General features: G+C 44.9%; 1 protein-coding gene and 1 non-coding gene across 3 annotated transcripts; one reads left to right on the forward strand and one right to left on the reverse strand.

Moving 5' to 3' along the window:
- The first annotated feature begins 6,126 nt into the window (after window positions 1-6,126).
- LOC112228863 (serine/threonine-protein kinase PAK 3) lies at window positions 6,127-56,632 on the forward strand. 2 transcript variants are annotated; one of them, XM_042309293.1, is made up of 17 exons: window positions 6,127-6,322; window positions 32,609-32,802; window positions 37,476-37,565; window positions 37,815-37,915; window positions 38,361-38,514; window positions 38,699-38,736; window positions 39,782-39,844; window positions 41,714-41,857; window positions 42,158-42,332; window positions 42,816-42,879; window positions 54,603-54,651; window positions 54,822-54,934; window positions 55,299-55,416; window positions 55,530-55,629; window positions 55,759-55,955; window positions 56,068-56,205; window positions 56,406-56,632. In XM_042309293.1, exons 2-17 carry the CDS (start codon window positions 32,631-32,633, stop codon window positions 56,493-56,495), a joined length of 1,806 nt encoding a protein of 601 aa, XP_042165227.1. In that variant the 5' UTR covers window positions 6,127-6,322; window positions 32,609-32,630; the 3' UTR covers window positions 56,496-56,632. The 2 variants fall into 2 exon arrangements, with proteins under 2 accessions (XP_042165227.1, XP_024250337.1); XM_024394569.2 differs by lacking the exon at window positions 37,476-37,565 and having other exon boundaries at window positions 6,129-6,322.
- LOC112229165 lies at window positions 24,745-24,797 on the reverse strand. Its single transcript, XR_002950141.1, has one exon. It is a non-coding gene; the product is annotated as a U7 small nuclear RNA (small nuclear RNA).
- Window positions 56,633-58,562: the final 1,930 nt, after the last annotated feature.

The raw sequence follows: 58,562 nt of genomic DNA on the forward strand, positions 1-58,562 counted from the left end.
GAAGTGGCTAAAAAGTCTGGCTGCACATCTGACTGGCTGACTTACTGCAAATTGAGACATTATGTGACTAAAAAAAAAAGAAGAAGAAACTGTATTATGAAGCCAAGATCAATTCTTATAAAGAATGATGGAAATCAACTTTGGAGAACTGTAAATGAAATTATGGGCAGAAAGACAAACTCAACTCCATTTCATTGAATCAGATGGCTTATTCATCACAAAACCATTTGATTTTGGCAATTCTTTTAATTATTACTTCATTGACAAAGTGGGCAAACTTAGGCAGGAAATGCCAACAATTAACAGTGAACCATCGTGTTCCTGCATTTAAAAAAAATAATTTCAAATTTGAATTTTCTAAAGTTAGTGTGGGAGAGGTGGAAGAAGTTTTGTTATCAATCAATAATGACAAACCTCCTGGCATTGACAACTTAGAAGGAAAGCTACTGAGGATGGTAGCTGACTCTATCTTGAATCTGAGCCTAGAGGAAAGTCTTTGTCCTCAGGCTTGGAGGGAAGCCAAAGTCATTCTGCTACCCGAGAGTGGTAATGCGGCCTTTACTGGTTCTAACAGCAGACCTATAAGCTTGCTGCCAGCTCTTAGCAAACTGCTGGAAAAAATTGTCTTTGACAAAATACAATGCTATTGCTCTGTAAACAAATTAACAACAGACTTTCAGCATGCTTATATGGAAGGGCACTCAACATGTACTGCACTGACACAAATGATTGATGATTGGTTGAAAGAAATTGATAATAAGAAGATGGGAGCTGTACTGTTAGATTTCTGTGCAGTCTTTGATATTATTGACCATAACCTGTTGTTGAGAAAACATGTGTCATAAAATCAAATCACATGTATTTATATAGCCCTTCTTACATCAGCTGATATCTCAAAGTTCTGTACAGAAAACCAGCCTAAAACTCCAAACAGCAAGCAATGCAGGTGTATAAGCACGGTGGCTAGGAAAAACTCCCTAGAAAGGCCTAAACCTAGGAAGAAACCTAGAGAGGAACCAGGCTATGAGGGGTGGCCAGTCCTCTTCTGGCTGTGCTGGGTGAAGATTATAACAGAACATGGCCAAGATGTTCAAATGTTCATAAATGACCAGCATGGTCAAATAATAATAATCACAGTAGTTGTCGAGGGTGCAACAGGTCAGCATCTCAGGAGTAAATGTCAGTTGGCTTTTCATAGCCGATCATTGAGAGTATCTCTACCACTCCTGCTGTCTCTAGGGGGTAAAAAACAGTAGGTCTGGGACAGGTAGCACGTCCGGTGAACAGGTCAGGGTTCCATAGCCGCAGGCAGAACAGTTGAAACTGGAGCAGCAGCACAGCCAGGTGGACTGGGGACATCAAGGAGTCATCATGCTAGGTAGTCCTGAGGCATGGTCCTAGGGCTCAGGTCCTCCGAGAGAGAGAAAGAAAGAAAGAGAGAAAGAGAGAGAGAATTAGCGAACGCATACATAAATTCACACAGGACACCGGATAAGACATGAGAAATACTCCAGATATAACAGACTGACCCCAGCCCCCGACGCATAAACTACCTCAGCATAAATACTGGAGGCTGAGACAGGAGGGGTCAGGAGACACTGTGGCCCCATCCGATGATACCCCCTGACAGGGCCACAGGCAGGATATAATCCCACCCACTTTGCCAAAGCACAGCCCCCACACCACTAGAGGGATATCTTCAACCACCAACTTACCATCCTGAAACAAGGCCGAGTATAGCCCACAAAGATCTCCACCACGGCACAACCCAAGGGGAGGCGCCAACCCAGACAGAAGACCACGTCAGTCACTCAACCCACTCAACTGCCATGGCTTTTCAACCTCTGCCATATTGTGGATTCAGGGCTATCTATCTAATAGAACTCAACATTTAAAAAAAAATGGAAGCTTCTCTACTGTCAAACATGTAAAGTGTGGTGTAATGCAGGGAAGCTCTCTAAGCCCTCTACTCTTTTCTATATTTACCAATGACCTGCCACTGCCATTAAACAAAGCATGTGTGTCCATGTATGCTGATGATTCAACCATATACTGTATGCATCAGCAACCACAGCTAATAAAGTCACTGAAATCCTTAACAAAGCGTTACAGTCTGTTTTGGAATGGGTGGCCTGTAATAAACTGGTCCTGAACATCTCTAAAACTAAGATCATTGTATTTGGTACAAATCATTCACTACTGTAAGTTCTACACCATAGCTGAATCTGGTAGTGAATGGTGGGCTGTTGAACAAGTTGAGGAGACTAAATTACTTGGTGTTACCTTAGATTGTAAACTGTCATGGCCAAAACATGTAAATTCAATGGTTGTAAAGATGGGGAGAGGACTGTCCGTAATAAAGAGATGCTCTGCTTTTTTGACACCACACTCCAAAAAGCAAGTCTTGCAGGCTCTAGTTTAGTCTTATCTTGATTATTGTCCAGTTGTGTGGTCAAGTGCTGCAACATAGTTAAGCTGCATCTGGTCCAGAACAGAGCAGCATGTCTTGCTCTTCATTGTAATCAGAGGGGGCTGATATAAATACTATGCATTCCAGTCTCTCTTGGTTAACAGTTGAGGGGAGACTGACTGCATCACTTCTTCTTATAAGAAACATGAATGTGTTGAAAATCCCAAATTGTTTGCATAGTCAACTTAGACACAGCTCTAACACACACATTTACCCCACCAGACATGGTACCAGGGGTCTTTTCACAGTCCCCAAATGCAGAACAAATGTAAGAAAGCATACAATATTATATAGAGCCGTTATTGCATGGAACTCTGTTCCATCTCATATTGCTCCAATAAACAGCAAGCCCGGTTTTAAAAAAAACAGATAATGCAACGCCTCTCCCCTATTTGACCTATTTAGTTTGTGTGCATGTATTGATATCTAGGCTACATGTGCCTTTTTGTCATTTAAAAAATGGTATGTAGTTCTGTCCTTGAGCTGTTGTCTATTAATGTTCAGTATTATGTCATGTTTTGTGTGTATCACCAGGAAGAGTAGCTGCTGCTTTTGCAACAGCTAATGAGGATCCGTAAAAAAAATTTTTTTAAAGGATCATAGCGTTCACCTGGATTCACCTGGTCAGTCTTTGTCATGGAAAGGTGTTTGTCATGTTTTGTACATTCGGTTTATTTGGCAGAATAATGTTGAATCAGTTCGATCGGGTCTGTATTGGAATCATTTAGTCATAATGGGAAATCAGGTGAAAGAGCTGTGTCTGTGGAGGACTGGAGGAACACTAGATTCGGTGTGTGTCCATCTGTAACACACAGTGCTTTCAGGGGGGTCATCAGTCTTGCTGAAGGTCACCCAATTCTTCTTTAGTCTCACATTCGGTCACTCCTGTCAAAGATGGGAAGAGGGAATTGGTTTGGTTTGAGTCACGACATCTTAGATAAATGTGATGTGAACAATACAGAATGTATCATACACAACTAAGAAATATAAAATGTGTGTGTTTTTTGTTGTTGTGTCTAATGATGTTTTATGCTGCATATTTGGGGCGACTGTCTTTCCCAGCACCAGGGGAGATGGTGTGATGTGCTGATAATTAGCTGGCAGTGTAGTGGTCTCATTCTCTGTCATGTGCCATGTTTTCACTGTTAGTGCACAGTGAGTTTTAGCCCCATGATACTTAGATAGAAATAGCTTTAGCACTTATTTTCTCATAGAAAACACATTCCCCAGAGCACGATGTAAACAATTCATTCTTGCTCTAGTCTTATTTCATCAGGGAAAACTCTTATTTTGTCTCCATGCTGTCTGCTGCTGAAGAACACCTGGTGTCGTCTTTCATGGAATCAAGCTGGGAACTGTCTCGTCACCAGCCATCTCTCAAAGGTACCCAACTCCCCATACCACATACCATACTCTTTCCCCTATAGACTTAACCCTCTCTTAGACCACATCTCACTTTTTGGAAAAACGGTTTGGTCAAGATAATTGTAATGCACCGCAGTACTGTCTTGTCTTGTCCGTCTGTCCGTCCGTCTGTCATTACTACAGAGGCAGTGCTGGGTTTGGTTACAGCTGGCTATAGGAGGTGACCATGTGGACAGAGGGTGATGAGAGCTTAGTAATTGAATCAATGAGAGAACCATTACTTTGGTTTCAGGCACAACCAACTGAGTGGAACTCCTGCATATACCCTAATGAAAGTACATTTTGCTGTGTCCGTGTTATTTCCCTGGGAGTTGGATGGATTGATTGTATCAATCTTATTATAATTCACGAGGGCGGTGCAGTTCACATCAATAAACCCTGTCGCAACTGTACACGTGTGAACAAAAATGCATAGTGGATGGGAGTTTCAGTTGTGTAGTTTTAGTTTGATCATTTTAAAATAACCTTAGTTGAGACTGTACGGAGACAGACTAAATCCCCTTCATCTCTCTGCATCATTGTACTAAAATAAGTGTCTGAATGTTACTGTTAAATATAAATCAAACATGGGGTCTGGTATTTTCTCTCTGCTGCTTAGATGATTCAGCTCTGTTTTTAGTCTTTCGAAATACTGTAGCTCGTTGTAAAACAGAACCTAGTCAGTTAGTTTATTATTAGGTAGCAACCTAACCAGGATATAAGCGATGCAAATGATGTCACCGGGGTTTTCACTATGTCTATGTATCTCATTGTTGTCAGGATGATTGGGCTTATGCTCCAAAGAAAGCTCTCAGCTAGTTGACTTAATTGTCTACGTAAATCAATCACCGAAGCCATAGACGAAAAGCAGACTTTGAAAATACATTTCCTCCTCAATATCTATATTTAGAATCCATTTTTGTACGTATGGATTTAGTCTGCTGCAGCTTATGTGTGATGTCAGTTATATTCCCAATCACGTGAAGCCATACATAAACCTCAGCCTATTTTACCATGCTGTCGTTTTGTATAATAAATCCTCAAAATGTTCTTCATTCATATAATTAAACCCATACTTTCTGGGATTCTGATTCTTTCTGGGATTCTGATGTTTCACCAAATCACAATTTCTCCTCCACGCCCACAATGATCAATATAAATGATAAGGCCATTGTGGAGATATGTTCTATTATGTCACACTAGAGGAGGTTTCCATAAGGCATCAGAAGGAAGAGGGGTCCTCCTCAAGGCCTCTGTCCTCCATTTGAGTGAACACTGTCACAGCACAGCCATGTTATTAGTCTTCAATGAGGAATCGACGTTACACGGGTTGTCACGACAACCAGCTGTGATTCAGAGTGCCTGGGATAGGTCTCCACCTCCAGCAAGAAGCACTAGCCTTGAGATCTGAGCAGATGCTGAGCCAGCCAGCCAATCACAGGTGAGCAAAGGGGAAAAAGATGACATCATAGGCAAATTAGGGCAAATGGAGTGAGTCTGTGGTTTGTCATCACCGCCCATCCAGGAAGTCAGAGAGAGAGAAATGATTATCTACCTAATTATTATGTAATTATTACCTGCTTCACTTGCTTTTGGCAATGTTAACATATGTTTCCCATGCCAATAAAGCGTCTTGAATTGATTTGAATTGATAAATAGCATCTATCAGAGACTGGTGAGGCTGCAAAGAGAGAAAGCACAGTCTACATTAGCTGCCTTCATCTGTCTGGGGGACAACTACAGTCCACTATGGTTATAGACCATACGACTGGCAGGGTCCAGGAACTGTAAGGGAACTGTAAATAAAATAGTCAACACATTCATGCAGCATGATATTGATAGCATTTAAATGAAACCTGATATTGTGAAACTATTTCCAACTGAGTGTTAATCAATGCAGGTCTAATTCTTGCTGTAAGAAATAACACAGAAATAATTGATATCGTTACTGTATGTCTATATGTAATGTGCACACTTCTGGGAAGTAGCACATGTAAGTAAAGTTAGAGCTAGCAAAACAAGGAGGAAAATGTTTTAGCCATTCAGACTTGAGAGTGGTAGATAAAAAGAGATAGATATTGAAATATAATCCACCCTTCCTCCTGTCTCTTGCTGAGCTAGTTTGGTCTGTGAAACAAAATACCAACTGTGTCTGCCTCTCTCGCTCTGCCTCCTCCCCCCTAGAGCTGCAGCCTTCATTAATATGCCACCTCCCAGCCAATGGACTGAGCAAGGCGGATGACATCATGAGCTAGGGAACAGTGAGCAGCCAGTGAAGCGTCCAGCCTGCCGAACAAGGCTGAGTTTAGGGTCAGGAACCGGTCTGACAAGAGAATGGCAATCCTGCCTGTAAACTGTCAATAGGACTTAACAGTTAAGGATGAACCTACCAGAACACTGGATCCAAAGGCGACACACCGAACAAGAGAATGTCAAGACATATTTCAGGTAATCCCTTGTCTGTGTATGCGATAGGATATGTGGATATGAGAGGGAGGTGGGCTGTGCATGTAAGGGGTGCTTTGTAGCCTTATTTCCTTCATCCCTGCATTCTGCCTTGCTAGAAAGGAGGAGGAGGAGAAGGCAGCTGTGTTTATCTACGTTGTGTCTTATCACAGAGAGAGAGAGGAAATGGATGCCTGCATCTGTGTGGATTGGCTTTCAATGCCATTACTGGCCAGCTCAATGTTATCAACCTGCCATCCCCTCCCTCCTTTCCTGGATTTTATGGACCCCACCACCCTTGTGTTTCCAAAAAAGCATCTTTGTTGATGTGAGAGTCTGAATCGGTGGCGTCTGTTAGAGCTGTGAGTGTGTGTGTGTGTGTTTGTGTGTGTGTGTGTGTGTGTATTTGTGTGTGTGTGCCAGCCCTGTAGCAAAGCAGCAGCTGCAGTGGCAACACGGTAACAAAAAGAGGAAATGCTATTTTGGGTGCTAACGTGCGAGGCTGTTAGAGGCTTTGCGAGGCTGTGCGAAGCTGTGCGAGGCTGTGCGAAGATGTGCGAAGCTGGCGGATGGATCTGAGCCGTAGAAGCTGTGGACGGGGATGGGGAGTGATGGATGGTTATTATGTGCAAAGGGATGGCCCTTTGTTATCTCTGGGCTGTTGCCTCTCGCCCCACTGTTTTAGAGAGGTTGTTTTTTTTAGATTATTGATTTTTTTCCTCTTTCCACACATAGACACAGAGAGCTGTGTGTGATGAGGCTCTGTCTGTCTCCTGCTTTAAACATGTATGTGTGGAGTTCTTTCATGGCGGCCCTGCCGGCTGTGGTGACACAGGGAGATATACAGCGTCTGGTCACCTGACAGCGATGGGGATGGGGGCGGGGGCGGGGGGCTGCTCCTGTGGGAGCTGAGCGATCCTGCCTCAGTGAGGGAGGGAGTGGGATTGGGTCAGTCAGTCATCTATCCATTCTATCCATCACAATCGGCTGCTGTTCATTTACACGCTGGTGTCAGGGCAAGATAGAGTAGGGCTGATAGGACGGGTGAGAGATTCCACCTCTTCCTGGACGCACAGTCATCCCCATGATTGTGTGAAGCACAACCTTCTGGGAAAGCTGTTCTCTTTAAAAAAGGATGCTGGGAAGGCATCTGGGTGACAGTGGAGTAAGGAAGAGGAGGATGTGGGAATGGGTGCTAATCCATGTGTGTGTATGTGTATGTGTGTGTGTTGGGCTTTAGTGTTGATGCAGACATCAGGAGTGTTACATCTATTCAATATCCACCCGAACACCTGCTCCATCTCTCTCTGCTCCTCACTGACAACAATTACACAGAACTAGAACAACCTCTAACCCTCACATACCCTCATTGTTGCTATCAGCATGGCCCATAAAATTAGGAACCACTTCAGCTTTTAAGAGGAGCTCTTATTTTTTTGTGTGTGTGAAAGTTCTCTCATCAGAAATAAACATAGATCCAGCGGGCCATTCTAATTCCCTCTGTTTGCTTTCACCTATTCATGTAGAGCCATATAAACACTATGATTATACCAGCTGTTTATCTACAGTATCATCTAGTGAAACGGAAGACCTCTTGTCACAGTTGTCCTTAGGTGGTTGCTGGGTGACAGACAGAGTGACAGACAGAGTGACAGACAGAGTGACTGAAAGACAGACAGACAGACAGACAGACAGACAGACAGACAGACAGACAGACAGACAGACAGACAGACAGACAGACAGACAGACAGACAGACAGACAGACAGACAGACAGACAGACAGACAGACAGGTACTATGGTGTTAAATGCTGAGCTGTAGTCGATGAACAGCATTCTCACATAGGTATTCCTCTTGTCCAGATAGGTTAGGGCAGTGTGCAGTGTGGTTGCGATTGAGTCGTCTGTGGACCTATTGGGGCGGTAAACAAATTGGAGTGGATCTAGGGTATCAGGTAGGGTGGAGGTGATATGGTCCTTGACTCGTCTCTCAAAGCACTTCATGATGACGGAAGTGAGTGCTACGGGGCGGTAGTCGTTTTGCTCAGTTACCTTAGCTTTTTGGGAACAGGAACAATGGTGACCCTCTTGAAGAATGTGGGAACAGCAGACTGGGATAAGGCTTGATTGAATATGTCCGTAAACACACCAGCCAGCTGGTCTGCGCATGCTCTGAGAACACGGCTGGGGATGCCGTCTGGGCCTGCAGCCTTGCGAGGGTTAACACGTTTAAATGTTTTACTCACGTCGGCTGCAGTGAAGGAGAGTCCGCAGCTTTTGGTAGCAGGCCGTGTCAGTGGCACTGTATTGTCCTCAAAGCGAGCAAAGAAGTTGTTTAGTCTGTCTGGGAGCAAGACATCCTGGTCCGCGACGGGGCTGGTTTTCTTTTTGTAATCCGTGATTGACTGTAGACTCTGCCACATACCTCTTGTGTCTGAGCCGTTGAATTGCGACTCTACTTTGTCTCTATACTGACGCTTAGCTTGTTTGATTGCCTTGCGGAGAGAACAGCTACACTGTTTGTATTCGGTCATGTTTCCGGTCACCTTGCCCTGGTTAAAAGCAGTGGTTCGCACTTTCAGTTTCGCGCGAATGCTGCCATCAATCCACGGTTTCTGGTTTGGGAATGTTTTAATAGTTGCTGTGGGTACGACATCGCCGATGCACTTGCTAATAAACTCGCTCACCGAATCAGCATATTCATCAATGTTGTTGTTTGACGCAATGCGGAACATATCCCAATCCACGTGATCGAAGCAATCTTGAAGCGTGGAATCAGATTGGTTGGACCAGCGTTGAACAGACCTGAGCGCGGGAGCTTCCTATTTTAGTCTTTGTCTACAGGCAGGGAGCAATAAAATTGAGTCGTGGTCAGCTTTTCCGAAAGGAGGGTGTAATTGTGTAAAGGCAGTGATGTAGTGCTGTGTTCCAAACAAAACAACTGCAAGTGTGCTTGCTGTATTTCCTCAACGGCACCGCTAGGAGAGCTCATAAAAGCACCTTATAGTTGCTGACTCTTCTTTGAGTTATAAAAGTGAATTGGAATTACTTAGGAACTGTGCACACCATCACAAATTGTTCTGAAATCATGTCTGTAGTTAGTAACAGATACAATTAGGATTCCTGAAACCTTATTTTGTTGAAATATAATTGGATCTCTGACAAATTAAGCTTATTGATTACACCCAAATTGTCCGTTTTAATTTATAGGATTCAGATAATATTCAATAAATATAGTACCCAACATCCTATTTGGACTAAACTTCTTCCTACCAATGAGTAAGACATGAGGAATCCCCCCCAAAAATGTCAAAAGCCACCCACTTGCCCCTAACACCCCATGCCAATCCCACCACAACAACCAGTATACAGTATCAGTATATTTGACAAGCAGTATGAAGCTGTGGCTTGGAGAATTGCTTCTCCATACTATGTCATGTATTCCTTGTGAATCTGGTGATGTTTTTTCGCTTGCATTATTTGCCATATAGAGTGAACGTACCAGGTATTGACCACTAAATGCAGCTGTTTCTGCTATACCGCCACAATATTTGATCCATTGTGCTGGTCTCTTGTCTTTATTAAATAGATCACAACATTCCCTTTGCAGAAAAACAATAGATTTGTCTCATTATGAAAATAAATGGTATGGTCCTCCTCACAATTCAAGCCATTCCTCCATGAAATGACATGGAACTTTTCACAAGCTCTAGTATGTCAATGCTTTATATTTTACCCTAGTGTGAATAAATCCAAAAGCCATGGCTAATAATAATTTGTTCGACTGGTGTAGATCTGAATAATCATGCAAGAGCATGGCTTTCCTTTGCAGAGTAGAATGATAAACAGTGATGAGGGGAGATGTTGTGTGTGTGCACATGTGTGCACGTGTGTGACAGTGAGGGCTGTCATTATTGAAGAGTAGGACTGTGCGTGGTGCTGCTGAGGCTTATCCCCACAGGAGGGAGGCTGTGTAAACGGGGGCTTGATGAGGAGCTGGATGTAGGAGTCCACTGACAGTTTCTGCTTTGTGCTCAAGCCCAGGCTAGTGATCACTGAGCAGCAGTGTCTATCTCTATCCAAATAAACACAACTTCTCCTGACACCAGAATAACAAGGCCCAGTGTTGCAGCTATACAAAAAGGTCCAATCTCTGGCTCAGGATGCAACACCTGTGATTGGATAAGGAGGTTGCAGGATACCTGTGATTGGATGAGGAGGTTGCAGCACAAGAATGGTGGTGGTTAACCTCCTGGAGGCAGAAGAGAGGACACTGACTGTTCACTTCACTTCCCCAGTGCAGCTCAAATGTGTCTCACCCTCATTGACTCCTCACACCTCCAGGCCTGACTGAACACATTAACCACATACTGTATGCTCCTCGTGACTTAAGACACAATTAATTCAGTAGTCTCTTGGACCAACAGAGGCAACCAGATTTAGATCAGAACATATCACATTTTTTTAGGTCAGTTATACGAGTGAAATAAGAGATGAGATCAGAATAGGAGCCGTGTGTATATTAGCCTGAACTAGTCTATTCATAAACAAACAACAGGTTTGTCCGACCTAGCCTACTGGTTGGCTGTCGCCTGGCTGTTTGTCCAATCAGGGTTGTGATGTGTGTCTGTGTGTGCTGTATAGCGCTGTGTTCAGTTCGCTGTGCTACCTCAGGACAGGACAGTATGGCGGTTGGTCGGTGAATGTAACCCAACACATGGGGCTTCTCTTACATCACCTCAGCCAACTGCTTACAAAAGCTCCAGAAGACCCAGCGCCTTGTGTCTGCCTGCTGCCTGTCAGCTGGCCATCTGAAATGTGATATTACATACAAATAGGCCTACAACCGTCTGCTTAGGATAGTAACGTAAAGCCTTATAACACTCTGGTGCTGACGACTGTTGGGCAGTGGGCAATGTGCTCTGCCAGAGTGGAGTAGGTTAGTAACGCTTTGAGCAGAGTGTAATAGTGAAATGGCCTAGTCTTAAGAAGTGTGCTGTGCCCCCAGTGTTGTAGTATAGTGTGCTGTGCTCCAGTGTTGTAGTGTGTGGAGCTGTAGTGTTGTGGTGCTAGGTGATATCAGGGCCATGGTCTGTGTACTGGATTAGCATGGAGGATTGAGAGCCATCTGGCCATTTTGCCTGAGAGAGGTGGGGGTGGAGGGAGGGTGTAGGAAGCACACTCACACACTGACACATTGACCCCCCCCCCAAATCTTCATGCTCTCTGTCTGTTGCTGGTTGTTGGTGTGTGTTCACGTGCATGTCTGGGTGTGTTTATGGTTTGTTGTACATTCATCTACAGTACCTACCTGCCAGCCCTCATTGTGTCACGCAAACATGGACTGTAGGCACTATGGTGTCTTTGAGGACAGGGCCAGTTCAGTAAAGATCAGTCATCGGCCGCCATGGGAACCTGTTTTAACTTTAACCAATATCACATTTTACTAGACCACATCGGCTACACTGTGGTCAGACTCCCAGCCTGCAAGGAGAGGACAGTTTTCACAGCACCTCACAGATGTAACCATGCCACCATCAGACTACTAGCTAACCATGCTATTCCGAAAGCTCCCTTTTCATTTCAAAATCTACAATGATTGTTTCCTCTCATCGTGGTATTACGGGGAGGACTGGTGGCAGAGAAAAGTGGTGCTGGCCAATGACAGTATGGGGTTAATGAAGTATCGGCCCCAATCTGTTCCTGTACTACAGCAGGCCCGATGACTGACTCACTGACTCACTGACTGACTCACTGACTGACTGACTGACTATGATGGCTTATATGGCGAGAGAGGGAAAGACTCCCATTAGCTTTAGGTCCACTCCACAAGACCTACTTTCATCCACCGACTGCCGTGCCATGTGATTATATATACTACTACCACTAATAATAGACACAGCAACACAACACATAGCACTCAAAATACCACAACGGTACTACTTTTAGGGCAACTTCTGTTACTAATACTGACATAAGACATATTAACACCTCGTTCAATTAAAATGTGACGTTTCTAAACCGTAGCTAGCTCGTTGGTTAAGTAAGCGATAATCAACGAGGGGCTATGCGTTCTATGGAAAACAATGAACGGCGTGGACCACAAAGCGCTAGCAGAGTGGAACTGACATTACGCTGAGTTGCATTATTGTCCAGAGAACGCATAGAGCCCCAAGTTGATTATCCCTTTTATACCATGGCTATAATTTAACACATTTGCCACTAGGAATGTGTTAATTTGCCAGTAGAAATGTTCAACATCCACTGAAGTAGCAAGCAATTTTAATATAGCTACAGTAGTTGCCTTGGTAACCAAACAAACAGCTTGCTATTATGAGAATCTAATTCAACAATACCAATAATGTTTTCAATTCGATTTTTTGCTTTCAAAAGCAGCCCAAAGAAAACATGTAAGAATGAACTATAGCCATTGAATTCTACCGTGCCAATATACCGTGCATTATAGTAAATATAGGATATAGGCCAAGGACTAGATCAAGTTTATTTTTACTACTACTTTTTGCTAGTACTTTCAATCATTTTTGTCTTGAAATCTTTGGTTGTTTACTACACTGTGAATCCTTAAAGAGATGGGTGGGGCTAAGGCTTAAGAGGGTATGAATGATGCTGAGGGTGTAAACAAAGAAGAGCTCTCCAGTAGGTGTACCAAAACATTCACAAAGTTTATTAACTTTCAAAGCATAATTACTTTCTCATTGTTCCCCAACTCCAGTGTTTGATATACCATTTTCTAGCTCAGAGTCTCTTATTTTATCCAATGTAAAAAACACAATTTTAAATTTTGCTACATAGGACCAAATCCAGGTGGTGAGTCACATATTAGATTGGTGGTCATTTACCAACATTTCGATTAGAAATTCAACTTAACGGAATTGGCTGGGCTCCTAGTCAGACTCAGGAGGCATGAATACCATCTACCACTTCCGAGTATATCACTCGCTAACGTTCAGTCCCTGGAAAATAAAGTAGACGAGTTCAGGTCGAGGATCTCCTTCCAGAGAGACACCAGGGACTGTAACATACTCTTTTTTTCACGGAATCATGGCTCTCTCCAGATATACTGTCCCCGTCCATTCAGCCAGTGGGGTTCACCGTCCATCGCGCGGACAGGATGAAAGAACTCTACAGGGGAAAGGAAAGGTGGAGGTGTATGTTGCATGATTAACTACTCATGGTGTGATAGTGATAACGTATAGACATTCTAGTTATTTTGTTCTACCAATCTGGAATACCTCACCATCAAATGCACCCTCCAGGTGTCAGTACGAAGCCGAGGAAGTTTACCGAGGTTACATGGAAGGTGCTCTTGTCAGTCTTCACATAAAGGTTATGGTCAAGGAGCTGTTGAAGAACCTTTTGCACGTGCTGTATGTGTTCCTTCAGGGAGTTGGAGTAAATCAGGATGTCATCGATGTAGACAATGAGAAAGCAGTTGATCATATCCTGGAAAACCTCCTTCATAAAGGATTGGAAGATGGCATGACCAGGTATTCGTAGTGCCCTCGAGTGGTGATACAGGCCGTCTTCCATTCGTCGCCTTCAAGTATACGGACAAGGTTATATGCACTTCACAGGTTGAGTTTAGTATAGATGTTGGCGCGACCCATTTGTTCAAGGGTCGCTGGAATCAGAGGAAGAGGGAAACGGTTCTTGACCGTGACGTCATTCGAGGAACGATAATCAATACATGGACCAAGACCACCATCCTTTTTCCCAACGAAGAAGAAGCTGGATGCAGCCGGGGAAGAAGAAGGACAAATGAAACCGTTTGGATGATTCATCAATGTAGTTCTCCATTGCCTCATTTTCCATGATAGATAAGGGGTAAACACAGCCCTTCGGTGGGGACACTCCAGGGAGTAAGTCAATAGCACAGTCTCCTGGGCGATGTGGTGGCAGAGTGGAGGCCTTGATTTTGCTGAAGACATTGCTGTACTGGGCGTATTCAGACGGTATGGTGGGCGGCACTGCCGAGGTAGAGTCCTCAATGGTGGTGGCTCTGCAGGGTAGGCTGAGACAACTGGAGAAGCAGGTAGAAGACCAGGACAGTCGTTTACCTTGTTGCCACGAGATGGCAGGGTTGTGACGACAAAGCCAGGGGTGTCCGAGGATGAGTGGCTGTTTGGGGGATGAGAGTTCCACGAGTTGAATGGTTTCGGTGTGGAAGACTCCAATCTGGAGGGTGACTCTCTGTGTCAGGTGCGTGATAAAGCCCATGCCCAATGGCTGCCAGTCCAGGGTGTTAACCCTTAAGGGAGGAGTGACAGGTATTAGACCATTGTCAGGCTCTTGTACTAGCTGGTGATCGATAAAATGACCTGCTGCTCCCGAATCTATCAAGCCTTCTATGTACTTGGTAAACCCCTTCACGGTTATCAATACTGTGACGGATAATTGCTTCTGGGAGATATTTAGGAATAAGGACACGCACCTGCATGGCAGCGGGGGGACCTTTATCATTTCTCCGTGGGGGACGAACATGGCAATGGCTGAGTAGATGATCTTTCCCTCCACAATATAGGCAGAGCCCTTTTTGGATCTGCTTTTGACATTCGCTACACGGGAGAAGAGCAGGGCCCAACTGCATGGGCTCTGGAAGACTCAGACAGAGTCATGGAAAGAGAAGGTTTCAGGTTCCTGGGTGGCAGAGTTCTTTGGCAATGAGGTGGTCGATGGAGATGGTCATACAAATGTATTGATTTAAATCCTGAAGGTCACCTCTACAGGCCAGCGCCACCTGAAGTTCCCTGTTGAGCCCTCTTCAGTAGACAGTAAGTAAAGCAGCCTCATTCCATCCACTCCTTGCAGCCATGTTGATGAACTCGAGGGCAGACTCGGCAGCTGAATTACGTTCTTGTTGAAGTTCTACGAGGAGGTCTCCTATAGGACGACCAGAGGGAGAGTGATCGAATACCTCTTTGAAGAGGGTGTGGAAATGGGTCTCGGATCCGAGTTCTGTGCTGTTGGCAATCTATATGGCGTTGGCCCAATCGAGGGCTTTGCCTGTGAGTAGAGACAAAACAAAATCCACCCTGCTCTTGTCGGTGGCGAAGTTAGTGGGTTGTGCTCAATGTATTTGCTGCATTGCATCAGAAATCCTTGACATTTCCCGGGTGAACCGTCATATTGTCCAGGCATAGGTATGAACGAAGGAGGGCTATGAGTTACGATACCTGGCATCGGAGGAGTAGAGATGTCAAAGCTCCTCTTGCTGGGTTAGGCGCCACTGTAGCGTCGCTGATTCCATTCCATTATTGGGTGAGGTATTCTGTACTGAACGCTCAGAGAGAAAAAGGTGTAGATTCACGCGCGGAGCGCGGCAGATGTTTATTGAGCCTTCACAGAAGGCAGGAATCATGGTCACAGGCAGGCAATGGTCAAACACAGGTATGCAGTCAAAAACAAACAATACCTCACAACCATACAAATAGAAAGAACTGAACTAAGTAGTGAGCTGATGAGACTAGGTGAGAAACAAACACAGGTTAAATAAATGAACAGAAATGAAAGACAGGGCTACGTTCCAGAACACAAAGAAAAATAACAAAAAGGTAGAATAAGAAAGGAAAAGCAGAACCTTACACAAACTGGAAACCGCATATCCTGAGGCTACATTTATTGTAGCCTTAATAAGGAAAATCTAAGTATAGCGCTACCGAAGTTCTATCACATCTCTTGTGCTACTCGCTCATCAAGAACTTTGGAGCATTGCTACTCCCTCTTCCAGGACGGCTAAAAGGCCCTCCCCACCCTTCCTTTGGCAAATCAGATCATGCCTCCATTTTGCTCCTCCCCTCCTATTGGCAGAAACTTAAACAGGATTTACCCGTGGTAAGGAATGCTCAACATTGATCTGACCAATCGGAATCTATGCTTCAAGATTGTTTTGATCACATGAACTGGGAAATGTTCAGGGTTGCCTCTGAGAATAGTATTGACAAATACACTGACTAAGGGATAGAGTTCATCAGGAAGTGCATAGAGGATTTATTCCCACTGTGACGATTAGAACTTATCCAAACCAAAAACCCTAAATAGATGGCCACATTCGCACAAAACTGAAAGTGCGAACTACCATGGCAAGGTGACTGGGAACATGGACTTGTACAAACAGATCAGCTCTGCCCTCCATAAGGCAACCAAAGAGGCAAAGCGACAGTACAGGGACAAGGTGAAATCCCAATTTAACAGCTCAGGCACGAGATGTATTTGGCAGGGACTTCAGACAAACACAGATTATAAAGGGAAATCCAGCCACATCGCGGACACTGATGCCTCGCTCCTGGACAAGTTAAACACCTTATTCGTCCGCTTTGAGGAAAACACAGAGCTACCAACACAGGCCACTGACGCTACCAAGGACTCTGAGCTCTCGTTTTCCATGGCCAACTTAAGTAAGACATTTAAGAGTGTTAACCTCTCTAGAGTACGTGGGACGGTAGCGTCCCACCTGGCCAACATCCGGTGAAATTGCAGAGCTCGAAATTCAAAAATACTCAATTCAAATATTTAACATTCTTGAAAATATGTGTTATACTTCAAAATAGAGCTTAACTTCTTGTTAATCCAGCCACCGTGTCAGATTTCAAAAAGGCTTTACGGCGAAAGCAAACCATGCGATTATCTGAGAACAGCGCCCCGCATACAAATGCATGAGAATCATATTTCAACCAGGCAGGTGAGCCACGAAAGTCAGAAATAGCGATATAAAAAATGCCTTACCTTTGATCATCTTCTTCTGTTGGCACTCCAAAAGGTCCCAGTTACATCACAATTGGTCATTTTGTTCCATAATGTCCTTCTTTATATCCATAAAAACTCAGTTTAGCTGGCACGATTCATTCAATAATCCACTCAGTTTCCCTCCATCAAAATGCATACAAAATGAATCCCAAACGTTACTAATAAACTTTTCCAAACAAGTCAAACAACGTTTATAATCAAACCTCAGGTATCCTAATACGCAAATAAAGTATAACATTTAAGACGGAGAATAGCATGTTCATTACCGGAGATAAATAAGAAAGAACGCACTTTCCTCCACGCGCTTGGAAACACTACAGCCAAAATGGGAGCCACCTAGAAAAACTACAATATCTGGGTCATTTTTCCAAAACCCAGCTTGAAACTCTTTCTAAAGACTGTTGACATCTAGTGGAAGCCCTAGGAGCTGCAATTTGGGAGGACTTGGGCTTATAATTATAGTACTAGCCATTGAAAATAGTGGTAAGCTGAATTCTTTTGGGGGGGGATGGTTTGTCCTCGAGGTTTCGCCTGTCATATCAGTTCTGTTATACTCACAGACATATTTGCAAAAGTTTTAGAGACTTTGGAGTGTTTTCTATCTAAATCTACCAATTATATGCATAACCTTGCTTCTGGGCCTGAGTAACAGGCAGTTTATTTTGGGCACGCTTTTCATCCGGATGTCAAAATACTGCCCCCTACCCCAGAGAGGTTAACCCTTGCAAGGCTGCCGGCCTTCCAAGCTGCATCCTTAGAGCATGTGCAGACCGACTGGCTGGAGTGTTTACGGACATATTCAATCTCTCCTTATCCCAGTCTGTTGTCGCCACTTGCTTAAAAATGTCCACCATTGTTCCTGTACCCAAGAAAGATACCTGGGGAGGACTGCCACCAGTCCTCCCTAGGTAACTGAACTAAATTACTATTGCCCTGTAGCACTCACTTCTGTCATCATGAAATGCTTTGAGAGGTTAGTTAAGGATAATATCACCTCCACCTTACCCGACACCCTAGACCCACTACAATTTGCATACCACCCCAACAGATCTATGGATGACACAACTGCCATCGCACTGCACACTTCCCTATCCCATCTGGACAAGAGGAATACCTATGTGAGAATGCTGTTTATCGACTTCAACTCATCCTTCAACACCATAGTACCCTCCAAGCTCATCACTAAGCTCAGGGCCCTGGGTCTGAACAACGGCCTGTGCAACTGGGTCCTGGACTTCCTGACGGGCCGACCCCAGATGGTGTCGGTAGGTAACAACATCTCTGCCACGTTGATCCTCAACACGGGGGCCCCACAAGGTTGCTTCCTTAGCCCCCTCCTATACTTCCTGTTCACACATGACTGCGTGGCCACGCACGTCTCCAACTCAATCAAGTTTGCTGACGACACAACAGTGTTAGGCCTAATTGCCAACAACGAAGAGACAGCCTACAGGGAGGAGGTGAGAGCCCTGTCGGAGTGGTGCCAGGAAAATAACCTGTCCCTCAACATCAACAAAGGGAAGTAGCTGATCGTGGACTACAGGAGACAGAAGATAGAGCATGCCCCTATCCATATCGACGGGGCCACAGTGGAGAGGGTGAAAAACTTCAAGTTCCTTGGTGTGCACATCCCTGACAACCTGAAATGGTCCATCCACACAGACCATGTGGTGAAGAAGGCGTAACATAGTCATTGACACTGATCACTTTTAATAATGTTTATATACTGTTTTACCCACTTCATATGTATTCTAGTATATATTCTGTATTCTAGTCAAGGATCATCCTATATAACTACTGCTGTACACACCTTTTCTATTTATATACTGTCCATACTGTCTATACACATATATATATATATAATGATGTGTATAGACAGTATGGACAGTATATTATAGAATATATATATATAATGTGGTTTGGGATCACTTAGAAATGTCCTTGTTTTTGAAAGAAAAGCTATTTTTTGTCCATTATACTAAGATAAATTGATCAGAAATAGTTGCTGGGGTGTCCGAGGATGAGTGGCTGTTGTTAATGTTGTATATGACTATTGTAGCTGGAAATGGCAGATTTCTCGCCAATTTCTCACATGGAATAGCCTTCATTTCTCAGAACAAAAATATATATATACATATATATATATATTGTTTATCTATATTCCAGACTTTTATTTTGTATTGTTAGGTATTACTGCACTGTTCGAGCTTGGAACATAAGCATTTTGCTGCACCTGTGATAACATCTGCAAAATATGTGTATGCGACCAATACATTTTAATTTGATTTGATTGATTTAGTAGCCCCACAGCTCTCAGTTCATGGTCTGTGAGCAGACAAGGGTTGGATACAAATCCCATATAGCTAGGTCTGTTCTATCAATCAACACACACTCCGAAAGTTGGTGTCGCTATATGGAAATGAGACCCCTTGAAAGCTGTATCCTTTCAACACCATAGCCAATTCTATAGGCAATCTACCAAGTAGGTTCACAGTGTGCTAAGAACACTGAATAATGTGTAGGGTCTTAGAAAACCATAGAATAACCCACTCCTCCAAGAGGTACCGTAGGACTGTAATCGCTTGCTCACTCGCGCGCTCGCACGCCCACTCACTCACTGGCCAAGATAAAGCAAAGCAGTGCGACAATAAACAACAACACAGAGTTACACATGGGATAAACAAACGTACAGTCAATAACACAATAGAAAAATGTGTACAGTGTACAATGCAAATGTAGAAGAGTAGGGAGGTAAGGCAAGAAATAGGCCATAGTGGCGAAATAATAACAATTTACCATTAACACTGGAGTGATAGATGTGCAGATGATGATGTGCAAGTAGAGATACTGGGGTGCAAAAGTGCAAAAAGATAAATAACGATATGGGTATGACGTAGTCGGGTGTGCTATTTACAGATTGGCTATGTACAGGCACAGTGATCAGTAAGCTGCTCTGACAGCTGATGCTTAAAGTTAGAGAGGGAGATATAAGACTCAAGCTTCAGTGATTTTGGCAATTTGTTCCAGTCAATTGGCACCGGAGAACTGGAAGGAAAGGCGGCCAAAGTAAATGTTGGCTTTGGGGATGACCAGTGAAATATACCTGCTGGAGTATGTGCTACGGGTGAGTGTTGCTATGGTGACCAGTGAGCTGAGATAAGGTGGGGCTTTACCTAGCAAAGACTTATAGATGACATGGAGCCAGTGGGTTTGGTGACGAATATGTAGTGAGGGCCAGCCAACGAGAGCATACAGTTCGCAGTGCTGTGTAGTATATGGGGCTTTGGTGACTAAATGGATCGTATTGTGATAGACTACATCCAGTTTGCTGAGTAGAATGTTGGAGGCTATTTTGTAAATGACATCACTGAAGTCAAGGATCGGTAGGATAGTCAGTTTTACGAGGGTATGTTTGGCAGCATGAGTGAAGGATGCTTTGTTGCAAAATAGGGAGCCGATTCTAGATTTAATTTTGGATTGGAGATGCTTAATGTGAATCTGGAAGGAGAGTTTACAGTCTAAACAGACACCTATGTATTTGTAGTTGTCCACATATTCTAAGTTAGAACTGTCCAGAGTAGTGAAGCTAGTCGGGCGGAGTGTGTGCCGGCAGCAATCGGCTAGCTGAGAGAGGGGACTAGCTCCAGGCTAGCTCCAGGCTAACTGGTGCTTGCTTCGGGAGAGAGACGTTAGCCAGGAGTAGCCACCCGGATAGCAGCTAGCTAGCTGCGATGATCCGGTGTAAGGGTTCTTCCAGCTCTTACTAAATCATCCCCCTCCAAATGAATCTCCTCTCTGTGAATACCTACTCCCTAAACAGCTGTGTGTTTGTGTGAATACCAGTAAGACGAGTGTACAGTACTACCCATGGAAAGAGATCACTTTAACACAACTGACCCAGAAGAAATGTCAGGAATGATTTTCCTGTTATTATTTTATTATTTTGTGGGAAATTATTTTGAGCGGTCATTGAGTATAGACACAATACTTCTGTCTTTTTAGTTCATTTTGCATCAGATGAGCAAGTGGAACACTTCTAGTTCAAGTGGAGTATTAATCTTAGCGATAACCCTAACCAGCTGACCAGCTGGTTAGGGTTATTGCTAAGATTAATACTCCACTTGCTTTGTAGTGAATGACCTTGGGATTCACTGGGATCTCAGAGTAAGAAGAGTTAATTACACGCACACACACACACACACACACACACACACACACACACACACACACACACACACACACACACACACACACACACACACACACACACACACACACACACACACACACACACACACACACACCACATCCCACCTGCCACCTGTTCTGCGCTGCAGTTGAACTGTGGCTCATTGTGAATCTAATGGAGGTCTAGCGGCTGTATGCAAAGCAGGCCCAGTATCCCAGCAGCACCTAGAGGAGGGGGGAACTCAGGAAGGAATTCTGGGAGGAGGTGGAGCTTCTAGGGAGAAAGACTGATATATCAGTCAGAGGAACAGAAAGACAGATTATACAGAATCAGAATCACATGGAGTCAATTATCTATTACATTTCTAAGGGAAGTTTAAATCTAAGAGCTTTCTTGTTCACGTACATTTCCCTTTTACATGATTATCTCTACATTATGGACATGAGGTAGCATTTACTGTACAAAAATAAATACAACTATAGCCTATAGTTTGTACCCAGTGGATCAGTGTGGACCTCCGAGAGTTTTGGCGCTCTCTACCTTGCGACTGGTCCCTCTATTGGCCCTGGCTCCATCAAAGAGAGTCGTGGTTGTCAGCTGATCCCATGACTGTTTTCTCTCTGTCTGTTCAAGTGAAGAGGAGGATAAAATAATCTTTTCATTCCTTCAATGACTTCTGTTTCCGTGGTGACCTTGACAGGGAAATCACGCGAGAGGTGAGGGTTTGGGCTTTAAAGAGATGACATCTGCTGTGGTTTGGCCTGTGTGTGGTGGTCTGCTCTCCGCTGTGATCAGGGTCTGTGCTGTGCGCCCTCCCCTGTGCTGTGAGGAGAGAGCGTATGGAGAACAAGGCTGTTGTTTTGACGTATCATTTTATAGGCTTTGAAGTAACGCGTGTCCGAATACAAATGTACAAAATTACAATAGGGATTTAATGTCGCCCAACATTTTCAGAGCTACGTAAAAGCAATCAGAAATACTCCAATCCTGCAGAAACATTCTGCACAGCTAGTCATCCTAGTCTCAAGAGGTGATGATTGGTTATCCTAACAGCTCCCCCTGTAACAGAGCAGAACTGGATATGCCTCTTCAACGTCCACAACAGACCCCATTCCCCAGTTGGCCTGCCCCCCTCCCCTCCACCAGCCCTAATGCTACATAGAGCCATGAGCCTGAGCCAGATCTAGAGGCTGAGCCTGCCTATCCTGCTCAGTGAGGCTCAACTTAGGCAGGCTCCTACAGCCAGCCCTCCCCCATTCCTCATCCACATCACCGGGCCAGCTCTAAATCACAGTCCTTCTACAGCTCCTCCTGCTTTAGCCGGGGGAACTTCAGCATTAATGTTTGATCAGAGCCAAAGAGCAGGGAAAATAACAGCTCTTCATGGATATAGTAATAGTTGAATAGGAAACATCCCCAGTAATATCTCGGATAATGGTGGGCCGTGTACTGTATAGCCAGTAGGCAGTGGTGTGTGTGCTGGCTCCCTGTGGCTTTTTTGACACGTGTACAGTCCTGTTTCTGTCAAGACGGCATATTCTAATGTGGCAACCGTAATGCAAGCCCTCCCGAGCAAGAAGAGGAAGGGCAATTTAAGGCACGTTAGCCTCATGTCCCCGTTGCTACTTTTCTGCCTTTTTTTCCCACAGCTTGTGGTCTTAAATTGGCATCATGGTATCATTTTGACGATGCTGCGTATCCACAGATGAATAATCCATCCTGACTACATTTTTAAAAAATGAAGTATTGCGCTATTTATTGATGAATCACAGAGAGAAGTCTCTTGATGACAGAGCGATTCTGTTTTCCCTCCTGGGCAGTTGACATATTTAAGCATTACAAAAACCTCTTGTTATCTAACCCTACCATCGTGTACATAGAAAAAAGAGAGTTGTTTGTTGATTGCCGGTGCTGTTGTTTTTTTTAATGTTGGATGGGATCAGAGATGGAGAAACAGGAGATGCACCTTAGGGGCAGTGCACTCATACAGTGAAAAGTACACTAACTGCTTCCCTGCCTGTCAGTCTGCTGACATTGCCCAATAAATAGGTCAGTGTTTTATCCTACAGTCAGTGAAGGATAAGGAATGTATGGGCGCCTGTGATACGTCCATCTTTAGCTGTCCCTGTGGACACTGACCACTCAGCAGTACTAAAGCATCCATTAGTCATGTGACTAGCGAGAGGGCCACACCCATGGGGGAGGGAAAAGAAGGGAACTTCCTGCAGTCGACCTGCTGATGACATCATACGTGTACAGCAGAGATATAGTTAACTAACAGTGCAAATGCTTTTACTTTCTATGTACTTATCCTTTCACTTCTAGTGCATTGATTCTAGCTCCCAGTATTTACAGTATAGTGTATTGTGCGTTCTCCTGATGAATAGATAGAGTACTCATTGAGTATGCTTTATATTACAGACCCCAATGCCTGCGGTTGTTGACACAAATCATCATATTCATGAATATGCCCCTGTGGCCTACACGCAGGTGTAGTCTTGATGATGTAGTCCTTGTAGAGGACTATGAGTCAGAGGTGCCATCGATGAAGCCCTGTGCTGTGGCCCTGTGGTCCTGTCTGTCTATGGAGGAATAATGGGATGCATTCGCAAGTGTTGTTTCAATGACCTGCGGGCGGAAGGCTTTGAACTTCCTTTCACTTTGATTGGCTGACCAGATAAGGGACCTGATTGGTCTGTGTTATTACTGTAATGGTCACATAAGGCCTGCGCCTGGGCGCTGGATATGAACTACAGTACAACACTGCTCTATTATAGTGACCTAATGAAAAGCACAACTGTTTTACCACAAGGTAGTGTAGACGGTCTCTCAACATGGCGCCTGTTTTTACGTAACAAGGGCCATGACTGATGACATCATGGTAACCACAGGATTGATCTCTTTCTCAGAGGTAGGCTATTGAGTCTAGCATGGAATATTTCATGTTTACCAGTACAGAGATACAGTCCCTAAGTTCCTCCAGGAACGAAGAGGATCAAGTAAATAAGTTAGGTTAGAGACATTGGAAATCAGTTGATCTTTTCTGATCAAAGATACCGGGTAGCGTTAGCCGCTTGTCATCAATCTAACGCCGTACTCTAAGCTGTTGCCAGATAGTGTGCAGGGTAAGCATACTGCAGGTCGGGAGACAGACAGTCCTCTATTCTGTAAAAGTGAAACTAACGACCTCTCACTCCTCGTGGGGAGAGTAACACAATCTAACAGAAGCCCTCATGTGCATTCAGGTATATCCAGAAAAACTGCTTCAGATGGGGAATATACTGTAGCGTGACTCACCACACCCAAACAAGTGTAGGAACTAGCTTTGTGTTGACTGTTTCAGTCCCACCCATAAAAAAATACTATTGTTTACTAAATAACAAACTATAGTATATGCTAGTATATACTGCAGTGTTTTTACATTGCTGTAGTATTTACTATAGTGTTTTTGTTTTACTATCTTTTACACAGAACTGGGGCTTCCTCCTTGAGGAAACCTACTGGACATATACTAAAAGAGGACATTTCCATAACCTGTAGGCAACACAATATATGGTCAATACTTGGCATGTAGGTTTCTCACTCATGGGGGGCACAAATTGGGCTATTGGGGAGAGAAATGGGTGGGGTATATGCAAATTAAATATGAGCATATCGACACAGTCTGTACTATAGTATTCTACAGTATACTACAGTTTACGACAGAATTCAAATCAAATCAAATGTATTTATATAGCCCTTCGTACATCAGCTGATATCTCAAAGTGCTGTACAGAAACCCAGCCTAAAACCCCAAACAGCAAGCAATGCAGGTGTAGAAGCACGGTGGCTAGGAAAAACTCCCTAGAAAGGCCAAAACCTAGGAAGAAACCTAGAGAGGAACCAGGCTATGTGGGGTGGCCAGTCCTCTTCTGGCTGTGCCGGGTGGAGATTATAACAGAACATGGCCAAGATGTTCAAATGTTCATAAATGACCAGCATGGTCCAATAATAATAAGGCAGAACAGTTCTATAGTAGGCCTGAGTACTATATTATCGAGGGTTACTACAGTGTGTAGGATAATATGTTGCAGTTTACACATGATCGAGGGATACTACATTGTGCAGTATAGTATTCTACAGTATACTACAATTTACTAAAGTTTACTACAGAATTCTATAGTAAGTCATGCACATGATCGAGGGATACTATAGTATGTAGTATACTACAGTTTACTGCAGAATTCTATAGTAAATACTGTTGTATTCTATAGTAAACTGTAGTATTTTTTTCATGTGGGCAGGGACACGGCTACTTTTTAGTGTCTTTATCACTGAAAACACACCCTCTCTCTCACTCACTTACACACACATATACTGTACATACACACACTGCAGCACTTATCTGCTTTATAAGGTGGAGTCAGCCCATCTCCCCACACTGTGAGTGAACCACCTCTGTCTACCTCTCTGACAGACATAAATCAGGGGGTTTCTCATGGGAATGATCTGACTTAAATCTAACAAACTGTTTTCCCATGCTGAGGCTTGATGATGTAACAAACTCTCCACAAACATTCAGATAAAAGCTTCTAATCCACACACACTCAAGCGCGCATGCACGCACACTACAGTAGGGACGGGCGCGGTTAATTGAATATCCGGATATACGAACGTATTTTAGTGATCAATTACTTGGGGGTGGCAGGTAGCCTAGTGGTTAGGGCTTTGGACTAGTAACCCGCAGGGTTGCTAGATCAAATCCCCGAGCTGACAAGGTAAAAATCTGTTGTTCTGCCCCTGCCTTGTTAACCCGCTGTTCCTAAATTGTCATTAGGCCTATTTTAAGAATGCAAAACACTCACCAGAAAAACTTGTTACAGAATCAGTTCCATCATGGTGAAAATATTACTTCTCTTTCACTGTTGCTTTTAGCCAAACCACTGGAGAAAAGCAGCATGTCCTCTGTTTACCTCTGCCATTCATCGAGAGTCAATAGCAATTACTATCCGGATAACTTAACAAAATTATGATATTAGTCGAATAATCAAATAATTTAAAATCTGCATCCATACCACGCATAGGCACACACACACACACACACACACTCACGCAAACGCACACACACACGCACTTCAAATGGGAAACCTGGAACAAGATGGCGCCAACGATGGTCGCCCTGTTGCTAGCTCCCAACCAACGTTGCAGGCTTTTGTTTATTTTAGTGTTATTTTTTACTTTAATTGAACAGAAAGGTTCCAGTGTTATGTCCTATAAATGACAAGAACTTATGGACATCAGATCGAGGATAACTCACCACAAGTTTGAATTTCCGGAGCTGGATCCTTTGTCTGGATTACCTGAAGCAGTTCCTTTCATCACTGGAACCCTTTTTCCAAGAAGATGCAGCTGGAGAAGGGTAAGGCGAGCTTTAGTACTAGTCCGATTTAAGTTAAAAGGGTAAACCACCCTCCGCTTCCTAGTATATTACTTGCTAATGTACAGTCTCTGGAAAATAAAGTTTGCAAGCTCAGAGCGCCGATTACCTACCAGATAAATACAAGAGACTAACTTAACTGCCTCACATAGACTTGGATTTTGGGGGAGGGGCCTTTATCAGGCTATACAGCCATCAGGGTTTTCCAGACATCGCACGGACTAGGAAAAATTACTTTGCGGGAAAAACAAAGGCGGAGGAGTATGTTAAAATCAACAACTCATAGTGCGATTGTAGGAATGTAGAAAACCCTTAAGAGTTTCTGTTCCCCTGACCTGGAGTACCTCACGATCAAATGCCAACCCCATTATCTCCTGAGAAAAGGCACCTGTGGTATGGTCTGTACAACGCTGGTCTGACCAATCGGAATCCATGCTACAAGACTGTTTTGTTCATGTGGACAGGGATATGTTCCGGGCCGCCTCTGGGAATAACATCAACAAATACACTGATTCTGTCTCTGGGTTCATCAGAAAGTGCATAGAAGATGTTGTTCCTATAGTGACGATTAGAATATACCCAAACCAAAATCCTTGGATAGATAGCAGCATTCGCACAAAACTGGAAGCAAGAATCAACGCATTTAACCACGGCAAGGTGACTGGAAACTTGGACGGAGTACAAACAGACCACCTATGACCTCCCCATACAACAACGAGGCAAAAAGACAGTACAGGGAGAAAGTGGAGTGGCTGAGATGGCTGAGATGGCTGAGACAATGGCTGAGACATGAGACGTATGTGGCAGGGACTTCAGAGTGTCACTGATTATAAAGGGAAAAACAGCACACCTTTTTCCCATGCTTCGAGGAAAGCAACACAGAGCCGCCGAATTGGACCCCCGCTGCTCAAGACGACTGCGGGCTTCCGATCTCTGTAGCTGACGTGAGTAGGACCTTCAAGCGTGTTAACCCTCGCAAGGCTGCTGGTCCAGACGGCATCCCAAGCCACACTCTCAGAGCATGCGCAGACCAGCTGGCTGGAATGTTTACGGACATTTTCAACTTCTCCCTATCCCAGTCTGTCATCCCCACTTGCTTCAAGATGGCCACCATTGTTCCTATGCCCAAGCATGCAAAGGTAACTGAACTAAATTACTATCGCCCTCACACATTCACTTCTGTCATCATGAAGTGCTTTGAAAGGCTAATCAAGGACCATATCACCTCCACCTCCATTGAACCACTGCAATTTGTATACCGCCCCAACAGATCCACGGACAACACAATCGCCATTGCACTGCACACCACCCTATCCCACTTGGACAAGAGGAATACCTATGTGAGAATCCTGTTTATAGACTATAGCTCAGCTTTTAACACCGTAGTGTTCTCTAAACTTGTCACTAAGCTTAGGGCCTTGGGTCTGAACTCCTCCCTGTGCCATCGGGTCCTAGATTTCCTGAGGGTTGGCAACAACACCTCCGCCACACTGATCCTCAACACGGGGGCCCCACAGGGGAGTCTGCTCAGCCCCATCCTGTACTCCCTGTTCACCCATGACTGCGTGGCCAAGCACGACTCCAACTCATCAAGTTTGCTAACGACACAGCAGTGTTAGGCCTGATTAGCAACAACAAAGAGACAGCCTACAGGGAGGAGGTGAGAGCCCTGTCGGAGTGGTGCCAGGAAAATAACCTCTCCCTCAACATCAACAAAATGAAGTAGCTGACCGTGGAATACAGGAGACAGAAGAGGACGCATGCTCCTATCCACATTGATGGGCCACAGTGGATAGGGTCAAAAGCTTCAAAGTTCCTCGGTGTGCATATCACTGAGGACCTGGAATGGTCTCACCACGCCGACAGCGTGGTGAGGACAACAGCGCCCCTAGAACTTCAGTCAGCTGAAGAAATTTGGCATGACCCCAGGACCTTCACGAGCGTCTACAGATTCTGTTGGGCTGCATCACTGCCTGATATGGCAACTGCACCACCCTCAACCGCATTGCTCTGTGCGGTCAGCCCAACGCATCATCGGGGGCACGATGCCTGCCCTCCAGGACATTTACAGCACAAAGGAAGGCCAAAAAGATAATTAAGGACATGAGCCACAGACTGTTTACTCTGCTACGGTCTGACAGACGGAGTCAGTACAGATGCATCAATGCCAAGGCCGAGAGACAAAAAACTGCTTCTATTACCAGACCATCAGACTGTTGAACAGCTTCTATTACCATCAGACTGTTGAACAGCTTCTATTACCAGGCCATCAGACTGTTGAACAGCTTCTATTACCATCAGACTGTTGAACAGCTTCTATTACCAGGCCATCTGACTGTTGAACAGCTTCTATTACCAGGCCTTCAGACTGTTGAACAGCTTCTATCACCAGACCATCAGACTGTTGAACAGCTTCTATCACCAGACCATCAGACTGTTGAACAGCTTCTATTACCAGGCCTTCAGACTGTTGAACAGCTTCTATCACCAGACCATCAGACTGTTGAACAGCTTCTATCACCAGGCCTTCAGACTGTTGAACAGCTTCTATCACCAGACCATCAGACTGTTGAACAGCTTCTATTACCAGGCCTTCAGACTGTTGAACAGCTTCTATCACCAGGCCTTCAGACTGTTGAACAGCGATTACTAGCCGTCTACCAGGTGATGCACACTCACTCACAAGAAACACACACAAGCTGTCACACACACTTCATACTCACAAACACACACACATACACACTCACCCACTCACACACAGCAAACACTGCTGTCCCATGTCATAGAGACATTGAACCACTGGACACTTCCCGTTTCACAAAAACTGTATTCCTGCAACGCTTGTGATTGTTTTCACATTTCATTTATGCCCTTTCTTGCACTATGATTTTTTTGGGGCCACCATGATGTTCTGATAAACATCTATTTTTTGGGGGATTCAAGCCTCCGTTTTGGATTTATTCAATTTTTCGACAGTGTGCAGGTCTCCATCTCTTTCAATACTGTATTCCCGACATCGCTCATTCTAATGTTTATACTACTGTACTTTGTATTTAGCTACACTGCTTTTACACACCGCATATACTGGATTCTACTAATGTATATATAATTCTTAGTATTGTCACGCCCTGGCCATACAGAGGCTTTTATTCTCTATTTTGGTTAGGCCAGGGTGTGACTAAGGTGGGCATTCTAGTTTCTTTATTTCTATGTTTTCTATTTCTTTGTGTTTGGCCGGGTGTGGTTCTCAATCAGAGACAGCTGTCTATCGTTGTCTCTGATTGAGAACCATACTTAGGTAGCCCTTTTTCCCACCTGTCTTTGTGGGAAGTTGACTTTATTTAGGGCACGTAGCCTTTGAGCGTCACGTTTTTTTTTGTGTAGTGTTTATTGTTTTGTTCGGTGTCATTCTGATTAAATAAAAGAAAATGTACACTCACCACGCTGCACCTTGGTCCTCTCCTTTCAACAGCCGTGACAAGTATATCTGGTGTAAATTCACCCTCTGTATGTGCATATAGATTGCATTTTGATTAATGTTACAGTGCTATCTGGTTTGTTAATTGGATTCGTCCCGACGTTCATTCTTCATTTCTTGTTGTACTTTCTTTTTCTTTTCTTTTTTACATTAAAATGATTTGTGAACTTGTTTGACGTTTTACTGTATTTTTAGGCGCTAGTAACATCAGCATTTCGCCTCACCAGCTATAACATCTGCTAAACTGTATACGCGACCGACAAGCTTTGATTTGATTTGACACACACAGACATTTGCAAGTGGTCCGGGAGTGAATCCTGTGCTGCCTGGTGGCCTTTGTTCACTAATGTAGGTCTCCAGTCTAAGAGGCTGTGTGGCCCTGAGACTGTTGGACTGTAAATCACATGATGGGCCTCCAGGGTGAGGCTGTGAAAAGAGCCTAAGATGGAGGATGGAAGGATTGAGGATGAGGGAGGGGATGAGAGATATGAACATGTAGCCCAGTGCTCACTCTCCATATCCCGGTTGTGATTTCACAGTCAAACAAAGTCATTGGACACTATTAGCACCATTCCAGCGCCAGACAGCTCATTAGCTTGTGTCCTTCTAACAACCTGAGAAGAATGTGCTGTCTCTTGAAGGTTGCGCTTCCTTGACTTTCACTTGGTTACATTGGGAGAGGGAATTACCCTAATTTAACTGAATCTGTAGCTGTTTTCCTCATCTCAAACTGTAGTCAACAGGGTTCAGGTTGACAATGGGTATACTGTATTGAGCCTAACCTTAACTTGCACAGATGAATCCCCATAGATTCTTCCAGATGGCTATCCCATCTTTATCCGGGAGCCCTCTCCACATGACCTAAATAGGTCAATGTTCCTGATGTAGTTGGAATCCCTAACTAGGGGTGTGCTCTACTGCAAGCTGCAGATCTGTCTCACTGTCCTGTATGCTGCTGCCATTCCTAGAGGGCCTACTGTTTACTATGCGGAGCATGCTCCTGTCACTCTCATGATATTACCCTGGTCCTGATGCTCCAGGAGAGGGCTTCAAAAGCCCACAGCTGCAATAACAATGTAAGAGAGCAGCAGAGAAAAATAAGAAACTCTGTTGGAGCCTCTGCTTCATATTATATTACTGCCCTAACCTAGGCCCTACCCTTACTGGGCCCTACCCTTACTGGGCCCTACCCTTACTGGGCCCTACCCTTGCTGCAGCTGAGCAGCCATGCCCTATAACACACATTCACATTTAGGTACAGAGTTGCCTGAGAGGATGTTGTGTGACGTGTGACAGGCAGTGCAATGTAATGGAACACAATGTGACATACACTGCGAATGGCGAGATATGTTTCTGAAACATGTTTCGTCGTGGGCCTACATAAAACATTGATCGATTTGAACGTCAAGTGTGTTTTAATAACTGGAAGCGTCTGTTTGTACTGAGGCCTGGTTGAATCTCTGATGATCAGGTTTACACATGGAAAATACTGTACAGGCTGCAACTGCATTAGTACAGTAGTCCAGGGTTTTACATCCGGGATGTAACGGTTTGACTATGCTGAGGACTAAATTGTCTGTTTACAGATGCTTCCTAATGAAGTCAGATGTGTACTGGTGGATTTATTTCCCCCTAGATGAATATAAGTCGATGGGCTGCAGTCTCCATACTATACACTTTCTTGTCAGTTTCTCTCCATCATCTCAGCGGACGATGATCTCAGCAAAGATCTGTCATCTACTTGGAGCTTCTGTCGAATGTAGTCATTTAGATGTGAACATAGCTAGATGTTTTCCAGTCTGTAAATCTTGTGATTGGATTGTTTTTTTCCCTCTGGCACACGGCAGTTCTAAAACATTACACAGAGTAGTTCCTGAACACAGAGGCCTTCCTTCAAGAAAAATATTAGGAACCAGAGAGTGAAACTATGACAGGAAATTGTAGGTCTAAGTAAAGACAGATTATGGGATCTTGTGCCCCCCCCCTGGAGCACAGAGAGAGCCCTTCTTGTGACCCGTGGAGATTTAAAACACGTTGGCTTGAGGCTGCTCATGCCTCTACTGACAGCGAACATTACACAGTGAGGGGGAGACAGACAGCCATCCAAAGACTATTACCTTGTAGAGTTTTGTTGAACTCCTGACAAAGTCTTACAGCATTTGTGCTCAAGTTCAAAACCATTACAACATTCCTCACATTTCTTGATTCAGTTATTTGGAATTATTATTTTTTTTAAAATGTGGGATGGATGTTGATCTGTTTAAAGAGCCTGCAGTGTGCAGAGGGAGTGGTGGATTTCGAGTATATTTTGATATCTCAGGGGAGAGCCTGTAGGCATGGCTCTCTTCTCTCTTTCCACTTTGATCCTAAGAATCCCTTACTTTATTTTCTATCATAGCCTCATGCTAAACTTCCCTCTCTCTTGTTTTTCCCCTTCGTCCTAGGATACTGTGAGTGTTACTAAAGATGTCCGATAGTGTCGATATTGAAGAGAAACCGCCAGCCCCTCCCCTGAGAATGAACAGTAGTTCCCGAGACTCTTCATCAGTGAATCACGGCTCCAAACCTCTCCCAATGGCTCCTGAAGAGAAGAACAAGAAGGTTCGCCTGCGCTCCATCTTCCCTGGAGGAGACAAGAGTGAGTAGACATCTGCATCACCTGTTACTATAGTATTGAACTAGGGCCCTGAGTATGTCCTGACCACGTCACCTAAATATGAATAACTAGGCCTGGAGTTCTTGTGGGCTTCCACGAAACCCGAGACATCCTCACTGGCTCACGAGGTCAAGTGAAAACAAGGAACCCATTGATCAGTGATCTAGTCACATCACTGTTTTATTAGGGTTAGGAGCCCTCTCTGAGCTATGCAATTTCGGATATGGGTATTGTATTTATTTTTAGCTCTGCCCTCGGCAAAAAAGTGAAACAATCTCAGTTATATAAAAGTTGCTAGAGTCATATAATCCTTGTAAAAACAGTTCTTATTCAAAAAATATTGAAAATCACTGTTCAAGAATAATGACACCGATTTCAACGTACAGTGCATTCGGAAAGTATTCAGACCCCTTGACCATTTCTACATTTTGTTAGGTTACAGCCTTATTCTAAAATGTATTAAATTGTTTTTTTCAATCGACACACAATACCCCATAATGACAAAGCAAAAACAGTTTTTTATTAAAAATGTCAAACAAAAAAATTACATTTATATACAGTACCAGTCAAAAGTTTGGAAACACTCATTCAAGGGTTTTTCTTTATTTTTACTATTTTCTACATTGTAGAGTAATAGTGAAGTCATCAAAACTATGAAATAATGCATATGGAATCATGAAGTGACCAAAAAAGTATTAAACATATCAAAATATATTTTATATTTGAGATTCTTCAAATAGCCACCCTTTGCATTGACAGCTTTGCACACTCTTGGCATTCTCTCAACCAGCTTCATGAGGTAGTCACCTGGAATACATTTCAATTAACAGGGGTGCCTTGTTGAAAGTTAATTTGTGGAATTTCTTTCCTTCTTAATGCATTTGAGCCAATCAGTTGTGTTGTGGCAAGGTAGGGGTGGTATACAGAAGATAGCTCTATTTGGTAAAGGCCAAGTCCATATTATCTCAAATAAGCAAAGAGAAACAACAGTCCATCATTACTTTAAGACATGAAGGTCAGTCAATTCGGAAAATGTCAAGAACTTTGAACGTTTCTTCAAGTGCAGTCGCAAAAACCATCAAGCGCTATGATGAAACTGGCTTTCATGAGGACTGCCACAGGAAAGGAAGACCCAGGGTTACCTCTGCTGTAGAGGACAAGTTCATCTGAGTTACCAGCCTCAGAAATTGCAGCAAATAAATGCTTCACAGAGTTAAAGTAACAGACACATCTCAACATCAACTGTTCAGAGGAGACTGTGTGAATCAGGACTTCATGGACGAATTGCTGCAAAGAAACTACTACTGAAGGACACCAATAATAAGAATAGATTTGCTTGGGTCTAGAAACACAAGTAATAGACATTAGACCGGTGGAAATCTGTCCTTTGGTCTGATGAGTCCAAATGTGAGATTTTTGGTTCCAACCATCGTGTCTTTGAGAGACGCAGAGTAGGCGAACAGATGATCTCTGCATGTGTGTTCCCACCATGAAGCACGGGGGAGGAGGTGTGATGGTGAGGGGGTGCTTTGCTGGTGACACTGTCTGTGATTTATTTAGAATTCAAGGCACACTTACCCAGCATGGCTACCACAGCATTCTGCAGCGATATGCCATCCCATCTGGTTTGGGCTTAGTGGGATTATCATTTATTTTTCAACAGAACAATGACCCAACCCACCCCCAGGCTGTGTAAGGGCTATTTGACCAAGAAGGAAAGTGATGGAGTGCTGTATCAGATGACCTGGCCTCCACAATCACCCAACCTCAACCCAATTGAGATGGTTTGGGATGAGTTCAAATCAAACGTTTTGTCACATGCGCCGAATACAATAAGTGTAGACCTTAACGTGAAACGCTTACTTACTACAAGCCCTTAACCAACAGTGCAGTTCAAGAAGAGCTAAGAAAATATTGACCAAATAAACTAAAGTAAAAAAATTATAATTAAGAGTAACACAATTACGTATCAATAATGAGGCTATATACAGGGGGTACCGGTATCGAGTCAGTGTGCGGGGGTACATGATAGTTGAGGTAATTTGTACATGTAGGTAGGGGTGACGTGACTATGTATAGATAATATGCAGCGAGTAGCAGCAGTGTACAGTACAACAAACAAATGGAGGTGTGGGGTGGTCAATGTAATAGTCCGGTGGCCATTTGATTAATTGTTCAGCAGTCTTATGGCTTAGGGGTAGAAGCTGTTAATGAGCCTTTTGGTTCTAGACTTGGCGCTCCGGTACCGCTTGCCATACGGTTGCAGAGAAAACAGACTATGACTTGGGTGACTGGAGACTCTGACAATTTTATGGGCTTTCCGCTGACTATTATATAGGTCCTGGATGGCAGGAAGCTTGGCCCCAGAGATGTACTGGGTCGTACGCACTACCCTCTGTAGCGCCTTACGGTCAGATGCCGAGCAGTTGCCTTACCAGGCGGTGATGGAACCGGTCAGGATGCTCTCGATGGTGCAGCTGTAGAACTTTTTGAGGATCTGGGGACCCATACCAAATCCTTTTAGTCTCCTGAGGGGGAAAAGGTTTTGTCGTGCCCTCTTCACAACTGTCTTGGTATGTTTGGACCATGATAGTTTGTTGGTGATGTGGACACCAAGGAACTTGAAACTCTCGACCCGCTCCACTACATTCCCATTGATGTTAATGGGGGCCTGTTCGGACCGCCTTTTCCTGTAGTCCACGATCAGCTCCTTTGTCTGGCTCACATTGAGGGAGAGGTTGTTGTCCTGGCACCACACTGCCAGTTCTCTGACCTCCTCCCTATAGGCTGTTTCATCGTTGTCGGTGTTTAGTCATCGTTGTCGGTGTTAAGGTGTTTAGTCCCAGGGTCCTTAGCTTAGTGATGAGCTTCATGGGCACTATGGTGTTGAATGCTGAGCTGTAGTCAATGGACCGCATTCTCACATAGGTGTTCCTTTTGTCCAGGTGGGAAAGGGCAGTGTGGAGTGCAATTGAGATTGCGTCATCTGTGGATCTGTTTGGGCGGTATACGAATTGGAGTGGGTCTAGGTTATCCAAGAGGATGCTGTTGATGTGAGGCATGACCAACCTATCAAAGGACTTCATGGCTACCGACGTGAGTGCTAAGGGGCGGTAATCATTTAGGCAGGTTACCTTTGCTTCCTTGGGCACAGACACTATGGTGGTCTGCTTGAAACATGTAGGTATTACATACTCAGTCAGGGAGAAGTTGAAAATGTCAGTGAAGACCGCAGAATGAAGGAAAAGCAGCCAACAAGTGCTCAGCATATGTGGGAACTCCTTCAATACTGTTGGAAAAGCATTCCAGGTGAAACTGGTTGACAGAATGCCAAGAGTGTGCAAAGCTATCATCAAGGCAAAGGGTGGCTACTTTGAAGAATCTGAAATATATAATATATTTTGATTTGTTTAACACTGTTTTGGTTACTACATGATTCCATATGTGTTATGTCATAGTTTTGTTGTCTTCATTATTATTCTACAATGTAGAAAATTGTAAAAGTAAAGAAAAACCCTTGAATGAGTAGGAGTATCCAAACCTTTGACTGGTACTGTAAGTATTCAGACCCTTTACTCAGTACTTTGTTGAAGCAACTGTGGCAGCGATTACAGCCTTGAGTCTTCTTGGGTATGACGCTACAAGCTTTCCTGTATTTGTGGAGTTTCTCCCATTCTTCTCTGCAGATCCTCTCAAGGATCTGGTTGGTCAGGTTGGATGGGGAGCGTTGCTGCACAGCTATTGTCAGGTCTCTCCAGAGATGTTCGATTGGGTTCAAGTCCGAGCTCGGTCTGGGCCACTCAAGGACATTCAGAGACTTGTTCAGAAGCAGCTCCTGCGTTGTCTTGGCTGTGTGCTTAGGGTCGTTGTCCTGTTGGAATGTGAACCTTTGCCCCCAGTTGGAGGTATGCACTCTGGAGCACTCTGTACTTTGCTCCGTTCATCCTTCCCTCGATCCTGAATAGTCTCCCAGTCCCTGCAGCTGAAAAACATTCCCACAGCATGATGCTGCCACCACCATGCTTCACCGTAGGGATGGTGCCAGGTTTCCTCCAGACCTGATGCTTGGCATTCAGGCCAAAGACTTCAATCTTGGTTTCATCAGACCAGAGAATCTTGTTTCTCATGGTCTGAGAGTCTTTAGGTGCCTTATGGCAAATTCCAAGCGGGCTGTCATGTGCCTATTACTGAGGAGTGGGTTCCGTCTGGCCACTTTACCATAAAGACCTGATTGGTGGAGTGCTGCAGAGATGGTTGTTCTTCAGGAAGGTTCTCGCATCTCCACATAGGAACTCTAGAGCTCTGTCAGAGTGACTATCGGGTTCTTGGTCACCTGCCTGACCAAGGCACTTCTCCACCGATTGATCAGTTGGGTTAGGCGGCCAGCTCTAGGAAGAATCTTGGTGGTTCCAAACTTCTTCCATTTAAGAATGATAGAGGCAACACTGTTCTTAGGGACCTTCAATGCTGCAGAAATGTTTTGGTACCCTTCCCCAGATCTGTGTCTTGACACATTCCTGTCTCTGAGCTCTATGAACAATTCTTTCAACCTCATGGCTTGGTTTTTGCTCTGACATGCACTGTTAACTGTGGGACCTTATATAGACAGGTGTGTGCCTTTCCAAATAATGTCCAATCATTTGAATTTACCACAGGTGGACTCCAATCAAGTTGTAGAAACATCTCAAGGATGATCAATGGAAACAGGATGCACCTGAGCTCAATTTCGAGTCTCATGGCAATGGGTGTGTTTTTATTTTTTATAAATGTGCAAACATTTCTAAAATCCAGTTTTTGCTTTGTCATTATGGGGTGATGTGTGTAGATTGCTGAGGATTAAAAAAAACATCAATTTTAGAATAAGGCTGTAATGTAACAAAATGTGGAAAAAGTCAAGGGGTCTGAATACTTTCCGAAGGCACTGTATCATCTCTTTAAAATCCCTGTCCCTGTATTAGAAATAGATCTGCATGTTCTTTTGTTCCTCCGTGCAGCAAACAAGAAGAAGGAGAAGGAGCGTCCTGAGATCTCCCTGCCCTCAGACTTTGAGCACACCATCCATGTTGGTTTTGACGCTGTTACAGGGGAGTTCACTGTAAGTTTCAGTGTCAAATAGTTTTTGTCGAATGTACTGGATACACGTGGTATATCACCGTCTAACCAATTGCTTACTTGCAGGTTCCTTCTCGACAATGCAACAACAATAAGAACTAATAAAAGATAAGAATACGAACATAAAGTAAATGGCTTATTAGAATAGAATAAACATTTTAGCATAAGTATATTACAGGAAGGCACAAGCTATAGTCCAATAGTACATATTTAAGAGACAGATCAAGGTATTTCCAGTGCATATATTTATACAGTATATCACAGACAAGGAAGGTGTCTAGTAGTAGCTATTAGTACACCCTTATCACCCATATTACCACTACTTGTTAACTATAACACAGACATGAAAAGGTGTGCAGTGGCGGTAGCAATGAGGTTAAAGAGTGGATCTAACCCCTGACCTATGACCTGTGACCTCTCTCCCCCAGGGCATCCCAGAGCAGTGGGCACGCCTCCTTCAGACCTCCAACATCACCAAACTGGAGCAGAAGAAGAACCCTCAGGCCGTGCTGGACGTGCTCAAGTTCTACGACTCCAAAGAGACGGTCAACAACCAGAAATACATGAGTTTCACCTCCGGAGGTGAGAACACACAAACACACAATGCCCAGATCATCTCGCTGTCTTACGTTTTCTGAAGAAAATAATCAAATGTGCTACTGAGCAAAAGCTTTGACTATTTATTGGAGAGTCTACATGCGGATCTGTCAGCGTGTTGTCACTGTTAGAGAATTGGACGTCGGGCAATGATTCCTTTCTCTTTCAGACAAATCCGCACATGGATACATAGCAGTCAACACTCTGGTAAGTGCTCACCCATTTCAAACATGTTCCTTTCCTCTCAACAACTAATTAGCCCACATTTATTGAAGGAGAAACAAATATGAGCTTGCACGCGTTGTAGTATTCTCTCCTCAGACGTAGAGTGCTGTGGAGCTTTTGTAAGGACTGTAAGCGAAGACTGTCTATTATCATTACCCTGACCTCACACGACTGTCTCAGAGTCTAAACGTCCCTTTGGAAATCAGCCTAATGACTCTCTCTGGGCTGCCACAATGGCTCAGTTTATTTTAGTAATGAACCGTTTTGTCGTATTTCATATATTTTGAAAACCATTGTCCCTATAGGCCCTTGAACAGGTAGTTGTGTACGGGTAATGGAACCAATCTCCTCACTGTATGATAGCTAGACTGGTAAGTTCTAGTCGGAACTAGAAGCACAAGCATTTCGCTACACTCGCATTAACATCTGCGAACCCGTGTGTATGTGACCAATACAATTTGATTTGATTTGATTTGGGGGGGGGAAAAGTTGCTTTACCACTGGCTTGGGTGTGAGGAGTCTGAGCACGGAGGCCCTTTTCTCGATTATGGTTTTGTTATGTCTGGAGAAGGCTGTTGTTCCCAGGCAGTGGTGCCGGCCTGTTGACTCCCAGCCCTCTGAGGGTCCTGACGAAGTGTTGATAGAGCAGGTCCGTAAGGAGCCGGTTCCTGAGCCTGGCAGTGGGTACCACGCCTCTCAATCGCTCAGCCCTCTGATATATGTAATAACGCGGTGGTGTTAAGTTACAGTCCCGAAGCGAAAGGTTCTGCCACTAATATCACTGTAGTGATCACCTTGGCATCTCCACTCCCCAAAGCATGATTTGTGTCTCTTCACCCATGAAAATCTCTCCTCAGTATGTGAGGATCCATTCATCTGTGTTAGATGTTGATGATGTAATTTATTCCCCATCACTCCGTAGCGGTCCCCTGCCCTCTCCCGTCCCGCTGTAGTCCAGTCCATTGCTCTGTAATGTTGTGTGGGTCTGTGTTCAGTAAATCCTCCCATTTTCAACCTTCACATTCAGAACCGACTGCTGTCGTCTGGGCCTCCTGTCAGCCATAGAACCTGCAGCGCATTATTTGACAAGGTAACTCCTCCATATTACTTTCTACATACCTCTACATTGGCTATACTCTAAATTGAACCATTTTGAACTTTTAATGTTGTTGATGCTAGATTTGCCCAATTATCCAGGCTCCATTGGATGAAAATGAACAGGACTTACCAATGAACATGACTTGCCATCCGCAAATGTTTGAGATTTTAGAGACATCGTCGTTCTCTATATTTAACTTGAATCTGGCTACATTTCGTAATGTAATGGATGCATCTCTATTTCACCACTGAGCTGTAAGCATTTCCCTTAACCAATTCCAAATGGCCCATCCTTTAACTGCAGGGGCTGTGAGGCGCATGCCTGAGAGGGCTGTGACGATACTCACATTCCTGCACGTCTGATCCCATGTGCACCAGGTAGCCAATATGTGCCTGCCTTAATAGTCCATCGGCTGTTTGGATCTGGCCGCATGGCCCAGTAGAAACCTGCTAGCCTAGCGCTACTTACCATTAGCCAGCTAGCCTCTCATCTCCTCTGCCCGCCTTCAGCTCTATCTGTTCTGTCTCTCGGGCTCTTCTCAGAACACTGACCCTTCTTATCCCCCCCCCCATTGCAGGGCTTAAACCAGACCACCTTCCACTGCCAAACAAAGGACTGCTGGCTTGCCACCATTGCATAGCCTGCAGCTAGTCACCACTACTGCTATGCTGTGCTGCCTTGGCTGTTCTTTGCCATCTTACATTGCATACTCAGGCTAGAGATGGATGAAATCTATCCCACCTTACAGAACAGGTTCACCCAGATGATGGTGTTTATGATGGCATACAGTACAGAGGGGAGAGACATGAGAAATCATTTACAGAGGAGCAAATAGGGATAGGGAGGGGCCTTTGCATGGCTCTTTCACCACCATCATAGTTGGTATTGTGGCCTACCGTACTGTAAGACTGGATGATGTTTTTAGTGGCTCCTGGTTGGAGTTGGAGTGTTGGGTCAGGGGTTGTTTTGCATGTTTGGTTCTCCAGGTCCAACTGTATGCTGTATTATGCAGTTCTGTGAGCTGACGCGGAAATACATCACGACAGAGTTTATCGGGGCGGCAGGGTAGCCTAGTGGTTAGAGCGTTGGACTAGTAACCGGAAGGTTGCAAGTTCAAATCCCCGAGCTGACAAGGTACAAATCTGTCGTTCTGCCCCTGAACAGGCAGTTAACCCACTGTTCCTAGGCCGTCATTGAAAATAAGAGTTTGTTCTTAACTGACTTGCCTAGTAAAATAAAATAAAAAATCCCCGTTAGCCTTGTTGTAGCATGTTTTCTAATTTGAACTGTTCTTAACTCTCGTTTTAACTCTGTTTTTAACTCTCATTTTAACTCTGTTTTTAACTCTCATTTTAACTCTGTTTTTAACTCTCATTTTAACTCTGTTTTTAACTCTCATTTTAACTCTGCTTTTGCTGTAAGATTATTCACTCTCAAACCTCACCCTCTACAACCCCCCAACAGCCAACCCCCAACCCCAGCCAAATCCCATCCATGCCATACCCTACTCTCTTGTCTTTTCTCTTTCTGGTACATACCTCAGCCCATAAGCCATTCTAGTAGCTATCCTCTCCAGGTTGAAGCAAGCTGATCATGTCGAATAACTTACATTCCTAATTACACATGTCAAATCCATTACAATCTTTCTGTTTTACCCCATCCTAGTTCACAGCCGAGCACCCTGTTGTAATAGAAGGTGTTTATTGTGAGCTTGGACATGCTTCATTACATGGACCATTAGGAGTCCCTGGACTAACCATTGACAGTAATGCAGGTGATGCGGTCTGTCCCAGCGGTGTCAGATTGTCACAGCCCAACGTACTACAGATCTCCTCACTGACCCCTTGTTTTACCCCTCAGGGTGCAAAGACATCCACAGAGCCCCCGATAGCGCCCCCTGTGTCAGAGGAGGAGGAGGAGGAGGAGGAAGAAGAGGAGGAGGATGACGATGATGACAATGAGCTTCCGCCCGTCATCGCACCTCGACCTGAGCACACTAAATCTGTGAGTCACACTGAGGTTATGAACGATGACTTAAAACCTTATTACAGCTCGAGACAGACTTACAGTCTTACTATCTCAACAACTCAACTCACTACAGAGCTGTAGAGTGTTCATGTTTCCCTGCTCCTCTCTGACTGTGTCTGTGTCCTGCTCCTCTCTGACTGTGACTGTGTCCTGATCCTCTCTGACCGTGACTGTGTCCTACTCCTCTCTGACCGTGACTGTGTCCTGCTCCTCTCTGACCGTGACTGTGTCCTGCTCCTCTCTGACTGTGACTGTGTCCTCCTCCTCTGCGTACAGATATACACCCGCTCTGTCATCGAGCCCTTGGCGCCTCCCGCCCCTGTGAAGGAGGTCACAACCCCGCCGGAGTCCCAGGTCTTGCCAGAGAACACATCCAGCACTCTGTACCGCAACACCGACCGGCAGAAGAAGAAGTCCAAGATGACAGACGAGGAGATTCTGGAGCGACTGAGTATGTTGTCTCTTTGTGGACCTATGGAGCATGGAGAGTCCCATAGAGAGTGTGCTGTAACTGTACTGTGTTGTGTGTCTAGGTCTCCAAACCCATCCTACTGCAGTGATTAGTGTGGGCTGCTCAGTAAGCCAGAGATTACAGCCTTAGGATGGCCAAGCGCCCCTCCGTAGTCTGAGTGCTGCAGTGTCTGCCTGTGTCCCTGTCCAAAAACATCAGCAGTGCTCTACTGAGCAGGCCAACCGTTCAGCATGCAGCAGTGTATTTGGCTGCAGTACGATGCCCCACAGCGGGCCACATCCCTGACTGGCGTGGGCAGAGGAGTGTGTGTGTAATGCAGGGTTGCCTTCCCCATGGTCGTGCTGTGTGTGTGTGTGTGTGTGTGTGTGTGTGTGTGTGTGTCTCAGCCTGACCTAGACCCCCTATTGTCATGCCTCTACACCCTCTACACTCTCCACTAATCACCTCTCTCTGTCCTCCCAGGGAGCATTGTGAGTGTGGGGGACCCCAAAAAGAAGTACACACGCTTTGAGAAAATAGGACAAGGGTAAGTCCACCTTCAATCCAAATCCACCAGCTACTTACTTTCTCTTATTGGACCAAAGTAGTTTTTGGTAGTCAGCCCAGCGTCTTTGGTAGTCAGCCCAGCGTCTTTGGTAGTCATCCCGGCTGAAAGAAATAAAGACTGAGTCTCACTCAGAAGTGACCAGAGACAGAGAGGAGAGAAAGAACGAAGGGTCTGAGAGAGAATAGAGAGAAGTAGAGAGGAAATCAGAATTGTATCTAGGCTTGGCTGCGGGCCAGATGAGCTCAGCCTGCTCTCTCTCTCTCTCTCTCTCTCTCTCTCTCTCTCTCTCTTCTCTCTCTCTCTCTCTCCTTCTCTCTCTGAGAGAGCTGGAGTTTCGGGTGAGCTTAGCCCTGATATCACCACTCCCTCCACCTCAGTCCTGAACACAACAACAGCAGCTTCCAGCTCCCTCCAGCACTGCAGAGGCACTCTGTTTGTCTGTGTAGCCTCATCTAACACACCCCTAAGGGCTCCCCTGATCAATGTGGGTGGTAATGACAGACAATCTACACACACCGTCTATAAATTAAAACAGCTGTGCAAAAAGATAAGAACACTACTCTGTGGTTACACACAGATTCCTCTGATTGAATCTAATGATGTGAGCTGTTAACAAACCTGATCACATGAGACTATTCCTGAGGAGTCAATAATTAGTATGGATTGGTTGCACAGCTACATAACAGAGTGTTCGTTACCTGGCCTGCTGCATGGTATCAGTGTCTGGGCTGGGCCTGGGACTGGGCCTGGGACTGGTCCTGGGCTGGGCCTGGGACTGGGCCTGGGCCTGGGCCTGGGCTGGGCCTGGGACTGGGCCTGGGACTGGGCCTGGGCCTGGGCTGGGCCTGGGCTGGGCCTGGGCCTGGGACTGGGCCTGGGACTGGGCCTGGGACTGGGCCTGGGACTGGGCCTGGGACTGGGACTGGGACTGGGCCTGGGCTGGGCTGGGCTGGGCCTGGGACTGGGCCTGGGCTGGGCCTGGGCTGGGCCTGGGACTGGGCCTGGGCTGGGCCTGGGACTGGGACTGGGCCTGGGCTGGGCTGGGCTGGGCCTGGGACTGGGCCTGGGACTGGGCCTGGGACTGGGCCTGGGACTGGGACTGGTCCTGGGACTGGGCCTGCCTCTACGAGAGCTGACTGGACCAAACATGAACACTCTTTCATTATTCATACACTCTCACAACGCAATACACTGGTGTAGCGTGACAGTCTCAGGGATGGATGGAGGGAGGGGTGGAGGGAGGGAGAAGAGGGCAAGGAGAACAGAGTGAGGGAGAGAAGTGGGGAGAGAGATGTGTGACTTGACCCAAGCTCTGACTTGTCACTTGTGAAATCAGTCTTCCACTTCATTCTGTCTAATAATAACTTAATAACATGAACTTTATTTGTATAGCACTTTTCAATGCAGGTAACAAAGTGCTTCACGTCATAAAATAATAATATAAAAGTACTAACAAAGACAGGAGGAAGGAGACCGAAAGAAGAATCATACATTAAAAGCACCTTTATAAAAGTTTAAACCTTATGAAGACTTCAGCAGGGATTTAAAGAGGCACTGAATCTGCAAGCCTGATCTCCTCTGGCATACCATTCCAAAGTCTAGGGGCCCTAATGGCAGATGCCTGGTCTCCTTTCCTTTTCAATCTAAACTTTGGAGTGGTCAACAGTGCCCTGCCAGAGGATCTCAGGCTGTGTCCTGGCTCGTAGGAAGATTAAAGATCAGAGATATAGGATGAGGCTAAACCGAGTCTAGCCTTAAACGTGATTAATAACATTTCATCTATTTTAAAAGTGACTGGTCGCCGGGGCACAGAAGCTAAAATAAGTGTGAGACGGTTACATTTTCTGGTGCAGAACTGCAGCATTTTGAACTAACGGTCGATGATGGAGCGAGTTCTGACTGAGACATGTATACAAAGAGTTACAGTACTCTAGTCGTGAGGGGGAAAAAGCATGTAGCTATAACTTTCTCCGGATCAGTGACTGAATGAAAATACTTGACTCTAGTTATATTTCTTAGAGGATAAAAGCAGGACTGGATGACCTTTTTAACATCCAGTTTGAGGTTTAGGTAAAGACGACACCAAGGTCTTTGGCCATACGCTTTACATTGGTAGACAAATAACCAAGGTTATTTACAATCTGGGTTCTAGCAAGGTGGGGGGGACAAATAAAACAACCTCTGATTTCTTATCACTGAGCTGGAGAAAATTGTCAGACATCCAACATTTGATGTCAGCAAGACCCTTATGGAGGGTAGCTATGCTAGCTTGGCCGCTGGGTTTGATGAGTAAATAAAGCTATGTGCCATCCGCATAGCAGTGAAACGGATTGTAATGACTGCAGATTATGTCACCAAGGAGAAGCATGTACAGGGGGGAAAACGATGGGGCCCAGAATTTAATTTAATTTGCTGTGAAGTGAACTGGAATTCCTGTCTGGAATTTTTCAAGTAAGTTGTTCATGCTCAAATAAGCCACCAATTGCTTGAAAGCAACATCTAAAATCTTGGATTAAAACAAATCAGTTTAGAGATGGGTATATAATTACTCAGTGAGGAGGGTTCTAGATTGGGCTTTTTAAGGAGAGGTTGGACCAGGGCAGTTTTTAAATAGGCTGGAATGGAGCCAGAGGTCAGGGAGCTATTTACAATAGACAGAATGTTGGGGCCAACAGTAGGCATAACCTTTTTTTAGTAGTCTAGTAGGGATCATGTCCAAGGGGCAGGAGGAGGTCTACATGTGTGCTACAGTATCAAGGAGGGACTCAAAGGAGCAAAAGGAAGCCGTAGACAGTCTCAGAGTAGTTGCCTCAAGTGCCTCCTGACAGGAAATGGTGTTATGGCGTCGGCTACTGTCATTCTGGGATGAATCTTAAAAACTGTTCGCAGAGGTCAGGGGATGCTGGCATTCTCTGCCTGTGTCTGCCTCATTGCTGAGACTTCAGTGGAAACAGACAGCTTCTCCCACGTGGCAGAATTGAGTGGGAAAAGTCGCTAAATGCTATCAAAACCGAAGAAACTCCCCGAAGGCAGCCTAAAATGTAGCTGAATTTGTCGCTAGCCTCTTTTTGGAGGGGTCTGAAAACTCTCTAAATATAGCGGGAAAAGTTGTTAAATTGACAACACTGATCATTTTTCAAATGAACTCTCAATATGCCAACATTTCATTCAAACAATGCCAATCCACAGCCAAACACTGGCTGGAATCAGTTGATGATAGGACTTAGACAAGTTGTAAATGCAACATGTACTGCTATTGTATCAGATAATAGCACTGACAGCTTTTCCAAGAAAACTCAATCTGAGACACTTATGGTCTGTTTAAATATATTTTAGAGGCTATTTATACAAAACATTTGTATAACACCTCTATAAACTGTATTTATAGTTATATGACAATATTTTAGGTTGACAATAATTATATTACATGTTCCACATGCCACATGTTCCATTTATTCCACATGCCACATGACTATTTTTCTACATAAGTGAAGTCTGGATTATGCCTCTACCAATTAGACTGGTTGGGATTTCTCCCTGATCAATATGGCTGCCATTTTCACCCCATTATGGAACTTTGAGTGTATATAACATAGCCCCTCTAGTAATTTAATAGGATCACTATTGGTTAGACTGCCATGGTGCACTGGTAAAGTCAATGCAGAGGAAACTAGGTTGAAGTTCATCGTGTATAACCAAACATTAAACCAGACCCCTGGCAGGAGACTAAGTCTGTTCCTGGTTATATTCCACCATGGGACTGTGTTATATTCCTTCACCATGGGACTGTGTAATATTCCTTCACCATGGGACTGTGTAATATTCCTTCACCATGGGACTGTGTAATATTCCTTCACCATGGGACTGTGTAATATTCCTTCACCATGGGACTGTGTAATATTCCTTCACCATGGGACTGTGTAATATTCCTTCACCATGGGACTGTGTAATATTCCTTCACCATGGGACTGTGTAATATTCCTTCACCATGGGACTGTGTAATATTCCTTCACCATGGGACTGTGTTTTATATTCCTTCACCATGGGACTGTGTAATATTCCTTCACCATGGGACTGTGTAATATTCCTTCACCATGGGACTGTGTAATATTCCTTCACCATGGGACTGTGTAATATTCCTTCACCATGGGACTGTGTAATATTCCTTCACCATGGGACTGTGTTTTATATTCCTTCATCATGGGACTGTGTAATATTCCTTCACCATGGGACTGTGTAATATTCCTTCACCATGGGACTGTGTAATATTCCTTCACCATGGGACTGTGTAATATTCCTTCACAATGGGACTGTGTAATATTCCTTCATCATGGGACTGTGTAATATTCCTTCACCATGGGACTGTGTTATATTCCTTCACCATGAGACTGTGTTTTATATTCCTTCACCATGGGACTGTGTTATATTCCTTCACCATGGGACTGTGTTTTATATTCCTTAATCATGTGACTGTGTTATATTCCTTCACCATGGGACTGTGTTTTATATTCCTTCACCATGGGACTGTGTTTTATATTCCTTCACCATGGGACTGTGTTTTATAATCCTTCACCATGGGACTGTGTTTTATATTCCTTCACCATGGGACTGTGTTTTATATTCCTTCACCATGGGACTGTGTTTTATATTCCTTCACCATGGGACTGTGTTTTATATTCCTTCACCATGGGACTGTGTTTTATATTCCTTCACCATGGGACTGTGTTATATTCCTTCACCATGGGACTGTGTTTTATATTCCTTCACCATGGGACTGTGTTTTATATTCCTTCACCATGGGACTGTGTTTTATATTCCTTCACCATGGGACTGTGTTTTATATTCCTTAATCATGTGACTGTGTTATATTCCTTCACCATGGGACTGTGTTATATTCCTTCACCATGGGACTGTGTTTTATATTCCTTCACCATGGGACTGTGTTTTATTCCTTCATCATGGGACTGTGTTTTATATTCCTTCACCATGGGACTGTGTTTTAAATTCCTTCACCATGGGACTGTGTTATATTCCTTCACCATGGGACTGTGTAATAGTCCCTTGGAGCTGATTCAGAAATGGAAGCATCGTAAAAACATGGGCAGTGGTTCTGCCCTCCAGCACTCAGAGGTGTAAAATGTCAGGGCAGAGAGAGGGACATTTTTGGATAGAGGTGCAGATTACTGTACCCGAGCCAGGGGTGCCAAACACACAGAGCTTTTATCAGCTTACTGTAATCTTTGTCTGGCTAATTCAAAGGCTGCTCAGGCTACTATAGAGGGAATATCAAATCTGTGATTCCACTGGAGCCTCAATACCCCTGTGGCACAGGGATCAGAATAACACATCATTTATGCACAATACATATACTGTATATGTTACAGAACATACACTTTGCAATGAGTAATAATGTACATGTTAAAAAGTGCACTTTAAATACACTGTACACTTGGCAGAGTAGGTTCACATGCCATTCTTGAACTGTATGCATTACAGAGTTGGTGAACATCGTAGACGAATGGGCACGCCACATCAAGTGTCACGATCGTCGTTGTAAGCATACTCAGACCAAAGCGCAGCGTGATATGGGTTCGACATCTTTCTATTATAAGAGCACCGAACAAAAAAACAATAAAGAATACACGACACGTGAAGCTCATACAGTGCTCACAGGCAACTACACAAAAACAAGATCCCACAAAACACAGTGGGGAAATGGCTGCCTAAATATGATCCCCAATCAGAGACAACAAATGATACCCCCCCCCCCTGGCCGCAATACCTGACTCTATAGGGGAGGGTCCGGGTGGGCGTCTAGCGTCGGTGGCGGCTCCGGTGCGGATCCGCCAGCATCGGTGGCTGCTCCACGCACTAGGCCTCCAGTGAGTCTTCCCAGTCAGGTGCGTCCTGTGCCTGCTCCCCGCATTTGCCCTGAGGTGTGTGTCACCAGTCCGGTGCCACCTGTGCCGACCACACGCATCAGGCCTCCAGTACGTCTCCCCAGTTCAGAGCTTCCGGCGACGGTTCCCAGTCCAGAGCTTCCGGTGACGGTTCCCAGTCCAGAGCTTCCGGCGATGAGTCCCAGTCAAGAGCTTCCGGCGACGTTTCACAGTCCAGAACCTCCAATGACGGTCCACAGTCCGGAACCTCCTGAGACGGTCCACAGTCCGGAACCTCCTGAGACGGTCCACAGTCCGGAACCTCCTGAGACGGTCCACAGTCCGGAATCTCCTGAGACGGTCCACAGTCCGGAACCTCCTGAGACGGTCCACAGTATGGAATCTCCTGAGACGGTCCACAGTCCGGAACCTCCTGAGACGGTCCACAGTCCGGAATCTCCTGAGACGGTCCACAGTCCGGAACCTCCTGAGACGGTCCACAGTCCGGAACCTGCTGAGACGGCCCACAGTCCGGAACCTCCTGAGATGGTCCACGGTCCGGAATCTCCTGCGACGATCCACTGTCCGGAACCTCCTGCGACGGTCCAGCTCCAGGACAGGAGCCTTCCTCTGCACCGATGTCCAGTCCAAACACGGCATCCAGTCCAGCTCCAAGGCAGGAGCCTTCCTCTGCACCGATGTCCAGTCCAAACACGGCATCCAGTCCAGCTCCAAGGCAGGAGCCTTCCTCTGCACCGATGTCCAGTCCAAACACGGCATCCAGTCCAGCTCCATGGCAGGAGTCTTCCTTTACACCGATGTCCAGGCCAGGGCCGGTGTCCAGTCTCGCTCCAATGCAGGAGCTTCCCTCGGCGTCTAGGTCCAGGCCAGGCACAGTGTTCAGCCTGGGTCCATGGCTGCATCCGCAGGATGAGCGGGTTCTTCGGCCCGCACCAGAGCCGCCACCAAAGATGGTGGATCCGCGAGCTTAGCGGGTTCTTCATCCCGCACCAGAGCCGCCCCCCGATGCTAGCGGATCCGCGGGATGAGAGGGTTCTTTGTCCTGCACCAGAGCTGCCACCGACACTAGACACCCCCCCCAACCCTCCATTTTGGTTTCAGGTTTTGCGGCCGGAGTCCGCACCTTTGGGGGGAGGGCGGTACTGTCACGTCCTGACCATAGAGAGTCCTTATTTTATATGGTGGAGTAGGTCAGGGCGTGACTGGGGGGTTAGTCTAGTTTATATTTTCTATGTGGGGTTCTAGTTTTGTTTTCTATGTTGGTGTTTGGTATGATTCCCAATTAGAGGCAGCTGGCTATCGTTGTCTCTAATTGGGGTTTATGTTTAAGTAGCATTTTTCCACCTGTGTTTTGTGGGATATTGTTTATGTGTAGTTGCATGTTAGCACTCCATTGTAGTCACATTTTGCTTAGTCTTTATTGTTTTGTTGAGTGGTTCACTTATTTCTAGTAAAAGATGTGGAACCCAGATCACGCTGCACGTTGGTTCGAGTATGATTCCAACGATCGTGACACCAAGGTTATTATAGTAAACTAAAACAGAAACCAAAACAAAAACTAAGTTCAAGAAAAAACAATTTAGTGAACTGAAATAAAATAATTAACAAACTCAAATCAAATGTTATTGGTCACATACACATATTTAGCAGATGTTATTGCGCGGGTAGCAAAATGCTTGTGTTCCTAGCTCCAACAGTGCAGTACAAATACTGCTATACTGAAACTATTATAATTTTGTTTCTCCAAAACAATAGAAAATAAAATGAAAACCAATGTGAATTATGTTCAGTTTTAGTTTTTTTTGTAAAAATGTTGGGGCAAAGATCTAATGTGATTTTCAATCTACTTAATCATTTGGGCAGCCAAATGATGGCCATGTTTCAAAAAGACCTAGCTTGGGCATCACTTTCACTCGCTATCACTAGCTAATGGGAAAAAATGACTATGTATCAAACTTGATTCTTCTTACATGTCCTACTAAAGTTACCCCTAGAGTTGATTGACACACCCAGTTAGCATAGAACAAAAATCCCCATCAAAGTCCATCTGTTTAAGCCAATGTTGGCCTTCAGCATCTGCGGTGGAAGGTGGCAAAGTTACAGCAGTGTCTGTCAGACCAGGAAACATCCCGAAAATCGCTCTTCTCACGAAAACGTCTGCAGAATCTGAACGGTTTGGGCTAGAAACAAATATAACCTAACCTGAGCTCTCAAGAACCCACTGCCATACAGCCATAGGGTTATCCTTTGAACTGGTAATAATCAATGCAATACAGTTTTGGAAATTTCAGAAATTCTATACTGAGCAAAAACAACATGCAATAATATCAACCATTTTTATTGAGTTTACAGTTCATCTAAGGACATCAGACAATTGAAAAAAATTCAGTAGGCCCTAATCTATGGATTTAACATGAGTGGGAATACAGATATGCATCTATTGGTCACAGATACCTTTAAAACAAAAGGTATGGGCGTGGATCAGAAAACCAGTCAGTATCTGGTGTGACCACCATTTTCCTCATGCAACGTGACACATCTACTTCGCATAGAGTTGATCAGGCTGTCTCTTGTGGAATGTTTTCCCAGTCCTCTTCAACGGCTGTGTGAAGTTGCTGGATATTGGCGGGAACTGGAACACGCTGTCGTACACGTCTACCCAGAACATCCCAAACATGCTCAACGAGTGACATGTCTGGTGAGTCTGCAGGCCATGGAAGAACTGGGACATTTTTCAGCTTCCAGGAATTGTGTTACAGATCCTTGTGACATGGGGCCGTGCATGATCATGCTGAAACATGAGGTGATGGCGGCGTATGAATGGCACGACAATGGGCCTCAGGATCTCGTCACGGTATCTCTGCGCATTAATTGCCTTCGATAAAATGCAATTGTGTTCGTGGTTCGTAGCTTACGCCTGCCTATACCGTAACCCCACCGCCACCATGGGGCATTCTGTCACAACGTTGACATCAGCAAACTACTCGCCAACACAACGGAATTCACGTGGTCTGCAGTTGTGAGGCCGGTTGGACGTACTGCCAGATTCTCTCAAATGACGTTGGAGGAGGCTTATGGTAGAGAAATTAACATTACATTCTCTGTCAACAGCTAGGGTGGACAATAATGCAGTCAGCATTCCAATTGCACACCCCGTCAAAACTTGAGACATGTGTGGCATTGTGTTGTGTGACAAAACTGCACATTTTGAGAGAAATTATATTTGTGTGCATACGGAAAATGTCTGGGATATTTGACTTCAGCTCATGAAACATGGGGCCAACAGTTTACATACATATTTTGTTCAGTAAACTTTCATATCACCCCAAAATTATTGAATAAATACAAAAGATACACTTCATGCACATTGCACATAGTTGCACTGCACTGCACATTTTAGATTCCCACGGAGGTGTTTTGTGTTGCACTTCCCGACCTAATGGAAACTCGGGAGGGAACAAAAAAAAACATCTGCTCGAAGCTGTGTTACACAAAAAAAAACTCTGTGGAAATCTGTGGTAAAACAGCTAACAGCAAGTACATATTTTTTATTTTTGTAAAGTTGATTTTGTATGATAACTTTTGTGTTCAAGTTTAGTGTTCAAGGTTTCCAAAACTGTATCGCAATCAAGGATAAATTGTTTGTAGAGCCTTTCACACTTGACCAAATCACCTCAGCTAATCAAAAGGGATGTGGAAGGACTGAGTCATGAGAAGGGCTAACCTAACCTATGACCTGACCCCTCACCTTATGTATTACTGACCCACAGTTTGCAAGAAGCGACATCAAAACAATTATACAACTCAAATAGCTCCTAGCCTCCCACACATCCTTTCTGAAACTAAACGATATAAAAACAAAATATACATTTTTGTATTTAACGAGGCAGGCTACCAAAAGGCAAAAGGCCTGCTGCGGGGATAGGGGCCTGGGATTCAAAAATAAAACATTTATACAATATAAATATAGGACAAAGCACACATCACGACAAGAGAGACAACACAACACTAAATGAAGAGAGACCTAAAGACAACAACATAGCAAGGCAGCAACACATGACAACACAGCATGGTAGCAACACAACATAACAACAACATGGTAGCAACACAACATGGTAGCAGCACAAAACATGGCACAAACATTATTGGACACAGACAACAGCACAAAAGGCAAGAAGGTAGAGACAACAATGCATCACACAAAGCAGCCACAACTGTCCGTAAGAGTGTCCATGATTGAGTCTTTGAATGAATTGAGATTGAGATAAAACTGTCCAGTTTGAGTGTTTGTTGCAGCTCGTTCCAGTCACTAGCTGCAGCGAACTGAAAAGAGGAGAGACCCAGGGATGTGTGTGCTTTAACAGACCTTTAACAGAATGTGACTGGCAGAACTTGTGTTGTATGTGGAGGATGAGGGGTGCAGTAGATATCTCATCAACCAGTGGGTCTTATGACGGGTATACAGAGATGACCAGTTTACAGAGGAGCATAGAGTGCAGTGATGTGTCCTATAAGGAGCATTGGTGGCAAATCTGATGGCCGAATGGTAAAGAACATCTAGCCGCTTGAGAGCACCCTTACCTGCCGATCTATAAATTATGTCTCTGTAATCTAGCATGGGTAGGATGGTTATCTGAATCAGGGTTAGTTTGGTAGCTGGGGTGAAAGAGGAGCGATTACGATAGAGGAAACCAAGTCTAGATCTTCAGCCTGCAGCTTTGGTATGTGCTGAGAGAAGGACAGTACGCCGTCTAGCCATACTCCCAAGTACTTGTATGAGGTGACTATACAAGTATGAGGTAGTAATAACACCTGTGGAAGGAGGGGCATTCTTCTTACCAAACCAGTAGTCCTTTGTTTTGGAGGTGTTCAGAACAAGGTTAAGGGTAGAGAAAGCTTGTTGGACACAATGAAAGCTTTGTTGTAGAGCATTTAACACAAAATACAGGGAGGGGCCAGCTGAGTATAAGACTGCATCATCTGCATATAAATGAATGAGAGAGCTTCCTACTGCCTGAGCTATGTTGTTTATGTAAATTGAGAAGAGTGGTGCCTAGGATCGAGCCTTGGGGTACTCCCTTGGTGACAGGCAGTGGCTGAGATAGCAGATTTTCTGACTTTATACACTGCACTCTTTGAAAGAGGTAGTTAGCAAATATAAACAAATATAAACTTGCAAATCAGGTCTGAAAACATACTGAAATTAAACTGAATTCTAAATAAAAATCCCCAAAAATGATAGAAATAAAAAACTATAATAACCTTGCTTCACACACACTTCACATGCAACTCAGATCCACCACTCATAGCAGAATGAGCTCTTGACATTATCCACATAATGCAAGTGGTATAATGTGTACATTATATACTGTAGGGACATAACCCCTGCAAGACATTTATAGAAATCAAAGAGGAAAGGTAACTTTATTGACAGGTTTATGACTTGTATTAGTTATTACTGACCCAGAAGCATTAGTGTTGCCTTTTCAATGGCCAATCATCAATGCTGCCCTCTGGTGGTCAAATGAAATGGTACCTGATCATCTATGGAAAAAAGCAATTGAACTGCTTGCATTCAAAGACATTGTGTAACAGTTTTCTTTAAGATTATTGTGTTAATAAAACAATAAGGAAGTGTCCTCCAGGCGCTGGAGAGTTGCATAACTCTAATATTATGGAGATAGATACCGTGGAGGGACATGTTTTGGATGGATAGCTTGTGTGCACCATGATCTGTTCTATCTCCTTGCATGAGGACTTGTTTCTATGTGGAACTAATGCATTGTTGTCTTGTTTCCTCAGGGCATCTGGCACTGTATACACAGCCATTGACATTGCTACTGGCCAGGAGGTAAACTAACTTAACTACCGCAGTCCCTTCAGAAAAACATCCACATCTTACGTGTCTGTCTGTCACCCTGATTAGCCATCTCTTCTGGCTAATCACAGTAGCTGTGTAGTCTGCCGGAAGAGCACCGAAAGCACCGTCTAATGTCTCGTCTGTGGTTGTGCCTCTGTTAGGTGGCCATCAAGCAGATGAACCTCCAGCAGCAGCCCAAGAAGGAGCTCATCATCAATGAGATCCTGGTGATGAGGGAAAACAAAAACCCCAACATAGTCAACTACCTGGACAGGTGACCTTCATAGCCATGGTTACTGATGGGGAAAACCGCAAGTATAGCAGATACTGTAAATATGACCATTTCGTGCACTACTATACTTGAAGGTAGACTCAGAGAAATGGCATTGACCACGAGCAGCACCGTAGCTATTGGGATGAGCGATATTCAAGACCTCACTCTCACACAGTCACACACATTATCTGCGCATGTGCACGGGTTCGCCCTCACGCGGTTAGAGCGCGGTAGCCAGGGCACCAACACAGAGGAGAGGTTAAGCTTCAAGCTCTAGTGCTCTTAGTTGATACGGACATTGACCCACTTTGCTGTTTACTTTCTGGATCCTACCTTTAACCTCTCTGTCCTCCTCTGTCTGCAGTTACCTGGTAGGGGATGAGCTGTGGGTAGTGATGGAGTACCTGGCTGGAGGCTCACTGACTGATGTCGTGACTGAGACCTGCATGGATGAGGGCCAGATTGCCGCAGTCTGCAGAGAGGTAAGAGACCAGCCCACAAATACCCCCTAGTGACTTGAGCTGAGCCCCTTCTGACCACTAGCCTTGGCATTTCCTCTGATCCAGATGTGTGTCTGTGTCCCCACTCTCTACAGTGTCTACAGGCTCTGGACTTTCTGCACTCCAACCAGGTGATCCACAGAGACATCAAGAGTGACAACATCCTGCTGGGCATGGACGGCTCGGTCAAGCTCAGTAAGTAATCTCACTAGTAAGGGACAGGCAAAAGGGACCAGGGTGGAATGATAGTGTTGCGGTAGAGGGTCGTGTGGGGAGAGGTGGGGTTGAAGAAGCCGTGTCTGACATGTTCCTCTCTCCCTGAAGCCGACTTCGGGTTCTGTGCCCAGATCACCCCAGAGCAGAACAAGCGCAGCACCATGGTGGGCACGCCCTACTGGATGGCACCCGAGGTGGTGACCCGCAAGGCCTACGGGCCCAAGGTGGACATCTGGTCCCTGGGTATCATGGCCATAGAGATGGTGGAGGGTGAACCTCCCTACCTGAATGAGAACCCTCTCAGAGTAAGACACATTATCTACAGTTCACACACATCCAGGGATATACTGGAGCTATTTGATCAGTAAGGGCCAATAACTGATTGGCCCTCTCCACCCCTCTTTCCCATCCCCTCAGGCGCTGTACCTTATCGCCACCAACGGGACTCCAGAGCTCCAGAACCCTGAGCGATTGACCTCCGTGTTCAGAGACTTCCTCAACCGTTGCCTGGAGATGGACGTGGACCGCAGAGGCTCAGCCAAGGAGCTCCTCCAGGTACTGACCACCATGTTAACCCCAACCTGACCACACTGACCACTAACATAACCCAAACCTTAACCTGACCACTCTAACATAACCCAAACTCGAGCAAACTGACCAGTCTACCCCTACATTACTAACATACTGCTCTAACCTTGAATCACAGTCTGTAGAGCTTTCCCCTCATCACTGTTCTTCGCTTGTGTTCTTTGCAGCATTCGTTCCTGAAGTTAGCCAAGCCCCTGTCCAGCCTGAGCCCCCTGATTGTTGCAGCCAAGGAAGCCATCAAGAACAGCAGCCGCTAGGAGGCGCTGTGTGTCCACACACAGAGCTGGACCCTGCTCCATGGGGTTGTGAGACAGGCAGCACAGGGATAAACAGTAACCAACCCCCCCTGCTGCCTCATACAGAGGATGGACAGCTGGCCTACAGGGCCTCTCAGCGGCCGAGATGCTGCTACTGAATCACCTTCCTGCCTCCTCTTTTAGTCCGCCAGCATTCTGTACATGTGGAGCAGTCCATCGGTACTGTGTGTGTGTGTGTGTGTGTGTGTAAGCTTGTGTGTGTGTAAGGGTGTGTGTGTGTCCTGTGAGGGGAGTAGATGCTCCTTAACAAAAACACAAAAAAAGAGAAAATACAAAGAAAAAAACTTGTGCTCCTTTTCAAGAAGGAGAGATCCAGGAAGCACTGAGAGCTTGTGATTCCTTCCCTTTCCCTTTCTTTCCCTTTCTGTCCAGCGATCACCTCGGTTCCCTTTTCTTCTAGGCCTCTCCTGCATTGAACATTTTACATGAGAGACAGACTCTGGGACTCGGGAACCGACATATGCCTGCATGACTTTGGCTCTGTGTAACCAACTTGCAACCTGCTCATCCTCTGCAGGTGTGTGTGTGCGTGTGTGCGTGTGTGCGTGTGTGCGTGTGTGCGTGTGTGCGTGTGTGCGTGTGTGCGTGTGTGCGTGTGTGCGTGTGTGCGTGTGTGTGTGTGTGTGTGTGTGTGTGTGTGTGTGTGTGTTTTGCAAGCCATTTGGCTTACTCCAGGACATAGCTGTAATTCCTTGGATACCCTAAACTTCCTAGATGTTCAGAGATCTGACATAGAGAACGGCTGGGCCAAGGCTGTAGTGGAGGCTTGATTCAATCACTACTGCCTCTCGGATGGGCCACAGTGTGTTCACGTTTCCAAAGTCAAAAGCTTTGAAAACATTTTCCAATTCTTCAAGTTCAAGTATGAAACCCATGTTATGGACTTACTACCTGTAGTTAGTTCAAATCGATTTAGTAAATTAATGAATTTGTAATTGTTTGTCCAGAGTCAATTTCCAATCAGAACGTCTGAGACGCGTGGTCCGTTAGAAAGATTCTGAAGGTGTCACAATCTATTGCAGGACACTAGACTGGACAGACTAGACTGGACAGGACAGACTAGACTGGACAGACTAGACTGGACAGACTAGACTGGACAGACTAGACTGGACAGACTAGACAGGACAGACTAGACTGGACAGACTAGACTGGACAGACTAGACAGGACAGACTAGACTGGACAGACTAGACTGGACAGACTAGACTGGACAGACTAGACTGGACAGACTAGACTGGACAGACTAGACAGGACAGACTAGACTGGACAGACTAGACTGGACAGACTAGACAGGACAGACTAGACTGGACAGACTAGACTGGACAGACTAGACTGGACAGACTAGACTGGACAGGACAAACTGGACAGGACAGACTAGACTGGACAGACTAGACTGGACAGACTAGACTGGACAGACTAGACTGGACAGACTAGACTGGACAGACTAGACTGGACAGACTAGACTGGACAGACTAGACAGGACAGACTAGACTGGACAGACTAGACTGTATTAGTGTCTATGTGGGGATAGCCTGCCAACAAAAATGAGCTTGAAAATATGTTTCAGTTTGCCAATGTTACCATTTGTTTCACATCAGTGAGCCTTACTTTTGCTTTAACCTCTGATCTGTGAATTTACCTAAATGTATCTGAAGCAGAAGCCATTTGTTCAAATGAGCACAATCCCTGAGTTAGTGCACATGTTCATCTGTCTGTCTGTCTGTCTGTCTGTGTCTGTCTGTCTGTCTGTCTGTCTGTCTGTCTGTCTGTCTGTCTGTCTGTCTGTCTGTCTGTCTGTCTGTCTGTCTGTCTGTCTGTCTGTCTGTCTGTCTGTCTGTCTGTCTGTCTGTCTGTCTGTCTGTCTGTCTGTCTGTCTGTCGGTCGGTCGGTCGGTCGGTCGGTCGGTCGGTCTCTCTCTCTCTGTCTTTGTCCATCCATGAGGAGTGTATATATAGTTTTTTTAATGGGATGCCGTTCTTTAGCTTCCTCAGCGTGAGTTAAGACTCATT

The sequence above is a fragment of the Oncorhynchus tshawytscha genome, linkage group LG30 (assembly GCF_018296145.1).
Source record: "Oncorhynchus tshawytscha isolate Ot180627B linkage group LG30, Otsh_v2.0, whole genome shotgun sequence".
Taxonomy (NCBI): Eukaryota; Metazoa; Chordata; class Actinopteri; order Salmoniformes; family Salmonidae; genus Oncorhynchus; species Oncorhynchus tshawytscha.

Coding starts and splice junctions, on each gene's coding strand:
- LOC112228863 (XM_042309293.1), top strand. CDS start 32,631: ATGTCCGATAGTGTCGATATTGAAGAGAAACCGCCAGCCCCTCCCCTG. Junction 37,566..37,814: donor TTCGAGTCTCATGGCAATGG/GTGTGTTTTTAT, acceptor TCCTCCGTGCAG/CAAACAAGAAGAAGGAGAAG. Junction 55,630..55,758: donor GGACGGCTCGGTCAAGCTCA/GTAAGTAATCTC, acceptor CTCTCCCTGAAG/CCGACTTCGGGTTCTGTGCC.